This window comes from Pyrus communis, chromosome 9 (assembly GCF_963583255.1).
Source record: "Pyrus communis chromosome 9, drPyrComm1.1, whole genome shotgun sequence".
Lineage (NCBI taxonomy): Eukaryota > Viridiplantae > Streptophyta > Magnoliopsida > Rosales > Rosaceae > Pyrus > Pyrus communis.
Window position 1 is genome coordinate 22,635,585 of NC_084811.1, and position 72,089 is coordinate 22,707,673.

At 36.7% G+C, this 72,089-nt stretch overlaps 2 protein-coding genes across 7 annotated transcripts; one reads left to right on the forward strand and one right to left on the reverse strand.

Annotated features, from left to right (window-relative positions):
• Positions 1-6,580: 6,580 nt before the first annotated feature.
• On the reverse strand, positions 6,581-17,069 carry LOC137745007 (kinesin-like protein KIN-7K, chloroplastic). Of its 2 annotated transcripts, none has more exons than XM_068484852.1 (24): positions 16,895-17,069; positions 16,697-16,809; positions 15,835-16,105; positions 15,645-15,742; positions 15,079-15,168; positions 13,708-13,760; positions 13,445-13,510; positions 13,312-13,365; positions 13,088-13,147; positions 12,849-12,927; positions 12,614-12,681; positions 12,224-12,286; positions 11,982-12,086; positions 11,748-11,852; positions 11,452-11,559; positions 11,224-11,370; positions 10,628-10,810; positions 10,383-10,544; positions 9,382-9,603; positions 8,563-8,823; positions 8,370-8,420; positions 7,952-7,999; positions 7,659-7,853; positions 6,581-7,382 (listed from the first exon to the last, which is right to left on the reverse strand). In XM_068484852.1, the coding sequence occupies exons 3-24, from the start codon at positions 16,080-16,082 to the stop codon at positions 6,834-6,836; spliced, it is 3,015 nt and encodes a 1,004-aa protein (XP_068340953.1). In that variant the 5' UTR covers positions 16,083-16,105; positions 16,697-16,809; positions 16,895-17,069; the 3' UTR covers positions 6,581-6,833. The 2 variants fall into 2 exon arrangements, with proteins under 2 accessions (XP_068340953.1, XP_068340952.1); XM_068484851.1 differs by having other exon boundaries at positions 16,697-16,819.
• A 7,235-nt stretch (positions 17,070-24,304) lies between these two features.
• On the forward strand, positions 24,305-32,919 carry LOC137744971 (uncharacterized). Of its 5 annotated transcripts, none has more exons than XM_068484805.1 (15): positions 24,305-24,496; positions 24,733-24,801; positions 25,470-25,571; positions 25,676-25,749; positions 25,873-26,132; positions 26,235-26,494; positions 27,975-28,128; positions 28,439-28,548; positions 28,633-28,720; positions 29,531-29,866; positions 29,990-30,064; positions 30,360-30,988; positions 31,673-31,781; positions 31,873-32,052; positions 32,501-32,919. In XM_068484805.1, exons 5-15 carry the CDS (start codon positions 25,965-25,967, stop codon positions 32,675-32,677), a joined length of 2,286 nt encoding a protein of 761 aa, XP_068340906.1. In that variant the 5' UTR covers positions 24,305-24,496; positions 24,733-24,801; positions 25,470-25,571; positions 25,676-25,749; positions 25,873-25,964; the 3' UTR covers positions 32,678-32,919. The 5 variants fall into 5 exon arrangements, with proteins under 5 accessions (XP_068340906.1, XP_068340908.1, XP_068340909.1 ...); XM_068484807.1 differs by having other exon boundaries at positions 25,470-25,518; positions 25,615-25,749; XM_068484808.1 differs by having other exon boundaries at positions 25,470-25,502; positions 25,615-25,749.
• Positions 32,920-72,089: the final 39,170 nt, after the last annotated feature.

The following is a 72,089-nucleotide window of genomic DNA, read 5'->3' on the forward strand; positions in this document are numbered from 1 at the left end:
GAAGGGTATTCAAAGTTGATTATGGAATTTTATGCTATTAATCTGGTCCGGATGTTGCCGGACCTAGAGGTGGATGCATCCATTGATGAGATCATTCATAATTTCTTTCAGGTGGATAAGCATTTTGATTCAATATATTCTCGTATGCGCCATGACAATGCAACCTAGCAGCTCACTCGGTGGCTTTATTTGTTACTAGAAATGGTGATAATCATGGATGAGTTTTGATGTTTCTGGAGTGGATCTTCAACACGCTTGCTAAAGATATAAACATTTCGTTAGGTATTAAATTAAATTTTGGGAAAAAAAATATGGGAGACTTTGGATGCGGTCCTTAGCTATGAATATTCTTTGATTAAAACCTTGTTGGTTTTTAATTTTTGATCGAGGTCCCTGAAATCAATTTGATAATTTATTTCTATGTACGTTACTATATTTTTTAAATTAAAAATTAGAAATTTTAATTGTTTATATAAATGAGATTTTAAATGAAAAACCATAATTTGTGGGATTAAAAATATAAAAATACTATTGTGTGTGTTTATATATAAACATGGGTACATTCATCAAAATTAACCAAAAAAATTATTGTATCCAAACATGGGTACATTCTTCAAAATAACAAAAAAAAAAAAAAAAAAAAAAAAAAAAAAAAGATATTAGGCTTAATAACATTAGTAAATTTCTTCAATTAAACTTGACATGGATACATTTTAAAATCAAAGAAAACAGAATGTACCCATTAAGTTTAAAAATGGATTAAAAAAATTGAATAGATTATATAAAAAAAAATGGTACATTTTACATATAACAAAATAAAAAGTTTTACATGAATAGGTACATATAATTAGCATGGGAGCATGGCTACATTTAGCAAAAATAAAAAGTACCAAAAAAAAAAAAAAGGGTACAAATACAAATAAACTTTAAAAAATATGGGCACAAAAAGAATTTAATATATGGATACAAATTAAAACTGAAAAGAAAATTGGTACAAATTTAAAATGGATACAAACTAAAACTAAAAATATATGATAAAAAATTTAGTCATAAATATAAATATACTAATTGTAACATTTTTAACATTAAATGAATATATTTAGAAATAAAAAAAAAATTATTGAAATAATTAATGATATTATTAATAACTAATGACCTTGATCAAAAATTGAAAAAGAATAAGATTTTAATCAATGGAATAGCAAAAGGAAGGACGAAAACCTAATTTCTCCAAAAAATATACTATGGATCGTTGATGAAGTTGGGTGGAACATATATTTACGGTAACTATTTGCTACAATTACTATCATGTACGTAGTTCTCTGACTAGGAGGTATGTTGTTTGCTTAAGGACAGATGCATGATCAATAAGCTACCAAAAACATTGGTCGCTCACATGCATACAAAAATACATATTAACTCGTTATTATTAGTACATTTTATACAATGGTTTGATTCTAAAATTACGTCTTGTGCTCATTAGAGTCGGTGTTTCTAAAAAAATACATTTCATTATGACATTTGTATTTTCTTGAAGACATGTACAAGAAGAATTTTTTCCCCAATCTTCCAATTTATCTATTAATAAGGCAGTTCTAATATAATGTTTAAGTAATGCTACATTTACCATATTTGTATTATCCCTCTAACATATGTAGGCTCTTTCAAGACATGTGACCCTCATCTTTATTAGAGATGTAGTATAAATGTGGTATGAAAATGTAGTGAGAGCTAATATTTTATATTGTTTTATGCTAAATTGATAGTTTATATATATATATATATATATTTGATATTTTCAAAAGATAATGTTAGAAAGGTTAATTTTTTAAAACTAAATTTACAAATCAAAAAATATGATTTTTGATGATTAAATTATTATTTAGGTATCGATTAATCGATTAATATGCTTATTTTTATTAATGATATATCATTTAATTTATAAATTTAATTTTAAATTTTAATTTTCATAACAATTTTGAAAATCATTTGTTAGTTTCTGTTCACTATACTGTTTGGGGGCAGAAGTTTAAGCAGATTACACTTTTAACCCATGAAATTCAGAGCCATGACAACCTTTGGAGAAGACAGGTAGGTGTTTACAGGAGATTTTTCGGTGTGATTGTTACACAGGATGATACATTACGTATAATTTCATAAAAGATGGAATATGTATGTCAAAAAGTTAATAACTTAAAAAATATAATTTTTCATTACTTTCATAAAAACATGTGATGTATCATCCATCTTTCCGTCACAATTAAAAAAATTTCGGTATTTAGATCACCGTTCTCCAGCCTCCAAATGGGAACATCTGCAATATCAGTTACAGTCTGCAGTGCCAGATTTTTTTTTCTCTCTTCTTTATATGCTTGGCGGTGGGGCCCAAATTTGCTCATGCAAATTCAATACAGAAACGTTTTCTCCTTTTTTTTGACATTTCATGTTTTTCTTTTTGGGAAAATTGACATTTCATGTTTTGTTAAATATAAATATTAGGAAATAATTTTTTATTTCAAAGGAAAGGAAATAGTTGGTCAGTTGAAAAGGAAAACGGAAATTTTATTTAAACTCATGTAACTTATTTTTACATCTAATTTAAATTTTAAATATTAATTATCTATTTTACCCTATTGCATAATTACTATTAAGTACAAAATGAAATGAATAATAAAACTCAAATTTATCAATAAACTCAAACACTATAATTAAACCATACGATCACTTTTTGTTTATCTTACATTCATTCCGGCTAAAACCCTAATAGTTCTCATAGAGAAAAATAAATTTTTTTATTGATGGATGATGATTTTGAAATTTTGAATCCTCCAACCAAGGTATAACTCAATTTATGAATTTTTTGTTCGTTTGATTTCAATTTTTTTAGAGTTTAGAAAATGTGTATTTTGATTTTAATTTTTTTTTTTCAATCAATCCCACATAGTTTGTTTATCTTTCTGTAATAGCAAATTGCTGCAGTCGCTCTCCCACTATCCATTTGTACCCAAAAAGACTTGCAAATATTTTCTCTGACGGATCAAGCCTGTAGTTCAACATGGAAGAAAAATTGTAACTTTGTAGGTGGCGCTACTGTTACTTGTACGCCATCTTTTGTCATACGATTTCATTTGTGGAGTTAGCGGAACATATTCCATTAGTTGTTTTCAATCTTCATAGAGTTATCCATTATTTATTCCAAATCAATAAATTTCAGTCTGTAAATTCTCAGTAATTATTTCTCGCTTCATATTCTTTGGGCCCTATGTGTCAATTTCTGAATGAACTGGGGAACAAGATTCAACCAAATGCAAAACACATGCTGCTCTTGTCAAAAAACAAAATCTACCAGCAGCATCTGCATCATTATATTCGCTGAGCGCGACTACCTTCTTTATAAAAACTTGATTACTATACGTTGCAACGTAGCTCCAGGTTTGTAACAGGACGTGTAACTGGAAAGAAACGCAAGTGTTGCACAACATACTGTGTTCCATTCACTCCAGTAAGATGAATAACACACCGCTTGACTGGATCAATAACAATTGTCTCAAGTCCTACAACATTCTCTATCAAATACATGACATGTTCAACAACATTTCTTCGACCACGCTACCCTACTACTTCTACTACCTTGAGGTTATGATGGGGAAATTTGTCAACCATGTCTGAATTCACACCCTAATTCTCACTGTCCATTCCCAGACGGCGTAAAGATAGAGTTAGCAATCAAATGGGTGTAAAAATAAATTCACATATTGAATTGGATTTATAGGGGTATATTAGGTAATAAATTTGGGTTTAAAGAGATATTAATAGTTTAGTTAAAAATCAAGTGGGTGCAAAGAATAAGTTTGGTGTAAAGATAGGTTACATGGGTTTAAATAAAATTTCTCAAAGGAAAATCCATTTGGATTTTGTGTAATTTATCTCAAATTCAGTCAATGAATCCATTTGGATTTAAACCATAATGGCACTGCGATCTTCGAATCAATTATAGTGATCATTTATTTATTATCAGATATGGTTTGACCTTTAAATTCATTTAAGATATTAATTTTCTTACATTTTAAGAAAAATATTAAATGCAAAATAAAAAGGGAAAACAACAACATAAAATAAAAGAATAACTTGAATAATCTTACGTTTCAGAAGAAACATTAAATGCGAGATAAAAATGTGACAAACAAGTTAATTAAGATATCACCAAACTAAACTAAATTGACAGTACATAACGCAATCAGTCACAATAATTATTTATTTTCCTTCATACCTAGTCTCAAAATATAATATACATGCAAGCAGCGAAGAGAGCTCACAGAGGCCACAACCTTGTCCTGATTCTTCCTAATTTCTTGAAGATGACCAAAATTTGATTAATAAGCATTTGAGCTTAAAGAATTGGAGATAAAGTATCACTCTTCCTAAACAATACAATATTAAAATGAAAAATAAATATAAAAAAAATAAAAATTCAACCCACTGGACATTATTAGGGATGTCGGCAAAGAGGCTGAGGTTGGAGCATATAAAGTGAAAAGTATAGTAAGTGCCGACATCGTGGAAGACAATACAAAAGGAGTTGAGGTTGGAGCTTATCAGGGATGTGGGCAAAAGGGGCTGAGCTTGGAGCATATCAGTGAAAAAATATACATCGTGAAAGTAGAGAACTTATCAGGGATGACGGAAGGTGGAGCTTTTGCCTGAGTTTTACCAAAAGAAAAAAATACTTTTCGACGATGAAACCAGTTACTCCATCATGAAATCCTTTCCACGACGAATTCAAAACAAAAAATTCAACTCATAGATGAAAACGCAGAAGAAGAAGAGATTTACCTGTCCGAAATTTTGAAGAGAGCTGGGGCTGAAGAGAAAGGAAGCTGCGGTGAAAGAGACAGTGAGACAGTCTTTAACGGGTTAATATAAAGGATAGTTTTGGAAGTTAAAAAATAAATGAGCTCATGAAAGGAACAAACCTATTAGATTTTCTATTCTAAATTCACTCTCTACAATTAAACAAAACCTTGAGTGATTCTTCAATCAACCCAACTATTTTTTAACACAAACCCAATTGCTCTTCAGCAAAACTTTCTTAGCTCTTTAGCTACAATCTCAAAGCAAACATTGCCTATAATCATGAATCTACTTCATTTACAACTCTGCCACCCTGTGGTATAATTCGGCTGATGTGTCATTCTAACCACCCTGATTCCCTCTTAGAACCGTATGTTTTGTAGTAAGTCCAATCTAACTCCAGTGATGTCGGTAGACTCCTCTAGCATTATTTTTCCCTTCATGGCTTGAATATTGCTAGAGTTTTGCTACTTTCTTTACATTTCCAGTTAATTTATATTTCAAGTCATGTAACTCAGCCCATCGATCTAGAATTTACTTTTGTAAAAATTTGTAATCTTAAATCCGTCATGAAATGATTACATTCTGTTTCTCACTTTACTTTCTATTTCGCTTTCATACATTTTGGACAAGCATACACGAAGTTACATTGAATTTAAGTCCTCGTTCACTCAAGGCAGATAAAAAAATTTAATTGAACCAGCATCCCACTCGGTCCACAATCATTTGGTTAAGAAGTTAGATTTACATGCAACTTTCATACATATTCGAACACAAACTCTATTTGTTGGCAGCCTCCAGTAGTGGCACGTCTATTCTCTCTTTCTTTTGAGTCATTTTGTTGCGCCAAGACTGAAAGCAACACTCAGGACAAATACGTATTGAATCCAATCCTGACTCCGTTCAAATTTTGACACCAAAAGAACTTTGCACAGAGAGAGACATTTAATGCAGTGTTGAATCACACAAATGAAGTTTTCCTTCTACGAAAGCAGGTTTTCTGCCTTGTCGACTGACATGAATGCTCGAATCCTCATTTACAAGACAAATGTGATGCCTCATATCAAAAAAAATAAAAATAAAAATTATTCGGTATCATTACAACCAATGAATCCTCGTTTGACATGAATAAATATATACGCTATAAGTATTTAATAAGAATTCTTATTATATATTTAATAATGATTCTTATTTGATCTCATTCAGTTAATTCATTCTTTAATAAGCACCTATGAATTTGTTTTAGTGTCAAAACACAACAGCCCGAGACGTATTATCATAAACACAGTATGTACTAATCTAGTCGGAATAAATCAATACCAATTGATAATCTTAAAATCAAGAACACTTTTAGAATATGTAAGTCAACTGAATTGGTCCCATCAATCTAAACCTATTAGATTTTCTATTCTAAACTTAATGACACATATTCTTTTGGACTAGTAAATTTTGATAAATTTAGAGTAATAATATCACTTGTAATAAAAAGTGTTCGTAGTATGAGATTTCCCCGAACGACAAAGTCATCTAGTCCTCCCCCTTACCAAAAATAATGAAAAGGGCACATCGTACCAGATGATCACTAATTCACGATACACTAATCAAGAGAAGTTCAGTAAATTTGGCAAACATTAGAAAAGGAACTTGTTTTTTGCATGACTGGCCGCATGTTAAACTAATATTATTAGCCTTCAATATAATGCCTCGACAAATACTAACCTGGGAAAAATAGAGAATCCGAACCGTGCACCTGAAGAATACATTTGAAAGTACTGTGAAAACGAAAAGAAGCCTAATTCGTTATGAACAAACGATAACCCCCTTGGGCAAGAAGACCGAAAAAGAAGGAAAGAAAACCCTAACTTGTATTATACACAAACAATAAGCCCTTGCCATACAAAACACACATTTTTACACTCACTCTCTCAAACCAATCTTATTGAAAGCTCACTCTTGTTGGATCATCTTGAAACACCGTCACGTCACCATCCCCCATAACCATCAGTATGTCGCGTCTCCTTTGTTGAGTCTGAAGAATCAGTTTCAGTTCCGTGTGATTTTTTCAACTTTGCCACGAGAACCCACATGTTGGCGAGTTCATTTTCCAAGTACGCTTCTCTTTGCTTGGATTCCTCAACCCTTCTTTGAAGCTCAGCCTCTCTTTTATCCTTTTCCGTAAGAGCAGCCTCGTATGAATGCTCTCTCTCCTTACTCACCGCCAGTTCTCTCTTCATTTCTGAGACAAGCCCACTTTGGTCCTGTTTGGTGTGACTCTCTCTCCGACCATTTCGGAGTGTGCTACTATTTCGACGCTGAGTAGGAGAGTTCTTAGATGCGGCCAGCTCAGCAGCTAGTTTTTCGTTTTGGTTCATGAGTTTGGAAACTTCTTCTGATAATGCCTTGAGCTCAACGGCAGCAGCTGAGGCTAGACCTTTGGCATACGAGCTCTCCTCCACAAGTTTCTGGTTCCGAACTTCTAGCTGTTCCTTTGACTCCGTCAGTTCAACCACCTTCTGCTTCAGTTCTTCGACCTAATTAAGGGTGAAAAAAAAAAAAAAAAAAAAAAGTAATTTAACAGATGCTGCTTGTCTCTGGTACTTTTTCTTGGGAAAGCATTAAACTCTAAAAACACTGTTTCAAAACAATAAAATTTTCTTCTCGGCATAAATGAACATAATCATTATGCCATAACTACTTGGTAACTGCGAACTATTTTGCAGCCCCCAAGTCTTCCCTTTGTTGGGAGTACTACAAAACTCGAATTTTCCAATTAAACAAATACTTAGATGCCACAAGAGGAGGAAAACCTGCTTCCGTAGAAGAAAAACTTCATTTTTGTCATCCAACACTTCATTATCTTTCTCTGTGCACAGTTCCTCATGCAAGTTTTTGGAACCAGTTCGAGAAGTGACTATTGGGCTCAAATTTTTGAACTCTAGTGCCTCAGAAAGCTGCTGTTTCAAGGAGGCGACTGTTTCTTGCAATCCTTTGCATTCACCGATCTGGTAATGTAACATAAAAGTCATATGAGGTTCTGAATTCTGAAATCTCATCTAAAGATGAACTGAACAAATATATTTTAGTAAAGTGGTTCCTGTACCTTTTGTTCTAGCTGTTCTTGGATTATACGATTATCAGCAGCTTTAACCTGGCAAAAAATGATACAACAGTCAGCGGAATAGACTTGCAGTAGAGGCCTTGGAAAATTTCATTTAATTTCTCCATTTCTTTGATATTGTAGTTGTGATTTGCATAATATCCAAAAGTCTTGCACTCTGGAAACTGAGGTAACACTAACACAAATACTCAAATACACTCAAATGCTTCTATAGTGTGTCAATTGGCAAATTAACTTAATCCCTTGACCGCGACATTAATTATCAAACAAAAAAAATTACACGTAAACTCAACATACGGTTGTAAAGTCAACATGATGCTCTATATGAACTATTTCATAGTTCTGAATTTACTGTGCTATATTTTCTCAGATCAAAATGTAGTAAGTTATTATTTATCACCTCAAGTTCGAAGGACTTCTCATTCAATTGCTCCATCACTTCAGCAATAGACTGCAGCATAAACCACAAACAGCATAAGGCTTGAGTTTAAACAAAATTGAAAACAACTCCTAATACAAGGGCATACTTTTTTTATTTTTGAAGAAAAAGAAAAGGATAATAGCTGACCAACACTAAGGAAGCCCCGACTTACTTGGGATGCTTCCAGTTGACCCATTTTGTTGTGTGAAAAGGACTCTCCAATTTTCTTTTCCACCAAAGCTATTTGTTCCTTCTTCGCCTTGATTTCATCTTTTAACTTTCGCATTTCCATCCTAATTTCATCCTTTTCGGAGTGTCTTGAAGCCTCCTCAGACAACCGCTTCAGAGCACTTAAATGGAGTGCTACCTCATCAGACAAGATTTTTTGCTGCTCCCTTAAAAGATCGATCTGATCAATTGACTTCATGCTAGTCTGACAGGATAAACAATTAAATATGAGCGATGAATGAATCAAGAAATTGAGAACTAAACTAGTTGAAGCATGGAAATTTAATCCTTTGGACCATACTTAGTATATACTTCAAGAAGTTATCAGCCTGTATGTTTAATAAGCTCAGGCCCAAAAAAAACACACACACACAATGGCTCAAACCATATGCAGACAAGGGAAGGAAAATATATTGTCACAAACAGCACATGGCTACTTCTTTGGCCAGAAATAGTGTTCATTTCCATTTCCTGATCCACGTTATTTCAATATGAAACTCTGTTTCTTAGATACAAATTTCAAGCTGTTGACACTTTTTTGCCCTTATTTCTTTTTTTCTTTTTTTTTAAGATCAGTTTATGTCCTAGCAATTATTAATAACAGTACAGCTCCAAAACCCGCATTATGTCTGGCCTTTCTCTTTAGTATATGGACATAATGAGCAATATTCAATACTACCATACTAGAGATGCCAGAAATGTTCATTAGGGACATACGGCCTCAAGTACAAGTTAACATCCTTTATGCAGAACATTCACATACCAAAGGTGTCTCTTGTCCCAGGAAATTTTCCTGAAGAACTTCTCTATCCTCTCTAGCCTCGGACTCAGCTGATGGAAAGCTTTCTGTAAGTGCTGAATGTGAAAGTCTGGATTCTGCATGAAAATTACCACTTTCCGTTTGAGGTGTTGAAGGTGCACTAGTAGTTATTCCACTGGATTTATCACTTGTGCTTGTCAAGGTCCCCGTACCACCATCACGTTTCTGATCAAGAATGGAAACAAGATGGGATGGGAAAGAAATAAATAAAAAGTACAAAAAATCTGCTGCAATGACAAACATTTTAGGCTGTCAGGCACAAGTAGCACAAGTTTGATTTTTTTGAGTCACCAGTTCTTTCAGAAAAGCTGAAGGTTCAGACCATACCAAGCAGTCCCTAGTTCATGCCCATTTATAATTGGAAATTCAGAAAACCAAAGGGATTTTCTTACAATTATATTTCTCTAAGGGGGAAAAACAATGTTTCCAGAATTCCATGTTTATGGTTGCCCATGGAATTTGAGAACAAGTTGAGATTAGCAGCATTTATGGCCGTAAAAGAATCCAAAACAGAAAAAACAAGCCCAAGAAGTAACAAGATAAAGCTACTAAAGCATGTAAGTTACATCAGCTTCAAGAATACGACCCACTGTAATAGATATAACTACTGGAACAAACACCTTAAGCATCCATACTAACAACCCTAAATTTCATATTAGACCATTGCTCCAAAATCAATGCATTATTAACATTATTAATGACTGGATAAAGGAAGAAACCAAAGATAAGGAAAACAAAACGTCACTCTGGATACTGGATAGAATAGTTCACACAAGAAGGATGATGAAACTAGACCAAATGCCGTATCAAGGATGATGAAACCTAGACCAAATGCCGTATTTCTACGTTTACTATTGGTGATTTTCTTTATCAACATGATAGAAAAATGTACATATCAACCTTAAGAAAGGATGACAGATTTCTACCAACCAAAAGGTACATACCCTTATTTTTAACCAGTTTAAAAGTCCATGCTTCCGAGTCTTCTTCTCCCCCTTCAGTATGTCATCAGTCGTTTCAGTACTCCCATCAAGAGGAGGAACAAACAATTCAATGCTTTCATCATCCAAAATCAAGTCCCGCCTTTTGTATGGTAGGTATGCAAGCTGTAATTTTGACAAAGAAAATAAGCAAACAAAACTTGTTTATTCATCTGGCAGAGAGAAAATTTGGGAGAACTCAGTCCAACCTCCTCTTCACCAAAGGAATGTCTTCTTCTAACTCCAGGTCGGTGAGAAAACCTTGACGGTTGTGTTTCTTTTGTTGAGACCAAAATCAATTTTGTCAACCTTTGGATTCTTCCCAACAAAGCAGCTTTGGCTTCTTCTTCTTGTTCCAGTCTTGATTGCAGTTTGTATTTACCATCTTCTAACTTTACACAACACAGCAAAAGAAGCAGTTCAAGTCATACAACAATGACTATTCAGAAATATATTTATACAACTTTTACTAGAGGAAACTGTGCAGCAACTGAATGGCAAAAGGTCTGTTGGTAAAACCAGAGGATTGAACCCATTTATCCAGGATGGGGCCCAAGATGGCTTCACAATTGATCCATAACAATTATTTAAGTGAATCCAGAAGGAACAGAAAATCAAAACCAAAATCCCAAAACTAGTGATACACTCACTTAAATATATAGGGTTGTCCATTACTGAAAAGTTCCTTTTGGCTCTGAACTAGTTTTAGTAATGTTTTAGCATTTAATTCAGGTTTGATTTCGTCGAAAATTTGCAGACCCAGAAATAACCCTGAGACCAACCCATTAGAGGAATTTGGATGCACCTTTTGTTTAAGGAGCAGAATATCATCTTCCCCAGCATCTTTTAGTTGAGGAATTGTGACTATCCCCCTCTTCAACTGTTCTAACTCTTCCTTTAAACTACGTATCTCGTTTTGATATTTCTTAATGAGCGACTTCTCATCAATAATCTGCAGGTACAAAAAATTATGTGAGGTGAGAAACAAATGAAACTATTATCAGTTTAAAGAAAAGAGATAAAGCAAGCAAACCTTGTTTTGTGCTGCTTGAATTTCAATGTGTTTTGCCCGATGTGCAAATTTCAATGTATTATGTGTCTCTTCAGAACTGCTTGATGAAGGAGTAACAGTGCAGATGAGCTGTAATAGTGAACAATATAAGTAAATATCTCAATTGCAAAACTTTCTTTGCTAGCAGTATTGGTTCTGCCAGAAAGATGTATTGGAATAATATCCAGATAGATGGAATAGAGGTGAAACCATAACAACAGAATAATATCCAGATAGATGGAATAGAGGTGAAACCATAACAACAGGAGAAGCCTTACAGATACACGCCCATGTCCACTTAGAGAAGATTGAAGAAGTCTTGTCAATTTAGAATCCCTGTATGGTATATGAGTAGCCCTCGTATCTGTCAACTTTGATATAACCTACAACCAGAAGTTAAAATATTCCGAAATAAGTATACCATGTAAGATGAACAATGACTGGAAGTAATCGGAGGACAATCTAATACAATGTTTCAAACTTCTTGGCTTAAAACAATGTTGAGGCCTCACAGTTCCTAGAGTTAGCAGACTTTTATTAATATAGGATCCTTCTTTCCGTCTGACACCAGTAGTTTCAGCTTTCGAGCTCTCAGAACCTGCCAGATCGATGAGGTTCTGCACATTTAAGTTAGTTATGACAGATTCATTAGAAAATCCTAAATATTGAATATAAAAAAAGTGAAAAGATTACGATTAACCAAGGAAGACAACAAACAAGTAATTGATGTCAGTCCGTAGTGTTGAATACTTACCAATTGCGACAGACTAACAGCTTCACCTTCACAATTTTCCCCACATGGACTACTCTCTATTGTCTGTTAACAAAGTAGTCAAACAAATATATAAAGTCATCAACGGGGGTCGACATTAGTTTTTAACTGAATAAAAAGAAGGCAGATCTCAACTATCCTTAAAGAAGGAGAGTTGATGTATTTGTTTAAACATAGAAAACATTTTAGCAGGAGAACTAGAACTTTAATTGAGCAAAAATAAATAAACTCATGGTCCAAATAGATATCAAGGATTCAATTCATATCACTATTTACCATCAATTAATGAATAGGTATGTCTGTGTCAAGGAACAGGAACATTAAAAGTAAAATCAAATGTAAGATTACAAGATGCTATATTAAGATATTCACCAGCGAAAATATCGTGTGGCTCCTGCTACTGAGTAGATTGAAATTTGTCGAACCAACATGCCTGTGCTCTGTTGGCAAAATGAAAACCAAAAAGTGAAACAAGACTCATGAAAGAAACAACAGCGATTTAAAATGACAAAAACCTATATCATCTGTCGACTAGACAAATAAACAAGATTTAGTATAATAATAATAATAATAAATTCATCATAACATATGATTAATGTTCTAGTACCTTCTCCAGCTGCTATAAGTGAAAGGGCGTGAGCTGGGGATAGTACAACTTCTTCCTTAATTCCTTCAACAAAAGTGCCCTACAGCCATCAATTAAGCAATTAACAAGAATTCTTAACGTGAAAGAGTAATGACTTGATAGAAGATATTTATAAAATGACAGCAACCATCTTTATTTGCAGAACAGTAATTTACGAAGTTAATCGCAACTCAAACAAAGATTGCAAACTAATAAAGCACCTGGGCATCTTCTCTAATTCGTAAATTCTGTCCTGCTGGATTCAACAAGTCATTAACAACCTGAGATGAAAGAAACTCATATGATACAAAAAGAAGCACCACTGAAGTATAAAGTTCAACATTGCATCCAGAAAACTTCAATCTACAATGGTCTACAAACACTACAGACATAATCAGAGCACCATAAGTAAGCTGGAGAGAAATAGGAATGGAACAATTATTACCTCATTATAGATTTCCAAGTATGACACACGAAGAAGATACTCTCGATTTGGAGTCTGGAGAATAGAAAGATATCTTAATATGTAGTTTCTCGAATAAGAAAAGCTATAGAAGTTAGAACCTCGTTTAAACTACCTCTTGGATGATGCTAAAAGCATCCTTCACAGCCAGTGGTATAATTCCAGGCGACCTTTGATCACCCTGAAATTTGTAGGACCAATATAAACATATTGATAATCATAACAGATCCAAGCACATTAGTACCTAACCCACTAATACATAGCAGAATAAATGTTACTCCTATGAGAAACTACGAACATATAGAAGTGCCTGATCAATGCATCTTAACCAGGTATACTCTGTAGAAGAATAGGGTGAGAATAAATAGGTTATCTCACATGCATAGTGTGAGTCTTCCCGCTGCTGGTCACCCCATACGCAAAAATTGTACCTGTAATGCAAGGAAATCAGAAGCTAAAGAAACAAAAATAGATTATGTGTATCTACAAGTTAATTATCTGAATACCAAGAAAAAAGTTTACTCCATTAAGTTTTAGTGTGAACTGCAAATAACTTTAATCGTTGAGCAACAAGTTGCTTAAACTATTCAAACCACCAGTGCCCAAGTTACCCTTGACAGGCAATGCATTGGGTACCTAGGAAACAAAACTGATGAGAGAATCGAGATGGTGTGTTCATCCAAATAGGTTATCTAGTCAGAATCACAAAGCTTTAGAAAGAGAAGATCCCAAATTTTTCTCGATGGTCAACGAAACTTTTTAGGCCAAAAACCGGAAAAGATTAATCATCTTATGTTTCCAATCGTTCACCAAAAGCTATTGATCTCAGGTTTTCCCTATGCAATAGACCATTAAGTCCCAAGATTCTCTACTTTCTTCATTCAGTACACGACCAGAATACAACTACACTTCAGCAAATGGGAATTAACAATCAACTCTCATACCAATAGCATCATCCAGCAGAATCCAGCAACCTAGTTAAGAAGACTTTAGGATGGAAACAGGAATTCCTTGGAATGTTGTTGAAATGAATGACTGAGTAAGAATTGCAAGTTCCCGAATAGATTTACAATTTCATCGCCGGGTGCATGCAAGGATTATATCCACTTCTTGCAATGCAATTAAGCCATGTTTGGTGGAATATAATGGGAAAAAATATGAAATGATATGGATTTCATGAATGGCACTCCACAAAATTCTTCATCACAATTATAATTAAAAGTTAGTGCTTTAATTAATATGATAATGTAAAGGAAACAAAAGCAAAGAGAAAATATGTCCAACCTAAATAATCCAGCAAGAGCAGAACGACTCTTGAAACATAGTTTATAACTTATATGAATATATATATATATGAGGGAAATGTGCTGCCCTTTATATGTAGCCCAATTACTATCCAATTTTCCTAAAACCATTCGAAATTTAGCCATCAAGATCACTGAGTCAGGCCGGACCACTCAATATATGCTAAGAAATTAAAGCTTCCAATTGTGATTCACAAAGCTCCAAACAGTTGGGTAACAATTTTTGGTTTTAATACTAGTTGAAAAACACATTTGCATGGGTTGTTGCCCTTCCTTTGTACCAAAAAAAAAACACACGCATAAATTTTCATTCCCTGTCTTTTATAACCGGTTAAATAAAAAGGAAATGCTGATCAAACTACAGTTAAGATTTCTAGGGCATGTAATCAAGCTGAAACCAATTTAACAATTTAAGCTCATCAAACCAAGAAGTCAAAGAATTTACCGTTGACGCCTTCCATAGCGCCACTAATAACATGCTGAGCAGCAACATCATAGACATGGCGCGTTGTTGTTGTAGGGCCGAATACCCGATCTAGCACCAAACAATGAACAAAAAAAATACAAGTTCAACCAAAAATGAACTTATCTGAGTTTTTATGATCGATGCATTTGATAAAAAAAAATCCACTAACAGGATATAGAAATATAACATCTTTACTTTATAAGAAACCATAAACTTCGATTGAATTCAGGGAAAAACTCTGCACTGACTTGTAATGTTCAACTGCCTTTATCATTTATAATTATATACACAAAGTTATTCTCTGCCAAGCATGGACTTGTTTTTATATACGGACGACTACGAAGCAAAGTGAGTGAGATCTCAATGAATCTTAGCTATCCACACTTACATGTAGATTTTTTTTTTTTTTTTTTTTTTTTTGCAAGTTCAATTCAACTATCCCAAGATCATTAACTTTGGTTTACTATTTTCTTCCTCCCCACAATTGCATCATATAATGAGAACGCAATACTATTTATGTGATGGAGTGAAATAGAATAGAATACCATATGCATAAGCTATTGATGGATTATGTTCATTTCGCACAATGGTGTCTCCGTCTGCATACCATGCGATTTCTTCTCCTTGGCGAATTTCCCTCGGGCTATACCAGACATAGACGAAAACCAACAGCCAACTTATTAAGTACTCATGAAACTTTACAACTACAGCACAATTTATACTAGGGAAATGGACCTGAGTGGACGAAAGCGGACCGTCACAGTGACGTTTTCTTTGGATCTTTCCCCATCTTGCGGCAAACTTTCCGAGTACAAGTACTGTTGCTTACTTCGAGCTGAAGAAGATGCTGGAGAGCTCTGACATTCAATAGATGTTTCCAAATATTGTTTTGAAGACGTTGTAGTCGAAGATGCAGGGGAATTAGCAGCCTTTGAACTGCTCAAACCTAATTTTTTTGATTTTGATCCGTATTTTGACGCCATTACCACTGGAAGTCACTCCCCTTCTACACAATGACAAAAAATTCCACTTCAGCATCAATCAACAACTACTTCAACTTCTGAATTCTTCAATCTGTTAACACTTTCTTAAGCTTGTTCTAATGCTATACTATCTGGCAACAGAAGTAACTACAAGTTCAAAAAAGCAACCGAATTGAAGTTGAAAGTTCAAATTTTGAGTACTTCTACTAGTTACCATCCTCTAAAACTGTGTTTGGTTCCCAAGAAAACTGTAAAGGCAAAAGATGATTGTGGCATATGGAGTGTAAAGTAACTCCCACTATCGATACAGAGAACAACGAAAAACCAACTCTTTCCACCTAGTCCTTGAATTAGTTAAGCTTACGTCACCACATATAACATAAATGCAAATTCCGAAACTCCATATTATCCACTTTCCTTCATTTTCTCAGCAACCAAACACAAATTAAACAAAGGAAAAGAAATATCCCAAATAAAATTACAGCTACCTACATTTTCTCTACCCAATTTTAACGCAGCCACTTAATTTCCAGCTCCCAAACTCCAAACAACAATTAACCAAACAGAGCATATAAAAAATTAAAATTAAAAACCCCAAAGCTTTTTAGCCTCACCTGTAAAGGCAATCAGACGAGCATTGGGAATTGCATGCACCAAATGGAGAAAAGTCGAGAGGAAGCGACCTTTATATCACAGAGATCGTCTCGGAAGCCGGAGCGAGACGGATCTGAGAGAAGCTGCTGCAAGTGAGTTAGTGAGACAAAATGAAAGAGGAGAGAGAGAGAGAGAGATATCTGAACTTTTTTGCTTGCCTTGGAAGGGATGCTTTATTCGATCAAAGGCGAACAATCAGCATTTCTTAATCGAATTTCAGCCTTTTTGCAGAGAGAGTAAGAAGGACTCATACGCATATAAACCCCTCAGCATATACCTACACACCACCCGTTGTAGTTATAGAGAGAGAAAATGCTAACCGAGAAAAGAGAGAGAAAGGAAGAGAAAAAAGGACGAGAAAAAAGAAAGTGGTTAGAGAGAGAGAGAGACTGAGAGAGAGAGTGAATTTGGTACAGTAGCTGTTGCTCAGTGTAAGGCTGGCTGGAAAATGGTGGGGCTATTTTCTTTTTTCTATTTTTCTAATTTTTTAAAATTTCATTTGTATGGTCTTCTTTCAAAAAAAAAAAAAAAAAAAAAATGTATCAAGGTCTAGTAATATTCTTTTATATTTGTAAACGAAAGCTTTCTTGTTCTAATTTTATTGAGAACGAGTGCAATACCAATTTATTATGACTTATCGATTATGTGACTTCTCTCACCGATTTGCCTAAATGTATATCATATCTCTCACCTCTTAGCTTGCATATATATTATTTTTATACAACAATATATTTACAAAAGGTGAATGAATAATTAGTTGTGGATCGTCATTTTCAATGTTCGAACATAAAACCTATCAATATTCTACGTGTAATAATATAAATAAAAAAGAATATATTTTTACATACTCATCTACTTGTATAGTCAGCATTTTACGTGTAATAATATAAATAAATAAAGAATATATTTTTATGTGTTCTCTACTTGTATTATAATATGTAACATCAATTTACATACTAAATACTTGAAAGAAAAAAAAAATCTAGATCTTCGCCTGATCCTCTTTGTGAGGATTTTGAGAATCCGTAAATCGTATCTGTTCATCGTATATCGTGTGATCAAAAATCATTTTAAATATTTTTATTTAAAATTAAAGACAAACAATACTTGATAAAAACTAACCACACAATATACGATTCGTGGATCATTATAACTCTCGTAAAAAAAATCCGGAGACGACGCTGTTGCCGTTGGCAAAACAAATCACTTGGAATTTATTAAACCGTACTTGTTTTCTAAATTTTTAATGTTTATCAGAGGGTCAAGAGGTCACAGGAGTTGTGTGGGTGTGCGACGGGGTAGGGACGCAAGAGTGGGCGGGGTCCAATGGCCGACGGGGGAGTTGGGTAACTTTTTATTTGTGAGAAAAATGGCAAATTTGGAAGAGGAAAAAGAGAAATTCATGCCCTCTGTCGGATCCAAAGACCTGTCAATTTTCCTTTATTTTGACTCGTGTTATTGGTATATCGGTCCCAACTTAAGTGGTCATAGAGCTATAAATTGACGTTAGGAAGGGTTTTGTGGCCATATGAAGAAATTAGACAAAATATAAGATAGTTAATAGGAGAAAAATTGAAGGTTCTTCTTTTGTATTAGAAAATTGTGATCAAAAGAGAGCAATTGAGTCACTGAAAAAATGGAATTGAAATCATAAGCATCGAATTTGTTTGTAAGTTTTGAGAATTTAATATTTATGTTTGCTTTATTTAAAAGAAAAAAGGGTTAGAATTGAGCTCAACTCACCAAAATTATCATCAATTTCTAAGAAGAAAAAAAAACACTTTTTAGGTTTATTTTCTTGCGCTTGGCATACATCATCTGTTGTGCTTGGTTTGGGCATACATTGATGATTGACACCGATTGCTTGATATCAGTTGATCATTGTGGCATGAACCTTTTGTCCTCACAACGATATATTTTACATGAAGGAATGAGAGTTCAGTTAAGCTACACAATGGGTAACTTAATTTTGTATCGAATTCGCCATCTACCAGATTCAAACCTAAGACCTCTCACTTACAAGTGAAGAGGAATACTCTCATACTATATTACTAAGTGGCAGCTTAAATTTTCATCAATTTCTAAGTAGAAAAAATGGAATTGAAATCATAAGCATCAAACTTGTTTGAAAGTTTTGAGAATTTAGTAATTATGTTTGCTTTATTTAAGAGAAAAAGGGGGTTAGAATTGAGCTCAACGCGCCAAAATTATCATCAGTTTCTAAGAAGAAAAAAACACTTCTTAGGTTTCTTTTCTTGTGTTTGGTCTTGGCATACAACATTTGTTGTGCTTGGTTTGGACATACATTGATGATTGACCCCGACTGCTTGATATTAGTTGGTCATTGTGGCATGAACCTTTTGTCCTCACAACGATATATTTTTTGGCTAAACTACATAATGGACAATCTAATTTTGTATTGAATTCGTCATTTACAAGATTTGAACCTAAGATCTCTTACTTACAGGTAAAAAAAAAATATTACCAGACCAGAGTACTGAGTGGCAGCTTCAATTTTCTTCTTAGAAACTAATGATGTGGTTTATCATCATGTTTGAGAAAAACTCTAAAATTTACCTTGCAGTCTTTCTTTGGAGCACCCTATTATTTAAAGTTTTGTGGAAAATTTGTTAGACGCTTTGTCAATAACGTGAAAAACTGTATCTCCACCTAACTTACTTTGATGAATTTTTAACTCCTTAACATAAAAGTGTTGGTCCATAGATAAAGGGAAGATGGATGAAAGTTATTGCATGGGGTTAAAGATATGATCAAGCCTAACCCACCATAATTTTTGGGAATAAATAACTAATAACTTTATTATATAACCACAAAAGAAATTGCAAATGATGAGGCTGAAGCTAGGACTCTTTTTTTTTCTTTCTATTTTTTAAGGTGGTGTGCTAGGCTAAGTGGCGAAGTCAAAAAATCTATTAAAATGGGTCAATCTAAATTAACGAAAATGAAAGACAAAACAAAATAAAATCATCTAATGGCATAAAATTCTTAGGTTTGCCAAGTTGATTTCTGGATTGAGGTGCCATAATAATGACTATTCATGTAAGGTAGTAAATTTCACTAATATAAAAATTTATTTCAAGAAATAACCACAACTATTACCATATTTAGCATCCATATTACCATTTTTGTAAGATCTCACATCGCCCAAGGATGAGAATTCTGTAAGTTTTATATGTATATTCTCATCTCTACCTAGCGGGGTCCTAAGAGGGGTAGATTGTAAGATCTCACATTGCCCAGGGGCGAGGATCATGTAAGCCTTATATGTTGTTTGGGCCCGATTTTACATAATCGGTACGGCGTTGGATGGACAAAATATTTGAATCGCTCCTAGGATAAAGATGTTTTTATTAAATTTCATGATAATTATTCTGATTAAAGATATCTAGATATTATCCATCAGAGTAGTTATCTTGGAGTTTAATTACATCAACAAATAGATTTTTTATCCAACAAGATTGTAGTTGGATTCCATCTTGTCATATGGCCTTCATGCATGGTTACAGCTGAATATATCAGTATGGGGTTTAATTAGAATTGTGGGATGCATGGTCTTCATGCATGCATAGGTAACTTGTAGGTGGGATAAGTTCCAGTAGCAAATTGGATAGATGTCTGCAACGTGTGGGGCGTATAGGCATTGAGAAAAACAAGGTGATTGTGTTTGGATGAGAAAAGAACCGTGTATGACCATCCAACAAATTCAGTGATGGGGTAAAGGTAAGTCAAAGTTGGAATAAGATAGAATTAGAATGCAGAGTCCCTATTTGACGTCCAGATTCGCATGTGGTCATCGTTTTATTTCTTAGGATATTCCAAAGTCTTTAGGTGCAATTGAAATGCTCTGCTTATCGTCCAGGCCGTGCCAAGCAAGTAATCAACCCTATAAATACAGAGGCAATGGCAACAAGAAAAGACCTCCAATTCAACACACAACTGCTCTACGCAAACCTCTCAAACACTTTGAGATTTTTTTTATTTTCTTTTTTCTGCCAACACACCTTCAGTTTGGATAAACAGCACTGTTGCCGTAAAATCAACCGACCGCGAAACACCTTCAGTTTGGATGAACAGCACTGTGTCGAGGCTGACTGGTTATCTATCCAAGTCTCGGTCAAGAAAGATTTTCGAATCCTTATTGGCAGAGGTCATCTCATTAGTCTTCTCGGTAAAGTGAGGTGTTACCAGGTTATTACATTCGGCACCTTGAGAGCCGAATTCGATATTGAACTTCGTAGAACTAGCAGCCTTGTCTTCAGGCTTGAGAACCAAAAGGCTGAGATTTGTTCCTTCCTCGACTACAATCGCAAGATCAAGAAGTCAGCAGCACACTCAACACAACATCAACAAATTTTACTACTCGGCCGACGAGTTGGCAAGCCCCGCATTCAACCGAAGGATGTAGTTAGCTTATTAGTTACTCGGCCTGGGCGCCACATAGGCTTTGTAATTTTTAGGGTCAACATATGTATATTCTCATCTTTACCTATCACGAGGCCATTTGGGAGCTCACTAGCTTCGGGTTCCGTAAGAACTCCGAAGTCAAGCGAGTTCGGGCGAGAGCAATCCCAGGATAGGTGACCCACTGGGAAGTTCTAGTGTGAGTTCCTAGAAACAAAATCGTGAGGGTGTGGTTGGGGCCCAAAGCGGACAACATCGTGCTACGGCGGAGTCGAGCCCGGGATATGGGAGGGCTGGGCGGGGATGTGACAATTTTAATATCTTATGAGCCCTGGAAACATACGGTCAACACCTCAAAATTTGCATATTTGTGAGAGAGTTTCAATAGCATGTTATTGTGGTCGCAAATATAGGAAAAATTCTTAGGGAAAGGTAGTAAGTAAGGAAATAGCATGCATAGTGCACAAATTTTTTTTGTACATAAACAAAATGTAAAATTTTCATTGTGACATTTTGTTAAACAATTGATGGCCTATAGTCACATATTGCACGGCTGTCGACAAATGCGAACAGCTTCCAAGCGAGTTTGTTGACGGATATAAACATTCGCCGAGAAAGTCTTTCAATAAATGTCGACAACACACACAAAGGCGTTGGTGAACCTCACTTAGACATTTTTGGTCTCCACAAGGTTAATTCAACCAGCTTAACCTCCTAGCGGATCAGCCATCGACCATGACGACATATTCCCCTAATACAATTTTTACATTGAAATGTATAAATGTGCTTTGCTAATTTTAACATTGAATTTCAATAATTATGATCCGAGCAATACCGATAGAAATTTAAATTCGTGCATACTAGCATGTCTAAAACTCTAGTTTGATATTATTCAGTATTACAGTCTGGTGGTATTCTTTTTCATTTGTGAGTAAGATGTTTTAGGTTTGAATTTTGTGGATGGTGAATTCGATATCAAATTAGATTGCTCAATGTGTGGAGAAATTTTTAATTGTGACACGAACACGGATGGTATATCATGTGTTTTTATGTAAATGGTGGGAAATTTTATTTTTTAAGTTATTAACTTTTTAACACACATATTCCAAAATTTGTATAGTGACACGTGGTATACCACTTCGTGTGCCGATCACACTGAAATCTTTTTCCAATATGTGGCTTAACTGAACTCTCTCATTCCCTAGTGTACAAATATATTGCTGTACAGGAAAAAAAAAAATCCTCTGTTTGGTTGGAGTTTCCAAATTCGAATCTCTCTTTTCTCGGAATATTGTTTTATAATTTCCATGCAATTATAGACAAAATCTTATTATAGTCCAACCCATTCAAAGTAAAAAAGTATATAAATAATTATAACGGATTTGGATCCTCTTTGAGGCAACTGGTCGGGATCCTCCTGACCAGTGTTAGTTGACCGTTGGATTTTTATCTAACGACTACAATTATTATAACTTTCAAAGGGCCTCATGTTCGTAATCGTTGGATAAAAATCCAATGATCCACTAATAAGAAAGATCCCTACCAATTGCCTCAGGATCCAAATCCAATTATAACCACAAACACAAAACAAAGGGTGACGAAATCTTTTGCCGCGAGCAGTTGAGAACGACTAGTCTGGCAAACCAACAAACGATGTTCCTTTGTTTTGGTCAATAACATAAGATGTCCATGAGCTGGCTACAGGTACGTACAAAAAAAAAAAAAAAAAAAATAGTAATTGCCAAAAAAAAAAAAAAAAGTAATTGCCAAAAAAACATATATATATATTAAATAGTAATTGCCAAAAAAAATAAAAATTATGGGTCAATAAACGACCTGTCAACCATCTCCTTCCAACAAAAACAATTAATATTAACACAAAGTATAATTTCTAATAATTAGAAAGTGGTTAAGTTAAGTAAGAACATGAATATGCCTTCAATGTTTGATGATGGCATCAAATTAAGATATAATTAGCTGCCATTATTGATGATTATATCGGATGAGTGCCTCGGAAGTCTTCGTGTGCGCAAAAGTATGAGAATCGAGTCATATAGAATGCACTCAAAGAAAAATCCACTAGTAGCTAAATTAATAAGGAAATTCTATTATTTATTTTAAAAACAAAAAGGGGTACTGAAATATGTTGTTTTAGTAAAATTATTAGCGAACGTCATGAAATTGCCAGTCATATATTTATTTTAGACTTTTTTGTCTTCACGTTTAACAACGTTGCAATATAACATTAATGGTGATCAACATACGTCCAAATTACAAGTAATGTAATTGTAATTGTCAAACTTTACAGTACGATATTTTATAATAATGATAAGGTTATAGGTCATAACACATAATGACATTGTTAATATTGTACCCATGTTATTACATTACTCAAATTAGTACAATATTAATTAATTGATGTAGGTCATTATGCATGAATGTGATTGCATTACTCAAATCAAGGGGTATTAGTACCATTTTTGGTACCGTAGACCACAAACCTAATATTGTGTAAAAACAACTCATTAATTGTGTAACAATATCAAATAAATTAGTATGTAAATTATTATAAGGTGGGTGGAGCTATAGAAATTATACGCACCCTGCTGTAGTTCATTTCCCGTCGGAAATTATCGAATTCTGACGGAGTTAATGAAAGGATCATAGCTGCACATTTTGATGAGTTAAGGGACCAATTGTCATGAATATTTAGTTAAGGGACCATTACTCGAATTGGGTTAAAATTGAGGAACCAATGCTACAATTTTCTCTTAGATTTAAGGTTTAGGTGCATCGTACGTACACTCATAGGTGAAATAATGTAGTTAAGCTTTTTTTATTTTTTTGAGAAAAGCTAAGGAGACTATCTTAAAAATGAGACTCTCCATTGACTCTTTGACACTTCATGTTTTTAACAATGTTTTATAATGTTAGCACGATAATTAATGTTAAACTGTAATATGACAGAAAATTGATAAATCTCTCAATTGACTATCTGACACATATTCTACCATTTGTATAATAACACGTGATGTACTACTCAGTGTTCCAGTCACACTAAAAAATCTTACAAACGCTGGAAAGTCCAGTTGATTACTGGGCCAGTTGGTGAAGCTCTAAGCCACAAATCAAAGGTCCACCTGATTACATCCAGAGACTAGATGACGCAAAGCCCACCTTTAACGTGGCTGTTCGTTGACGCTCGACACTGACTGTTAGGTTCATCGGTTAGTCCTTTCCAGTTTCCGTCCCCAAACATTACCACACGGTCCGAGTCTCTGAGATCTTCGCCTTCTCTACTGTGATCGTCTCAAATCTTCCGATGGTAATTTCATCTGGTAACTTCCATCTCTCTCTCCTTCTTCTTCCGCTTGCTGCTGTGGAATTTTGCGTAAAATTTTGTAAAAAAAAAATTGGGAAATTTGAACGAATTGTAGTTAGGGTTTGGTTGAGGGATTTATTTACTGTTGCGTTGTTTTAGCTGAGCTCGTGTATTACAATTCCACGATTTTTGTTAGATTTATAACTATTTTATTAACAATTTTGTTTATTTATTTTGCTATTTCTTTCACAGTAAGGGGATATGAAAGAAAGGAACTCTACTTCCACCCTTAAGCGAATTTTAGTGACTTGTGCAGCTCAGGTATGTAAATGTCTTTACTTTCTGCAAGTACTGATTATGTTAATTATACGTGAATGAGTAAATTTTGATCCAAGAAGGTTTTCTATCCTTGTTTTGGGCGGTTTTGCGGTCGAATTTGTTGATTTTGGAATGTTTAATTTTAGTTTAAAGTGCTACGGGATTGGGAGAAGCTGCACGGAGACCTTCAGTACCCGGGAATTTAAACAAGGTTTTAAATTTAGGTTGAGAAGTGTAGCCTTAAACTTTTGATGCACGAGATGTTTCTGGTTGTTGTCAAGTTTGAAGCTTTGCACAAAAAATAGTGTATGATTTTTTATGAAGATGTTATATTATTACGTAGAGTTATACTCATTCCGGATACATGAAATTATCCGAGAGTGGAATATTGGCAGGAAAAAATTATATTGTCATGGGGAGTCATAAACATTGAAATCATGTTCAGGTAGAAGAAGAGAGATTATGTGGAAAACGAAGAAGTATAATAGCTTCTTAAATTAATCTTTTGTGTCCTTTCGGTTACATTGTACAGTCAATCTTTAAAAAACATTAAATGCAGTTTGGAGAACAAAGTTTTTATTTTAAACTGATATTTTCTAGGAGCTGCTTGTATACAAAAAAACCTTGGAACCTGTATGGTGCATTATTTTTAATATATCTCTTCCACGCAGGCAAAAGAATACGGGGGTTGTGTTGCAGCAAAGGTTCCACAAGTTGAACGTGATATGTGCTTGAAAGAATTTCTTGCTTTAAAGAGTTGCATGCAAAATGTGGTATCATTTTGATATTAATAGTAGATGTCATATTGTATGGCAGATCTGCACTTGTAATCTTCCAGAGAAATTGCTTTTGAGTCTCCTTTTTTGCTTCTGAATAGCTGCGAGGAAAGCCGTGAGCCAGCAAGTGTGACCTTCTGTGCTTGGAGACAGTAGTTAGGACCATTTGGAAAAGGTGCTTCATGTTTCTAGAAAATTTTGATTAACTTTCATACGGTTCCACTTACATGATCCTTTAGAGTATTTAGTTCATCTCTTTCTTCTGTACCTTAAACAATTTTTTGTTTTTGTTTTCCAGCCCAGAGCCTGGTTGAGGATTCCCATTATCTGTAGCAGTACTTGCTAAGCCCTGCAATTACTCTTCAAAAGTCTGAAAATCAATCAAACAAGATGTCTGGAAAAGCATCAAGTTCACAGTCTAGCATTGGTTTGAGTGGGTCTGGTGCTCTGTCACATGTTTATATTCCATATCTGCCCCTAAGAAGCAGCGTAGCTGGTTCAAAGGGTTTATTTTATGATGATGGCAATAAGTTGCTGCTTTCCCCAACATCAGATCAGGTACGATGATATTGTATTTGAATGTTTCCAATTCTTTAAGTCTTTAATTCCAATTTGATTCGGGTGGTGTGTTTATTTTCCTTTTTTTTTTCTTGGAGATAGGTCTTCTGTTGGAAAACTGTTCCTTTTGATCCTGTGGTTACTCCTACTTCTGATTCAATTAGTGAAGGCCCCATCTTATCTATTCGATATTCATTAGATGCAAAGTTTATAGCAATCCAAAGATCTGATCACGAGATACAGTTCTGCGATAGAGGAAGTGGGGAAACTTTTAGTCAGATGTGCAAGTTAGAGTCAGAGAGCATACTGGGTTTTTTTTGGACAGATTGCCCAGTGTGTGATATTGTATTTGTAAAGACCAGGTAAGGATACGTTTTTCCTCACTTTTTTTACGAGTATTACTGAATCAGTTATATTACTTGAATTGTGTATTTATTCGTATATTCATTATCTTTGTAGTTTCTGGATACAATGATACACATAGTTCTTTGGGGAAGCAAAAAATGTTAAACATGCAAAAGGGCTTAGTCTGCTGTCATACTCTATAAGGCAAATATATTCCAAAATTAAGATATGTACTACTGGATATGGATGCACCCCGCTACGGCTGCATGCATATCCAAATGCGTATTGGTTAAGTTGACGACTTTAAGTTTTTCCGGAAAGGATAGGTGACCAATGAGCAAAGTATTTTGTCAGGATGCAGAATGATGGATTTTCTGTTTTACTTATTTTGTATTTGTTATAGCATAATTCATTGGCGTATTGTTGGTCTGTTTCCTGGTTTTTGTACCTTTTCTGTATCACCATATCGTATCGTATCGCGTATCCATGTCTGTGCGACTTAGTCTTACCCATCTGTTCAGTTGAACTTGGACCATTGATCTATCAAATAGGCAGATTTTTATCATTTGAGAGAAAATTCTAGCATCTTGATGACTGGATGGTCATTCATGGTTCTGCTTCTGTCAAGAATTTTTTTTCATGAAGATGGGTATACCTCTATACTTTTCCTACTTTGGAGGACAAGTAAACTAGTTAAAGGCCACTTATTTTTTGAGGTCCAGGGATACACTTCTGTTTGTTAAAAACACAGGAAAGACAAAACAATTGGGTTATGTTGCCAAAATGTACCTCTTTTGTGGTGCAGTAACAAAAAGATATATACGAACCTTCTATTTCTAAATTTATAATTTATTGAGGGCGACTTCATGCAAAAATGTTGAAGGGTAGGATAATATCTGGATCTCTTCTCGGAGGATCCTGTGTTAAGTAGGACCGACACAGGGTAATGGCCTTTGATAGCTTGGAGGTGTGAAGGACTGTAGTGCTGCAAGCAGAGAGCAGGTTATTGTCATGGCCAATCTTTCCTCCGCTTGTTTAACATGGTAATGGATGTCTGGTCATCAAGAAGAACTTAAAGTGCTACTTTTCAAGTACCATTATTTACCAAGTAATAGTAGCCATAAAAGATTACCATTGGGTCATTGCTCGAGGGTTTTTAATTTTTTATTTTATTTTTTAAATTACTATATTTAAAGGGTGCTTTCTTGGTTATTTGGATACAATTCCATTTTCCCACTAAAAACATGCCATGCTTTTCGTGTATAATCTGCCCATTGAGTTACATGGTCAGGAAACTTTTGTCTTTGTTGTGGCCCCATGCAAAGGATTTCTAGGTGGAGGGTCTTGTATTGTACCAAATCTTGAGTTTTGAGGAGATAGAGCATGTTTTGTGAACCGTTTCTAGGGAATCATCTTTACAATAGAAATTTTTCTCGACCACATTTGCTTATGCCAAGGTTTACCCTTTCTTTCATTTTGCATGGATTTCAATCTCAGTGGGCTGGACTTGTTTGCTTACAATTCTGAGTCAAAATCACTCCAATTGGTTGAGACGAGGAAATTGAATGTGAGTTGGTATGTTTACACACATGAAAGTCGCATGGTTCTTCTTGCTTCAGGAATGCAGTGCAAAACCTTCAATGGTTTTCAGGTATGTGTAAATCTGCTAATGTTTTTGTTTTAGAACTTTAAGTTTGCTGTCTTGGTATTAAGAAAAATGGATCAGGAAATTACTTCCATGAACAATTGTTGCTGTAACATATGTGGCAGTGTTGGCAGTATTTATTATTTGCATTTTGTTGTTAAAGAAAAGTAAAAGAGTTATTTCACAACATAGTTTTCTGTCTTGTAGTCCCATTGTAATTATCTTTCTTAGCAGAGTTATTCATATATATGCTTGTATGGCATTCAGTGCACTCTCTTATTTTAGTCTTGACACATGTGCTACTTCTTCTGGGTAGCTCTCATCTGCAGGCATTATTCGTCTGCCAAAGTTTGAGATGGCAATGGCTAAATCTGAGGGTAACAATAAACCTGTCCTTGCTGCTGAAGATATTTTTATAGTCACTGTGTAGGTCCCTATCCTATTTTTCTCTTTGCCAGATTTTATTGGCCAACCAAAATTAAGGCTTATATACTGCCTTTCATTTTTCAGCTATGGCAGAATATACTGTCTGCAAGTTGATAGGATTGCAATGCTCCTTCACTCTTACAGGTTTTACCGTGATGTGGTTGTACAACAGGTAAATTTTGTGTTCAAACTGTCTGTTATAATCTTTTGCTCCACTTTAATTTGAAATGTCAACTAACTGGCCGTAGTGATGAGGGTGGGTGGGAAAATGGGTTAGGAGTAAGCTAGATGAAGGGTTTGATTCCCTTTATGAGAACGTCTCCAATGGGGAGATGCAAAATTGAGATGCTAAAACCAACGGGAGATGTAAATGGGAGATTCCAGTTATTTTTTTCCCTTTGATTGGCGGGACCCACCACCAAACCAAAAGATGTAAAAAAAAGGTTTTTATTTACATTTTCTGGCGAAGATGGATATTTTTACATCTCTCCATTGGAGAGTTTTCAGGTAAATCATAAATGTAAAATACACATTTCAGGATATTTTGCATAGGTATGTTATGCAAGGGCGTTATATGTATATTGCACTGATACTTCTGTGATACTCCAGTGATATATCTAAATTACTGGAGTGTAAACTGCCAATCCTTAGAAATCTTGCTTTATATTATTTCCAGTCATTATCTTCGCGAGGCTACATGTACAATTGGGGCTGGCCTCCTTGTCAGTATTACTGTTTGGTTGTACTCAATTCATCTGCATAGATAAAGGATATGAAAAAAAAATTCTTGGTAAATTTGGATCTTATCGGTGGGTGATGTTTGTGAGAGAGTGTCGGTACAAGTATGAGTAAATAATGGCTTCATGTGATCAGTTTAATTTAGTGCATTTTTGAGTAAACCTAGGCTTCATGTGGTCGCTATTCAAATTTACTCATAATATATACTTATTCTACACAAATGGTGTTTACCTATATTTTTCAGGGTTCTTTGCCAATTTATTCAAGCAAGGTTGCTGTGAGTGTGGTTGATAATGTATTGCTTGTGCATCAAGTTGATGCGAAGGTTGTTATACTATATGATATATTTGCAGATTCTCGGGCACCCATATCAGCCCCACTTCCTCTACTATTCAGGGGTTTCCCCAGGTCTAATTCTTCTTCCCTGAGATCAAATAGAGAAGATAGTGAAAGTTCAGAAGTTAATGTTTTAAGTGACCATGAAGCAATCGTCTACGGAGATAATTGGACTTTTCTCGTTCCTGATCTCATCTGTGATGTTGCTAATCAACTTTTGTGGAAGATTCATTTAGATTTGGAGGCAAGTTTCCATTTATTTCCATTTTTCAATCTAGTAATAAGATTTTTCTTCTTCCATCAGTTAAGAGTAAGAAAAGTAAAAGGGTTCTTTTCTTGCATAACCTGTCTTTCTCTTTGTTCCTAGGCAATTTCTGCCAGTAGCTCAGAAGTACCATCAGTACTTGAATTCTTGCAACGGCGGAAGTTAGAAGCCAATAAGGTAGAATTCTTCATTCGGTTTTGCCATGCTCATCAGTTGCTAGATTTTCTTTCTTTTCGTAAATGTCAGCTGCTTGCAGCATGCAATTATATTATTTTTTTAGTGGCTATTTTGGGTTGCTCATTATGTTAAAACCATTTTACCATCCAAGATATAGCATGCAGTTAAAAAGATAAATATTTATGGTCTGTAACATCTGGTCGAGTGGTTTCATGTTCTTGTGGTGTTTCATTGCTTTTTTTCAGGCAACTGCTTAATGACTATTGGCGATAACTTTGTTCCATTTCCTTTTCAGGCTAAACAACTGTGCTTATCAATAGCACGCACTGTTATTCTAGAACGCAGACCTGTGTCTACAGTGTCTCGGGCATTAGACGTTTTAGTTTCCTCCTACTCCCACTCTATTAAGACAGGCACCTATCTTAAGGGAATAAAATCTGCAAAAACATTGCCTTCTGGTGAGCCACAGACGAGTGGCCCTAGATCTAGTGCTGATGTATCTTCTAGAAGAGTAGACACAGTTGGGAAGTCCATTAAATATGAATCTGCTGCTGGATTGGACAGTGAATCGCCTAACAGATTTTTAACCTATTCAAATTCCGACTCTGAGGATAGTACTAGCTTTGAAGCGCCAAGGGCCACTTCAAATAACTCTCAATTGTTCGATGGTAAAATGGACAGGGGGAAGTTAACGGGTGCTGAAACTTCTGGCGGTGAAATTCGGTCTTCATCTTTACAATATCAGGTTCTTAGATCCGGCAACAGCCCATTGGATGCTAATGCGTCGGAGCAGCAAGAGTCCCAACCGACCTCTCCAGTAATTTCATCTTATGAAATGTACAGTTTTGTGTTCGCTCCTGTTGAGGAAGAGATTATTGGAGAACCTTCATACTTGGTTGCCATCATTGTTGAGTTTCTTCGTAGGTATGACATATTTATGAATCTTTTAATAATGAGGGCCTTGAACGCAAAGTCGTGATGGACTTAGGTAGAAGAGTTTTAGCCTGATATTTATTCTCTGCACTTCACAGTTTTAGCAAGGCTCTTGATGAATTTGCATAATTTTTCCCTTTGTGTTTGCACTGCACAGTTAATATGTGTAGTTTGTATTTGAGGAGTCAAGCACCTGGGGTTTGACTAGTTGGTTGATTGTTTTTACTAAAACAGGTTGATGTTGTATAACTGTAAAATTGCCTGGAAAGGTACATATCTTATAAATACGTATAAAAAGTTTTTAATGGATATTGATGAGGTTAAGAAGACTTAATTTTTCTCTCCGGCTTGAAGTAAACTTACTATTTCACTATTACTACTCCTTTGGCAGGCTTGATCATTGGATATTGAAACCATAGTTGCCCCCCTCTTGTTATTCTTTTTTCCCCTGCCCTTTAATTGAAAACATTGATTTTTGTGAACATGGTGATATCAAGTTATCATTTGCTTGGTCAGTACTTCAGCCTGAGGGGCTAGCCTACGTAGACCCAAACATTCTTTAAAAATGTCTCCAGAATATTAGGTTTCCTGTGATCAGTGTGAAGTTAAATACTTTAAATTTGAATGTATCAGGCAATGATCACAGTTCTATACTTATTTGCTATTGTTTTGCAGTGCTAATATTGAAAAGGTTGAAGTCCATCCTAATCTCTATGTCCTGACCGTACAATTACTATCACGCAGTGAGCGATATGCAGAACTTGGGCAGTTTGTCTTAAACAAGGTATATGAACAGCCTATTATAAATGTATGCTTGCGACAGTATGCTGCTTATTTTTGGTCTGATTTTCACGGGGAGAACTGTTTCTCAACAGATTCTTGAACCTTCTAAAGAAGTAGCAATGCAACTCCTAGAGTCTGGCCGTCAGAACTCTCGAACAAGGAAGTTGGGTTTAGATATGCTGAGGCAGCTTTCTTTACACCATGACTATGTACTGTTACTAGTGCAAGATGGATATTACCTTGAAGCATTACGCTATGCACGGAAGTACAAGGTAATTCCCATCTTGGAATCAGAGGAAAGAAAGGATTTTTTTTGTATATTCTCAATCAGATTGCCAATACATTTTCCTGTTGGTTTTACGTCTCTTTATTTTTGCTATGTTTTAACGCCACTCCCTGGCTCTTAAACTCTTGCTGTTGAGACTGCTGAACCTATTATGTTGTGTTTAGTGATTGGTTTGCTTTATTAAGACCGTTAGATGTTTTCTTGAACTGTCATTGCTGAATCCTTTTCCATTCTGTATAGTTTTTTTTCCTTTTTTCTTTTCCAGGTATCGACATTTTTAGCGATTTTCCAAAATATTAAGTTTCAGTATATCTATCTAGTAATTCTTTGATGTAATTCCTTATATGCCAAATTTTTCCTGACTGTATATGTTATTTTTTCTTTATTTTACGAAAGCGCTTTTCCTGACTCTTAATTTGATTTGAAATTTTCAGGTCAGTACCATTCGACCTTCGCTGTTTCTCGAGTCAGCATGTACCTCCAATGACTTGCAAAATTTAGCTGCGGTCCTTCGATTCTTTTCGGATTTCATTCCTGGATTCAGAGACACATCGGACCACGACACTTACTACCGCATTCTCAGCGAGAGGAACTCATCCATTGCTGCTTGAAGTTTTTCATAGTATGACTCGGGCAACTGAATAATGCCGTAATTACCAAGTCCGTTAGAGCTGTACAAGTTTTCAGAACTCCTTTTCGAAAGTACTACGTGATTAGTTTCAGGTACCAATTGACAAAAAGGATAAGTATCTTGTGCTATCGTTCTTCTAAATTACTTTCCTGTAATCTACTGAATAGCGACTTTTGTGAATGAGTATGAAATATTATCCCGTTGAGTAATGGGCCCTTCAAACACCCATCGGTTCAGTTTGTGCTCAAAGGGCACGCCATGCGTATTATACATGCCTAGGCATTAGATTATTTGCCAGATAAGTCTACCTTGAGAAGGAAAAAAGCTTACATGAAAAAATTCACCCTTATCCTAGCGTCTCGGTCTTATTATACAATGCCATATGTGAGTTTATCTTCACATGACTTTGCATTGCTAGAACAAGAACGCCATGTGGCGGTAAATTCGTTTCATGTAAGATGCTTTCTAGGTAGTTTTTTTTCCCAAGAGAATACCTAACTTATGCGGAATCCACAAATTTCGCTCCATAAGTTTGATTTTCAAAACATTTTTCATCTTGAAAATAACAAATCGACGATTAGGGATCGCGACGCTGTTCTAGGCTAAGGATCCTCCACCCAAGATCAATTAATCTTCATAACGAGAGTTTTCTCTTTCTAGCTTCATCAGAAGGAATTAAATCCTGAACGTAGTCTAATTCTAACACATTACCCTGTCCTAACTTCTCCAACCCTATGGGTCTGTTTGGTGGGATGGATGAGATTGGGCCTTAGGTTTTGGCATGGATAGGTAAGACAAGACTTGTAATGAACCCACTCTATAATGGATTCATAACTCATCATGTTCAGTCCTGTCAATCTCGCATTTTGACACAACAAACAATGAGCTTGATTCAAATCCATTTTAATTGGTCACAAACCTATCCCAATCAGCCTACCAAAGATGCCCTAAGAGCATTACTATCATATAGTTTTTGAAATGAACTTATGTGATAAGTTTTCTGCTTGGAATCATGTATTGGTTAAAACTTGTAATCAAAAGTTTCCTATTCAAGTACAAAAATAACCACCTAGGAACCCATCACGCTAGCTGCCTCCCTCATTTGATTAAATTATTTCTCAGGTAGGCAGATACAGCCAGATGAGAATATGCATGTTTAATTGGCTACATTTGTTCCTTCCCTTTTGGAGTAAACAAGCAAATAACAGTCCTCAAACGCAAGTGCTACTATAGGTAAACCAATTTATGACACAGTTTCTATAACTAGTTAAAGCTGTATATTTTATTCGATTCAAAAGTTTGATATTTTGTTTGTGTTATGTGTATTTGGGAAGAAAAACATGTATCAGCAGATACAAGACAAGACAAAGGAATAGGAGAGTACATGTCTTATTTGGAGGACCACTTAGGAATGCCAGAGAAAGAGGACTTGGCTATGATCAATTAAGCCAAGTGTATGGCGTACTAAAAGTGCATGGACTTAAACTTCTCTCTCATCTACATTTTGGTTTTCTCAAACAAGTACACTCTCTACCCTTTTGACACACTTGCAAACACCAAGGGAAAAAAGTCAAGTTGCCCATGTTGGATTCCAAGAGAATGAGAGTTTTGACAAAGGCTTGAAGCAATAATGTAGAGGAGAGTGAATTAGAGCAATAATTCCTGAATTATTTACTTTAGCCTCAAAATTGAGCTTTTGTGTTTTAAGTTCACGAACTTCTTTAATGTCTCATTTTTGTCGTTGTTACTTTGCTGAAATATAATCTTATGTATGCTTTAATCATGAGTGTGCTGTACCCGATTAGTTTATTTTCTTACAAAGGGTACAATATATTTCATTTATAAAAGGGGAAAAATATTATAATCAGATGAAGAATATGACCCAAGAAGAGGATACTTGCAAATAAAAATATGAGATTACAAAAAAAATAATCACAAATATTGTGAGACGAAAAAAAAGGAAGATTTATAGAAACTAATGCATCTAATGCTGTAAAATCATGCGAGAAATGAAACTCTGAAAATAATTAATCGTGGGATATAAAAATGCCGTGCTTCTATTTGGACATATTGCTTTTCCTATCCACTTTTAAGAAGCCAAAATGTGTGTTTTTTAAGAACAAAGAGGAAATTTCATTAAAACATGCACGGGCCAAATATAATGAACTTGGATGAGCACAAAAACCCCAAACAATTGAGGGTTCATGTCAAATACAGAATAAACCACGAAAATAAAACCATGGCAGAAACAGTAAGGAAAATTCAACACTAATAGTAGCTCAATGGAAACCGAAAACATTAGCATCTCCAGCGCGTAATTTCAATGCAGATGACGGAGTTGAGGCCGATATCTTTGTGCAATGTCATTTATAAAATTATTACCAAGGTGCTGACACGGAGACTTAAAAAAGTGATGGATTGGGTTATTAGTATTAATCAGTCAGCATTTGTACCGGGACGACAAATTCATGATAATATTCTGGTGGTTCATGAAATTTTGCATTCTTTAAAGCAAGGGGTGGACGGGGTGGATAGTCGGATGGCGATTAAATTGGATATGGCGAAAGTCTATGATCGGGTGGAATGGGGTTTTTTGATCGGTGTTATGGGGCAGTTGGGTTTTCATCCCAAATTTTGTGATTGGATTAAAGAATGTATCTCCATAGTATCTTATAGTGTTATGGTGAACGGTGTTCTGTCGGGTTATTTCAGACCGGAAAGAGGGCTTCGGCAGGGAGACCAATGTTGCCTTTTTTGTTTCTCCTATGTGCGGAAGCTCTGTCATCATATATTCGGAAGCTCTGTCATCACTAACCTTCACATTAGGAGCCCCGAATATATGATGCGGCAAGGGGTTCCTAATGTGAAGGTTAGTGAGCTAATCTCTCTGGATAGACGGGGGTGGAGAATGGAGTTGGTTGAGGCAATGGTGGATCGGGAAGACGTGGATATAATTGAGGCTATCCCAATCAGTAGACTGGGTTGCAGGGATAAGAGAATCTGGCATTATACAAATAATGGGTTCTATTCGGTGCAGTCGTGGTATTATGTGGCGATGGAGATGTTGAAAAATGGTGAGTTTGGACGTAAAGGGGGGGGACATGTCGAGTTCGGCGGGAGAGATGGGAGACATATGGAAGAAGACATGGTCTCTCTTGGTTCTGAATAAACTTTGGTTCTTTATTTGGATTGCATGTCGGAAGGCGTTAGCTGTGAGACATAACTTGGAGATGAGACAAATTCGGGTGGTAAACAAGTGTGATCTTTGGGGGATGCCAAATGAGACGGAGGCCCATTAATTCTTTGGGTGTGAGTTTTCCCGTGCTTTTTGGTTTGGGACGTCCGTGCAAATTGATTTGACGGCTGTAAGGGTGGTGGATTTTTTGGAGGGTTGGCAGAGATTAGTGGAGCGATTGGAGAAGGAGGTGGATGCTGATTCAATATTGCAGCAGGTAGTGTTTGGGTTTTGGCGAATCTGGAAGTGTCGGAATGATGTGGTATTTTTTGGGACACAGATTCTACCACACACGGCAGTGGAGTTGTGGAGGAAGCAACTGGAAGCATTTAGTGAAGTAGAGGCGATGGATGGGAGGGAACAACAGAGGGGTAGGGAGGCACGGGATGGAAGTGTGGGGGACGTGGAGAGGGAGAAGGCGGAGATGCACTGGGAGAAACCCCCTTTTGGAACTTTGAAGCTGAATTATGATGCTGCCTAGTGGAAAAATTCGAAGGTGGGTGGGGTAGGGTGGGTGCTTCGTGATTTCGCAGGTATCCCAAAACTTGTAGGAGGGGTAGTAGAAGGGAAGTTTGCGGTTGTGATTATGGCAGGGGCAGAGTCAATTGGGGTGGGAATGGAATGGATACTTGGTAGTGCGGTGATGGTACCTGGTATTCGATTGGTGGTGGAATCAGACTCAAAAGGTTTGATTTAGATGCTCAATCAGGTCTTGGCTGATGTAGCTATGGATATTTATCTCCAAGATATTTGGAAGATATCGAGCTTATTCCAGTTGGTGGAGTTTTGCTTCATCCCTCGGCAATGCAATCGTGCAGCTCACTCAATAGCGGCGCACATGATTAAGCATGGCGGGAGATTTGGTTAGGATGAGTTAGGTCCAGTATTTCTTTTTAATATTCTAGCAGAGGATGCAAATATAACCATTCGTATGTAATTCAATAAAGTTCTACCTTTTGACAAAAAAAAAAAAATCTAGAACCCATAAATCAGCATAATACCTCAAATTAGAAACAATGCGTTTGGAAATATTTTTTAAAATGATTGAAATTGCTTTTAGGAAAATGGGTTCCAAAATCACTTCTAACGCTTCTTGCAAGAAGCACTTCAAGTGTTTTTTCAAGATTTATTTGCATTTTTATTAATAATTAGTTCCAAAATTATTTCACCAAAAACGCTTTCAGTCATTCTAAAATAACTTCCAAACGAATGACACCTAAATGTCTTTACAATGTCATAATTACTACTCTCATAGCCTTTTTGAATTCTATATATTACGAGTTTTGCACACAATGAATGTAATAGTATTTAAAACAATGACTTCACTTTTATGACAATTAAAAATGTGGTAAAAATGAAATGAAAGGGGAAAAGATGGTTGGAGATTGGTATGTCGACATCTTAATTTAAAGATGTGGACCAATTTTATGGCGATTGAAGTAAATGTAGGGAACATTATTCATGTGATAGTCGTTAACTTACCAACTACCAAATTCAGGTTCTATGGCTGTGGAAGGTTTATGTCAAACTCAACTCAAATAAGGTACAAACAACGATAATAAAGCATTATCTCACTAAGTGGAGTGGGATGTATGAACTCTAAAAGGCAATTGCACTCGGTTGTAAGAATCCTAAACTCAAACAATGTAGAAATTTGAAAATATATAACCTAGCAAGCTCTCTCCATACTTCTCTTTTCTGTCCATTGGGCATCTCTAATTATATTTCCTGTTATGAATTTACAAGTCATGTACTTTCGAGACAAGCAAACCCAAATAATTCTGAGTTGTATGTATATATTTTTTAGTACAATGAATTGTATGTATAATTAAGAGACCTAAGTTTTAATAAATGATTGTAACCTAACTCTGTACTTCATTCCTTTGAAAGTTTAGGTAAGTTGTGTGGTTACTGTGTTGGACTATTTCTATCCACTTCTTTTAAGTATGTTTTAATGTGGTTTCTACATTTAGGTGTCATAATCGATTAATGGTTTGTTCAAGCCATGTCAATTTTGTGTAATTGATTGTGTAATATACATTTAGTTTTTAATTTTTATTTTTTCGTATTTGAGATATGAAAAAGTATATATGAGAAATGACGCGTGAAGAATGATGGTGGGTGGGGGGGGGGGGGGGGGGGGAGAGAGAGAGAGAGAGAGAGAGTAAGAAATAGAAAAAGAATGAACGAACAAATCTTGCTTAAAGTAGTTTTTGGTTTTCATTTTCTATAAACTTGTACACCCTTTGTGGCTGGAGCTAGAAGAAAATCTTGTAGTCAAATGAATTAAAGTTGTTGATGAACTCTCTTAGGTCTTTGTGACTATATGCCCTTGCGTCTGAATCATAAAGGCCAATCTCATCATTTGATAAAAAAGAGAAGTTAGAAATTCAATATCTTTTCATATTCCTTAAATCAAACTACCCTATTCACCTTATAAAATGAGTGTCAAGTATCCATATGTTACTGCTGGTAACCAGCAACATCAACAACAACTAAGCCTCATTTTTAAATGGGGTCAGCTATATAAATTCTAAAACGCCTTTTTCGATAACTCTAAGTACTCTAAGTCTTAGCCTCTTTCTGAGTCTTCCTAGGTCTTCCTCTACCCCTTTTTCCTTGAGTCTCTGTCTCATAATCGCATATTCTAACCGAAGCATCTAAAGTCTTCGGTTCACATGTCCAAACCACCTTAACCGATTTTCTCTCATCTTATCTTCAATTGCGGCCACTCATACTTTACTTTGGATATCCTCATTTTTAATCATGTCCTTTCTCATGTGCTCACACATCCAACGAAGCATTCTCATCTCTGCTACACTCATTTTTTCTACGTGTTGACTTGACCACCCAACATTTTGTGCATAAAGAATTGTTGGTTTTATTGTCATCCTATAAAATTTTATCTTGAGCTTTAATGGCACACATCGGTCATATAACACACCCGATGCACTCTTCCACTTCATCCATCCAGTTTGTATTCTATGGTTGAGATCTCCATCCAATTCTTTATTCTTTTGCAAGATATATCCAAGATAATGAAATCACTCACCCTTTGGTATTTCATGATCTCCATTCTTACTCCCATCTCATTTGGATTCCCATTCCTATTGAACTTGCATTCTATATACTCTGTCTTTGACCTACTTAGGCGAAGACCCTTAGATTCCAACAATTCTCGGCAAAGGTTAAGCTTTGCTATTCTTTCCTGCGTTTTATCTATCAACACTATATCATCTGCAAAAAACATACATCAAGGGACATCATATATCCCATTAACTCATCCATTACCAATACAAAAGGTAAGGATTTAAAGCTGAACCTTGGTGTAACCTTATGGTTATAGGAAAGCTTTTAGTTTATCCTTTATGAGTTTTTACTGCAGTCCTTGCTTCATCATAATATCCTTTATTGCTTGGATATATGCTACTCGTACTTCTTTCTTAATTTTATAGAATCCTCCAAAGATTTCTCTTGGGACCCTATCATACGCTTTTCCCAAATCCATAAAGACCATAAGCAGTATTACTCTTTCCACTAACAAGAGTCCTTTTAATGTAGAGCAACAAAAAATCATAATATTATCCAACCATTCACACAATATATAATATAACTATGTGCAGTATTACTTGAATATTTTCTCATTCCTAATCAGACTCATGTTAATCAAAAGTATTCTAATGTGTAATTAAATCAACCAAATATTTGTCCCTGCATGTTAAAAGATCCACCAATTGATCAAAAAACAATAACCAAGTTAATTTATAATTTCATATTATATGTCCATGCTTTGCTATTATTTTGTATTAAAAATGGCACTTGTAGAAAAATAGTTTGCGTGACGAAGGATATTTCGTCGTACAAGTGGTATTTGCACGACGGAAAAAACAGTGTCGTCACGTAAAAAAGATAGGAAAGGAGATTTTTTTTTTTTTTTGCACGACGAGGATGAAAACCTTCGTCGCGCATGTATACTTTGCGCAACTAATAATAGTTATCGTCGCGCAAAGTCATCAAGTAATTTATTTTGGCATGAAAACCTTGCGTGATGAAATGAGGACCTTTGTGTGACAAAGGTTTCGTCGCACAAGTTCCTGTCAGTTTTCACTCAGACCATTCATTGCAGGTGAATCAAAGGAATCAATACTGCATTTATTACAAATGTTTGCACGACAAAGGCTTTGTCGCGCAAAGGCCCTAACCTTCCTATAAATATGAGCTTCTGCTGTCCTTATTCTTCACAATTCTGTTCGTTCTGGGATGGAGGATAAAAACAAGGATCAGAGCGTGCTCGTTGCTGACTTGAATGATTTGAGGCAACATTTTGAGTTCGTGCATGTGATTGTTGTAGCCATGTGAAATAATTGTCCTACTGCTGAGCGGCGTTCTTGGATATATGTGCCCGGGAATGCGAAGAAGGCGGTGATGGATGAATTATTAGTAAGTATAATATTGATGGATTAATAATTAATTTTGTGAAATTTTTGGTTAAATGTTGGAATTAATTATTTGCATATATGTGTAACAGTGTAAGTATACTCTTGATGATGATACGAACAAGCAGTTGATGAAGTTGATGGAGGATGAGTTTGAGGGAGGTTACAATCGGTGGTGTTATGAAGTCGAGCGGAATGGAGGACCATCGAAATAGTAGTTTTAAATTTATGTTTTTGAGGACAATATTTAAATTTAAGGTTTTTTTTATTTTTATTTTAAAGTTACGTATTTGGACTTAATTAGGCTTCAATTCCTGTTTGCTTTTTAAAATAAATGAATGGATTAAGGTATTAATTATTTTTAGAATAAATATTTAAGGTAGTAATTATTTTTAGAGTAAATATTTTACTGAATATTTATTTGTAATTATACAGTTTACGTAAACATAGATATGTATGTTTACGTAAACCTTATAATTACAATCATTCTGTTCATCGTGACATATATTGTGTGACGCCATTTTCGTCGCTCAAGACAACTTTGCGCGGTGAACAACAGCTGTCATCGTGCAAAGTACGGTTAGATTGCGTTCAAACCTTCCCATTTATTGTGCAGTTATGACGCGTTTGCGTGACAAATATCTTCATCACGCAAAGGGATCCTAGTGCTATATAAACACAATTTCAGAACCCTAGTTTTCAAATAAATTTTGTTTCAAAAGAATGGTCGATTCTGGAGAAGGTTATGGCAAAAATAAACTTATAGTGTGATCAGAGAGGTATTGACGAAAGCAAGTGCCATACTTTGAAGACAAAAGTATGGTTGATGCGTACGCCAAATTTAGGTATGACAATGGGAGTTTGGTGCGGAGGGAATGTTCTGCCAAGTTTGAGTCTTGGAAAAAGGTCCCTGAGGAGTTGAAGAAGTCCATGTTGAGGGAGTTATCAGTAAGTTTGTAGTAAATAATGAATAATTATTTTTGTGAAAACGTAATATTTTTTAAATTACTAATTTATTGTTATTGACATTAATACTGTAGGTTCATTGGGATATTGATGAAACCGATGAGAAGCATTGAAAGTATGTGGATGGGCTTTTCAAGTAGAGTTTCCAGCAGTATAAGTTTGATGTGTTGAGGGTGGAGGAGGATTGAAGTTAAATTGTAATTTTTTTTTTTTGGAATAAGATTTTGTGGACTTTATATTTATTTTAATTAATAAATTTATGTTATGTGGATGAGTATTAATATTTACATTAATTATAACTTTTATTTGGGATAATAAATTAGTTTTGTTAATTAATTTAATGTTTAATTAGGTTTGAGTTTTTAATTTAGATTAAAATAAAACTTATATTACATAAAAAAAAAAGGGAAAAACTTAAAAAAAAAGTAAAAAAAAAATATGCATTGCGCGACGATACATGTTTTCATTGTGCAATTTATTGAAAAGAATAAACTACAAAGTAAAGGAAATAAAATAAAAAAATGGTAAACTTGTGTGATGAATACTTTTTTTTGTCGCACAAAGGTTATCTGCATGACAAATTCTCTGTTAGTCGCGCATCATTCGTCCAAAAGTGAATTTTATAATCTGAATTCAGCTAGTGTAGAGGCAAACTGCAGTAAAATTGCAGATTTAGCCTCTGCACTCATCCCCTTTGGTTTTGCTCAATTCGGCATCTGTCATTTCCATTTTCTCTCAATTTCATCATCTAATACTCCCTCCATCCTCTTCTCTAGGTTGATCGAGTTATCTTGGTGTGCCTAGTATGTGTTTTTTTTTGTTAGGGTAAAAGTATTAATGTAAATTCATACTAACGCCATGAATTTCGTTTTCTATAAGGATATTGTGTGTGATTAGCGATTGGTGGAGAACGATTGAGAAGGTATTTTCTTCGTTTTATTATTAAATTATGTTGAACTTATGTTGTTATGTTTATATTGTGCTGTGAAATTATATTTATATTATGTTGTTAAATTTGTACGTGACGGACAAATATGTGTTGTGATGTATGGAGTTAATTGAAATTAACTTCATATTTGTTTTTTATTTTTAGTAAAACTTAGTTTCCCTTCGAGGATTAGTTGGATTTCGCGCATGGATGCGAAAGCATGACTGCGGTCCAATTAATTCTTGAATTTTCCCATTATTTGGACAGTTTGGCAATGCACAATTATGGCTCGTAGTTTATGGTTGAAGGATTAGGTTTCGGTTGTGGAGATTTTGGTGTCATCTTTGTATATTCTTCGGGTGGCACATAGGTATTTTATATCTACATCGTACATCTGAAGAACTGTACCGAGATGCTGTCGAAATTCATCCATGTCGAAATCTAATCTAATATAGCCGTAAATTACGTGACATAACTATGCATTTCCAAATGGGATAGGGCCCTTACCGGAGGCATAAGGTGACACTATCATTTGTATGAAGTTGTTGTGATTATTATTATGGTTCCAGGATTTATGAACAGGACGTGGATACAGAACTCGAATAGATGTGCGGATGAATAATTGGATGAAATCGAGGATTTTATTGACTTTGCATGTACATACAACCCGGGTGTAACTAGAATCCAGTGTCCTTGTAGGAGGTGTAACAACATGTTAAGGACAATTGAAAATGTTCGATTTCATTTAGTAAAGAATGGAATGATTGAGACATATAATACTTGGAACCATCATGGGGAACAATTAGACAATGCTTCATCTTTAAACGCCACAAGAGTGGACAATGTTGAACCTATTGTGGATCCTAATGAACAAGTCATGGATATTATAAATGATGCTTTTCCATTTGCCTTGAAAAACACCAATCAGGAAGGGGAAGATGATGTGCTTACACCAATGGATAGTGCAGAGTTTGAATAATATGAAAAACTATTAAAAAATGCTAACCAAGAGTTATACCCGGGGTGCGAGAGCTTTTTGATTTTCAGGGCCATTGTGGAACTAATGCACGGAAAAAAATAAAGTATTGTATGTCAAACTAGTGTTTCGATTACTTTTTGGGGTTTTCAAGAGAATGCTTCCAAAGGAAAATTGTTTGCCGAAATACCATAGACATGCGCAAAAGGTGTTGAATGGTCTTGGATTGGGTTATGAAAAAAATTCACGCTTGCAAAAAGAATTGTATTTTATTCTACAAAGAGAATAAAGCATTGGATAAATGCCCTGTATGCAATGAGTCGATGTTCAAAATGACATCTCATAATAAAACGACTAAGATCCCATAAAAAGTCATGTGTTATTTGCCCCTAAAACCTAGGTTGCAACGATTGTATATGTCGATGCATACTGCCACTGACATGAGATGGCATAAGGAAAAAAGGGTAGACGACGATGTGATGAGGCATCTTGCAGATGGGGATGCATGGAAAGAGTTCGATTGAACGTTCCTCGAGTTTGCTGCTGATCCCTGGAATGTTAGATTGGGACTTGCCACTGATGAATTCAATCCGTTCAAGGTTCTAAACCAACACCACATCACTTGGCCGATTTTCATATTCCCATGCCACCTTGGAAATGCATGAAAAAAGAATATATGATGATGACTCTTTTGATAACCGAGGATCCTGGTAGGTCAATCGATGTTTACTTAAGGCTGTTGGTTGATGATCTAAAGGATTTATGGACAAACGGTGTGTGCACGTACGATAAGTGCACTGGGAAGATGTTCACTTTGCAGGTAGCAATTATGTGAACTGTGAACGATTTTCCCGCATATGCAATGATTTCTGGGTGGAGCATTACGAGTTATATGGCATGCCCTGTATGCAAGGATGTAACATATGGTTGGTATGTCGGAAAAGTTTGTTACCTTGGTCATCGGAGATGGTTGCCATGGGACCATGAGTGGCGGGAAAAGGATAAAGAGTTCGACGGGAAAATAAAGCATCGCCTTAGACCTAGAGAATGGTCCGGTGATCAGATTTTGGAACAGCTTAACCATTTGGAATTTGCTCCGTTCGGGAAAACAGTGAGTAGGACCAGATCTTCTATACATACGAACTGGACGCACAAGCCTATATTTTTTGAGCTTCCGTATTGGTCGAAACTAAAATTGAGACACAACCTTGATATTATGCATGTTAAGAAAAATGTATTTGACATATTGGTGGGCACCATTCTAGATATCGAGGGCAAGACAAAGGACACGATCAAAGCTCGTCTTGATTCGGAAAGAATAGGCATACGGAGGGGTTTATGGATGAATAGGGATAGTGATAAAGTTTCCATGAAACCAAATGACAAAAAAAAGTTTTTAAAGTTTGTATCGTCAGTAAAGTTTCCTAGTGGGTATGCTTCTAATATCGCGCATTGCGTGAATGTTAATGGGGGTAAATTTGTTAGACTAAAAAGCCATGACTACCATGCTACCATGTGTTTATGCAACGCTTACTTCCTGTGAGTATTCGACACCTATTGCCGGAAGATGTTTTGAAGCCAATCATATTGTTGTCTAAATTTTTTTCCCAACTGAGGGCAGGAACGTTGCAAAAGACAAACGTTAATCAGTTGCACTATGACATTGTCTAAGTCCTATGTAAGTTTGAGATGATATTCCTTTCAGCTTTCTTCACAAGTATGATCCATGTGATGGTTCACTTGCCCGAAAAGGCATTGCTTGTTGGTCCTGTCAACTATTGCTGGATGTATCCAATAGAAAGGTATATCATCCTCATTATTTGTTTATGCATCATTAACCCGCGCTTACTAATTTGTATCATATCGTTTTATTTTGGCAAGCTTCTTAAGCTTTCGGAGTCTGCCTCCTAACTTTATCCCGAGACTCCGCTTGAGTCTGTGGATCCCCTAAGAGGATGCGGGGTTTTAGATCCTTACAGAGACCTTGGATTAGACTCTTGAGCGGAGGCCGGGGGCGTATTGTAGGGGGATGGGGAATACCCGGCGGCGGGAACCTAGAACCTCTTCATTATCGCGGTCAAAAAGTGAGGTGACATCTTTGACAACTGAGATGGCCGACCTTAGGACTGAGCTCGCATCATATAAGAGCCAGATGTCACTGATTGCACAGGCCCTCAATCAGTCCAGCATTCGTCTCCCGGATCTTCGTCCCTCGTCGACATTTGAGCCTTTCCAACCTGAGCATGCCCACAACTCTGCCCCTTCGACCTTTGAGCCCGTCCCCAACCTCGAGACCTTCTAGACGCCTCTAAATGACAACCCCGTAGATTACGCTGCATTATTTTCTTAGTTTTTTACTCCCTTACTTTTTAAACATTTTCCTTGTACATACATTTTATATTTATTTAAAAAAATTATTTTTCTCTTTATTACATTTTTTAATTGCAATTTAATTTTATTACAAAATAAAAAAATAGAACAAAAAATTAAATTTAAAAAAATATTTTTCTTTTTGCGCGATGAATACCTTCGTCTTGCAAAATTCTAGCGACTAACAAGGTTTCGTCACGCAAGAATAAACTGTCGTCGTGAGAGATGAATATTAGTCATCCCACGTTTGTATCTTGGTATTTTGTGCGATGAACTCATTCGTTCCTAAAAATTTTGTGTGACGAAGGCTAAACCGCCGCGCCGCGTTCTTGCGACCAATGCTATTGTTTGTTGCGCAAAGTCTTTATTCATGATCTTTGAGCAACGAAGTTTCCATCTCTTAGACGTTTGTGCGACGGAAATACATTTTGTGCAACCAACTTTTGTTCGTCACGCAAATAGTTAAATGTAGTAGTGTGGTAAACCCTAATGAAATTGACACCTCTTAGTTACCATCCACATTAAACCAATTTCAAAATCTGTATTAAAACAAATCAATTTTCAAAATGATGGCATGACACCCATCTATATCTATCCAATTACAATATGACAAAGGCACTGATTTATTGATTACCATTGAAGATTGATTTATAAGGAAATTGATCAAACAAGATAAGTTTCTATCGAGAAATTGAATATATCAATTCAAATGATATTTATATGCAATTTCACATCAATATCTCACACTCAATAATTAGTTTGGAAATATATATCATTGTATCTGATCTAGACAGAAAGTAGACGTAGGATTCTAAATTCACAAAGTTAGTTCCTTATAATATCTGTCTTCGAGCTTACTGAATCCTAGCTCAAACATGAGATATCAATTTATACATCAAAAGGGAAAGGGACCAAGGATATCACATAATTAAAATATGCCCCCACATTGTTAATGCAACATCTGAAAAAGATGCCTTTTTTTGGTGGTCCAAATCCTCTAATCTCAGACAACAACGATATCAAACCCATCAAGTTTTAATTCTAAAGAGTTCAAAGAGTCATCCTTATAAAGACAGTAGAAAATATTAAAATTAAAAAAAAAAAAAAAAAAACTCCATTCCATCATGGTCGTAGGACTTATTAATCCCCATATATGCATGTTATATGTGTTCTAAATGGTCCGGGCATAACTTGCTGGCCTTTTTTCGTTTAGTTTTGATTTTTTAAATTTGTTTTTTATTCGTATATATGCTTCAAATTAAGAGGGAATTGAAATAATGCATGGTGGGGTTATCTGATTTCATGTTTCCATTGCCAACTTGCATACTGGGTTTTCTTGCACATATATTCCTGCCTTCGTCTCTGCTTGCTACTGCCAAATTAATATCTCTTCCAAACACTGATCTGGTTTTGTAGCTTAAAATGTGAAGTCACATGTGATCAAAGAGCAAATAGGTAGGAATGTATGCTATAGCCTTTTCCCTTTTCGTTTCTGTCATCATGTCAAGCTCAAATCCTCTGCATGTAGTCAACTGCAGGAATTTTAGACGGTGAATACTTCGCTCCAGATTTTGTAACGTCCCTCATTCTTTCAAACGAAATTATAATTTGACATACGCATAAAATTTTCCTTTCGTAAATGTGAAGAGTAATTTTTGTAAGTGTCAAACTGTGACTTACAAGCATGGTTGGAGAAACGATTTCTTACATAAGGTAAAGTTCATATATATATATATATATTAGATTCATTAATAACCATGTGGATCATGCAACACATGATATGGGGCATGCATATATGTAACACTCATGAGAATATATATATATATATATATATATATATATATATATATATATATATATATATATATATGTTAGATTCACTAATAACCATGTGGATCATGCAACACATGATATGGGGCATGCATATATGTAACACTCATGAGAATAATGTGGCACGCCTCAGAGAATATATAGCACATTACCTACAAACCATTAAATACGTACAAATACATTATATGACTTCACCCAAACCAGTGCTTTTCTGTGGGACATCGCTTAGGTACCGAGTTTAAGTTACATAGCTTACCGAAAAAGTTGTCGAGTTCATAACAATACAGGCTATATAAAGTCAAGCTGTTAGTATATATCTCCAGCTACACCGTACATATATGTACGTAAAATCAGTGAACATAACTTTCACTTCAAACATGAGTTCGAAAGAAGCTTTAGAGAGAGAGACCTACACTATGCAAAGTTGCCAACAAAGAAGTGGCAGGTTGAGAGTTGAGACCAAACGTATTTAGAATGTGAAAAGCAGTGCCATAATGTTTGATAAAATTTTATGCCAAACTGTTTGATAAAATTTTATGCCAAACTGTTTGTATAATGACTAAAATTGATAAGATTTGGTTAAGTGATCATGATTGTGGTGGTGGTAGTGACGCTGACGGCAATAGTTGGCTGTAGTGGCAGGGGTGATGGTAGAGATAGTAGTGCCCCGGGGTGGGGGGTGGGTGGGTTGTTGTGGTGAGGGAGTGGTGGGGGAGAGGTAATGCCAATGTTGATGTGAGATAATTATGGTGGTGGGATGGTAGCCTCTACGATGGTGGTGATGGTGGATGCGACGGCGATAGTGGGAGTGGCAATGGCAGGTGGTGGAAGGTGGTAGCGGGTGAGTATATGGGTCAAAAACATAAGGGAATAGTAAATGATGTAATTTAAAAAATATATATAATAAGGTTATTATAAGAATTAAAATATTTATATTAAAGGCTCTGCTAAGCTTATTATGAAAGTAACTTTAAAAGCAATATCTAAATGTCGTTTTTAAAAGCTTCTGTTAGAATGTCATTGCTTTTAAAGTAATCATTTTTTATTTTTATCACACTTTTTAATTCTTAACTTTAAAGTGAAATAAAATCAACTAAAAACAAACGAAAGAAAATAAAATCTTCAAAATTGAAACAACTTAGAAATTGTTTTTAGTTTTTAGCATTCAGTTAGACGTCTTTCTTTGTGTATTTCTTCTACACCATCCCTCCATTCTTCCTTCACTTTTCCATATCCATTTCCCTTCCCCCTTCTTCCTTCACTTTTCTATATCCATTACCCTTCCCCCTCCCTATATTTCCCCCATAACAACAACACAATTAAATATTAAAAATAAAATGGATATCAAATGTACACTTATTTATTAATTAAAAAAAAAACCTTTTCTTATGTGCCGCGAATTTCCTAACGCTAGCTGTATTTGAAATATCAAACCCTTCAATTCATTTCACAAAAAAAAAAAAAAAAAACAAAAAAAGAAAAAATCCCCTTCAATTCAATGTTGATGTGTATACCTGAATACTTAAAATCTGAATTGACGGAAATAGTCTTGATCTATTATTTAGAGCGTTGAATAATACCCACATATGCCATAATGAAAATTTTGTTAAATGCACGGAAGCATCAAATTTTCTACAAAAATAATGACGAAAAACACGTATGTGTCGCATCCAAACAAGCCTTGGCTAAAGGGACACTTGACACCACTCTAGATATCTCTATCCATCCATTTGGTCCATACATGGCAACACATATGTTGCAGGAGCTAGGATGGATATATGGTGTTGTATATGTGAAAGAGCAAAGTTTGGGAGGCCCATGACAGTAGAGTTCTCAGGCAAAGTCACATTCCAGCCACGTAATGGAAAGAGATAAGGAACAACAGGATAGTGACCCTTCTCTTCTGTTCCTCCTTGTGCCACAGCAGACAATTTACTCAACGCGGCTGAGAGAGACCAGGAAAGTTTAGATTTTACCATAAAATTAATTGGTAATGCGGAGAGTAGCCAAATCTTTTATAAGCCCCTGCAAAGTTTATTCTTTCATTGTGAAACTCTTTTACCTTCATATCCTCACATGCCCCTTCATGTGTGGTAAGCCAAACACGTGGGCAAAACGAACTGGGTGACGTAGAGCACATTTGGTTGTTGGACTTCACACGTGAGCCAACTTGCTCTGATACCATGAAGAAAGTTGGGGTTCCACCATAAAACCAATTGATAATATGGGGAGTAACCCAACCTTTTATAAGCACTGATGAGTTCATATTATACCATATATTTTACCCTATTCTTAGTTATAGTTAATTGGTTATTTTGGTAGAATTTTAATACTTTGTTATATATTTTCAATGTAGGACATTTGACTTCCTTTGGAGCAAAAAGTGATCAACCGAATGAATTTTGGAGTGATTCCAATTGGAAGATGTTCGTGGGTTTGTCAAGATGATTATATCAAAATTCCAGATTTTTCTACCAAGCCGTTTGACCGTGACGATGAAATAAAGGCCCAGTGTGCGGCTTTCCCAGATTGATATTTCTAGACGTTTTGGGTATTTTGGAGATCAAGATGACATATTTTGAGGAACATTCCTTTTGAGAATTTGTAGGGGACGTCTCCAGATTTCAAAAGAGACCCTTTGGGAACAAATCGGAGTTGATTTATTTGGTCAAAAGTCTAATTTTCTGGGAAGTCCGAATTTTAGTTCAAACAGGAAACCTTTTATTTTCTGTTTTATTATTTTATTATGTTTCCTAGTTTTATTCTAAGACCGTTTAGGGTTTTATTTTTTAGTAGTATAAATAAACAATTTAACCATTAGGGTTCTCTACGCAACATAGGGGGGGGGGCATCAATTTGGAGAACTTAGTTAGGCTTTGACGATTTGTATTTGTTTAGGCCCAAAATATTATTTTGGGCCGAGCTTAGAGTTATTCTTGGCCCGGTAGCATTCATCTAGAATCTTGTTGTGGGTTGTCCAGTAAAGGTTGACCGAATCCTAATGCGAAGAGGGTTGGTTTGGATAAGGGTGAGGTAGTCAAAACCTAGTGCAACAAGGAGTCTTAAGGCTAAGACTGAGGATGCTGAGAATTAAGGGATGAATCTGGTTTGTTAAAGAGCTTGGTTTAAAGTCCTAGTGAAGTTAAGATTGGCCAAGACCTAATCAGATTAAGTTGAGGAGGCCAAGACCTAATCAAATTAGGTTGAGGAGCCTTAATCCGAGCATGATTATAGCTCGGCTATGAGGGGGTTTGCTACTATAAATAGAGAAGGGAGTGCATCATTCAAGGCCTTTCCAATTCAACACACAAATTGACATGCGGAAAGCTTCTCAACAACCTTTGAGATTTTATCCCTCTCTCCTTTCTTCCGCCAACACATTTTCAGTTTGGATAAATAACACTGTGAAGGCAACCGGTGACATCTTCAATTTGGATAAACAACATTGTAGCCATAGAATCAGCCGATCGCGGAGCACCTTCAGTTTGGATAAACAGCATTGCTTTGAGATCGACTGATTACCTATCCAAGTCTCGGTCAACAAGGACTTTCGAGTTCTTATTAGTAGAGGTCATCTTATCAGCCTTCTCGGTGAAGTGAGGTGTTACAGGTTATTAGGCTCGACACGATGAACACCGAGTTGTTTTATGATTGGATATTCACAAGTATCTTTTAGAGTTCGGCATTCTGACGGCCGAACCATATTTACCATTAAGACATACATCTCCTTCGAGTACTTGTGTCCATATAGTCTGGTGCCAGTTCGACGTGCTTATACTCTCACGAATATAATCACCGTGATCGAACCTGGCGCTGACGATTTGTGAACTTCACAGAACTAGTAGCTTTGTCTTTAGGCTCTAGAACTCGAAGGCCGAGACGTGTTCCTTCCTTGGTCACGGTTGCAAGATCAAGAAGTCAGCAATGTACTCAACGCAACACATTTTACTCCCCGGTTGAGTTCGACCGTCGAGTTGACACACCTTGCACATAACCGAAGTATGTTGTTAGCTTATTAGTTACTCGGCCTACATGCCATATAGGCTTAGTAGTTTTTAGGGTCAACATTTTGAGACACGGTTAGTAAAGAAGAAAACAGTAATGGGAAAGTCAACGACTAGTCTTCCAGTCCAAAACCCAGGACAATATGGCTCGTTACAGGCACATAATACTTCTGCTGCCGTGACACCTGAAGCCATAAACGTGACATGATGAGAAAAGGAAGTTAATCTCGGTGGCCAACCTTGTGATGCACATATTCCTATCAAAACAAGAAAGGGTATTTTTGTTGAAGGTTTAGTGGAGGATTGTGACGAAGACGGCGGTGAGGCCTCCGACCCACCAAATAGGTCATTTCTTCGACGACGATTTGAAGAGCAATCTCAGCAATTTGAACAAATGTTTAGTTGAGAGATAAAAAGCATACTTGAAGAGATGCATGATAATAGTGCTATATATACCAGGTTGCTCAAAGTACTGGTTAATAAAGCCCACGAAGATGGACCAGTCAATAGTTCTCGACAATCCCTACTTAAGAATAATCTGCTGCCAGTGATACAAGTCGAGATAGGATATGCTCGGCTCAAAATGATTGACTTAGAGAAAAGTGGTGGATCAACCAATATATCGGACGGATTCAACCAAGGAGCAAAAATGACATCTATTGATATGGTCAAGGTTCAAAGAATGATTGATTCAGCCCTAAAAAAGGGGCCGAAGTTTTGGAAATTCATTCACCCATATCTAGCCTTCGTAGAAAAGTTCGAGTACCCTAAGGGATTCAAAATTCTGGACTTCAGCCTTTTCGTTGGAGAGTCATCTCTGTTGTCGTTGGAACACATGGCTCAATTCACTGCCGAATATGGGGACGTTAATAGTGATTTCCATAAGCTTCGACTGTTCAATTTCTTATTAATTGGCTAAGCATTCGCGTGGTATATAAACCTTCTACCCAACTCTATCTAAAGCTGGGAAGAACTAGTCGAGAAATTTCATGAGCAATTTTATCGACCAGGGATGGACGTGTCAGTATCTTCTCTGGCTAGGATGGCTCAAGCTTCTGGCGAGTCACTAATGGAATACCTTACGAGGTATAAATCGGCCAGAAACTGGTGTCGAGTACCTTTACCAGAAGTCGAGTTCGTTAGGATTGCCTTAAACGGCCATGGTTGAGATAGTGATCGACAAGCCATACATATGCAAAGCATTGGCTCATCCTAACTCCAAGGATACCAAAACCCGCTCGGCCTTTGAAAAAGCTACCATCAAAATGTCAAATGTTTATACTTTTGCCATCACCAAGGACGACACCATTTTCAACCAATTGTTGCTGGCGAAAATTGTCAAGTTTCGGCTAGGGCATAACATTCCTAAGGTCGATGATTTAAAAAGCAAGACATATTGCAACTACCACAATTTGAACAAGCATATGATAAATAATTGTGTTGTATTTCGCAATGCCATTTAAAGTTGGATCTACAATGGTAAGCTCAAGTTTCCTGAGAAACAAATGGGCATTGACACCGATCCTTTCCCTACGGCGACAGTAAGCATAGTAGATGCTCATCTACCTAGAGATAAAGGAAAAGGACAGGCCGAGTTCATCCCAAAGCAGAACGCTTGGCTACGATTGAAGATTGATTTATTTTCAAACGAGCCACCCAAAGATTTAACTGGACCGGCAATTATTGAGTCAAACTCCAGTGTAGAGGAAACTGACAGGCCAATGGTTTTATGTAGTCGATGTAAAGCGAGTGTCACCTTAACTGAACCAAAGGAAAACCCACGTCGGGTCGAAATACCGCAACAAGTGCCCACAACTTTGGTAACATCCCAAAAGGTGCTTGGTGCAGGCCAACGCTATAAAGTTTTTGATAGGCTTGGTCCTCAAATACAAGATAACAAGCCATTTTCGGCCAGACAATGCCTTAATTTTGACTCGCTGTTTTACAACGAAGATTATTATATGCCTAACTCTGGCAATTTAAGTTCACCCGCGAACCAGTGCACATTCAGACCTTCTGAGCCACGCGATCAGTACTGGTATACCTATAACTCCCTTACTTGTATATATACTGTGTTGTCTAAATCACAAAAATGTCGACGCCAAAGAATGGACTGTATGGCTCGCCGATGAGCATCTCAGGATACCTTGGCTACCAAATGGTAGCCAAAGGAAACAGTTGGTAATGAAGATGACCGACAAGCTTCGGCGATCATGACTGAGCTGCTCCAAGGAAATAAGGTGATCGATCGTGACTTTGAAACCACGATTAAAGAATCCAAAAAGTGAATCAATCTTCTTCTTCAACCCAGGGAAATAAAAGCTCACCTCGAGCACTTCTGGAAGAAAGCGAAGAACAAGCTTCCCCCGTTACCTATACAAGAATCATTGATTAGAGTCCGATAGAATCTCTACCCACAGTTTCTCGGTGACGCTTTAGAATACATGTGGGAGTTTCATAAGAAACATTCGGTAAATGACTTATACGGCTTGTTGAAAGCATGCCAAGATACTCTTGATATCATTATAACTTGCCCCGATGCTGAACAAATTATCCAAAAGACCTTAGATCCAGGGATGAAAGCCAGGTTCCAACATATACGTGAGCTTGAGTTCTCAGCTTTGAGGTAGATTCATATATTGATATTGATGTTGTCAAACTTCCCTTCTCTCTTGAGGATCTCCAATATTTGCAATACCATTTCGAAGTCTTTCTTTGGCCTTACGGCCGATGAAAAGGAATGCATAGTACGATTAGATGCTTACCTTGACATGAGAGACACCTGCATTACATATGAGGATCAAACTCATATTACGTCATGAGATCAAAACCTAGTTCTAACGCCGAACGAACCTGATGTCGATGTGCAGAATGAGAAGGCTCTAGTGGACATATCGCATGATCATACCCCGGTGCCAGCCGAAGAAGATCAAGCAGATACTGCCCATGAGCAGGATACTTCACCCAAAAATCCAGAGGAAGAATATCGCGACCTGACGGGTCATTTAGTCCTCGACAACATGGAAATCAGCATGGTCCACGTCTTACCTGTCGAGTTTTAGCCAACCGCATCCCAACCAAATTTCTTGGATAGCAACGTGGTTACTGAGGAAACCCCTCAAGTCGATTTTGTGGTCGTCGAAGAGATTGAGCTGGTAATAAAAGAAGATAAACTCAAAGTATTTTTTGTTGAATTGTTTCCTCACTCTTCATTAGTTAATCTTCATCATTTGAAGTCGTTATAAGTTACGACTCATATTGAAGGATATCTGGTCTCCAAAATTTTTGTCGACTATAGAGCAACGGTCAACATCATACCCATTACTCTCATGATGGCATTACATCATTCCAACGACGAACTTATTCCATCAAGGGTCACCATGAGCAGCTTTGTTAGTGACAAATCCCAGACAAAGGGAGTGCTTTCGTTAAAGGTAAATATCATAGGTTGTAATCATATAACTGCGTTTTTCATAGTCGATTCGAAGACTGAGTATCATGCATTGCTCGATTGTGACTGGATCCATCAAATGAGCTGCATCCCCTCGTCATTATATCATGTTCTCATCTTCTAGGATGGCAAATCAGTCGTGGTTCATTAGGCCAATAATCAGCTGTTTAAAGCTAATATGATTTAGGCTCGCTATTATGACGATCACGTCGGCTACATCACCATGCAAGGTTTTAACGAAGAAGGATGGCCAACTCAAATCTTAGTTCAAAAAGCCATCGAGGTAGGCGCCAAGACTGTTCACCAAGATTCGACAAAACTCGGGTTGGCTGACCTAATTGTCGATCCTGGTGTCTGAGACCAAACAAGACAGACGTCGGGCCATGGTTTCTTCCACCATGGAACGACTGCTGGCCTATTGGTATGCTATTTCCAAGCAACCGAATTCGGGCGTAAACTTAGTAGAGTTTCTTACCAAATGAGACAACGGTCCAGTTCTATCTCTTGACAAGGTTCAAGCTGTCCCAGCTGAGCTCGAAGAAAATCGACCCCAAGTCAATGACCTTTTAGAGGAAATAAATGTTGGAACGGCCAAAGATTTGCGACCTTCATTTATTAGTGCTTTGTTACCCCCAACCTATGAAAACCGAGCTTTGTAATTTACTCAGTTGTAAACCATTGATAGAATGCTCATCGAGCACGAATTACGCATCAAACCTAGTTGTAAACTGTTCCACCAACCCCTCTCGACGATTTTCAACCGAAGTACAACTCGGCATAAAAGATGAACTTGTTCGACTTTAAAAGCCGGGTTTAGTCGGACAGCTCGATACGTCGAATGGTTGGCAAACATCATCCCAGTTTTAAAGAAAAATGGTGCTCTATATATTTGTATCGACTTTTGAAATTTGAATTTGGCAACCCTTAAAGATGAACGCAACTTCTTAGGTTTCCTTGTACATCATCTTGGCATTGAGATGGACGCAAATAAAGCTTGGGTGATCATTGATGCCCCACCTCAGACAACCAAAAAGCAATTACAATCACTACTCGATAAAATCAAATTTCTCTGCCGTTTCATTTCTAATTCGGCAGGGAAGATGAAAGCTTTCTCAACGTTATTGAAACTTAAGGATTATCACAAATTTGAATGGCGTAAGGAGCACCAAGATGCTTTCACACAAATTAAGGTCTCCCTTATTATCTTACCTGTGCTTGTGCCACCTCGGTGCGGTAAACCTCTCAAGTTGTATATCTCAGCCGCCGAGGAATCTGTTGGCTGTCTTCTTGCATAAGACAATGACATGGGGCGGGAGCAGGCCATTTTTTATCTTAGCCAGAATCTTAACTTAACCGAAATAAATTATTCACCTGTTGAGAAACTTTGTCTGGCCTTGTTCTTCGCTACTTGCAAGCTTTGGCATTACATGCTCTCTTCTGTTACGCAGGTCATTGCCCAAACAGACGTTATTCGCTATATGCTTACTCGGTCGATAGTGAAAGGCCGAGTTGAAAAATGGACAATGGCGCTATTTGAATTTAGTTTGCAATACGTGCCCCAGAAAGCTGTTGAAGGACAAGCGCTAGTCGATTTCTTAGCTCAACATCCCCTCCATACGGTTTTAGGGGCAATGACGTCGAAATTGGCATTGTGGAAACATGTGATAATTATTAGACGATGTATTTTGATGACTCTAGTACCTTTACCTTGGCTGATTGTACGAATAATCAGGTCAAATACGAAGCCTTTATCATTGGCCTTAATGTCATTCACGACTTGAAGGCAGCCCACATGCTCGTCTTTGGTGATTCAAAACTTTTAACCAACTCAATGGAACTTTTCAATGTATGAGTTGTACTTTGGTGCCCTATCACATGGTTGCCAACTATTTGGCCAAATTGTTTGAAGGCATCACATTTAAGCACATTTCACGAGTTCGAAACACTGACGCATATGAATTAGCTCAAATAGCCTCCGGAGCACAACTCTTGGAAGGCGAGCTAGGTCGGGTTGTACCAGTCATGCGACGACCACACCTGACCCTGGTTAATCAACAAGTTCTCCAACATGACACGTGATCCGTACTCGAGTTATGCCCTTACCTTCGTTGTTGGAGCAAAAAGATCATGTAGATGTTTGCACAGGTACATGCCATAAATTATGTAATGTACCAGAATGAGTTGTACCAAAAGGGTGAAGACGATTTGTTGTTATTATGCCTTAACCCAGAAGAGGCCACCCAAGCGATTACAGAGGTACACGAAGGAATATGCAAAGCTCATCAATCCGGATGCAAAACACATTGGTTGCTTCACTGAGACGCCTATTTCTAGCCGAGTATGTTGAAAGATTGCATTGGATACGCGTGAGGATGTGTACAATGTCAAATTCATGGGCCTATACAGAGAGTCCCAGCAGAATTACTTCACTCGGTCACCAAACCATAGCCATTCAGAGGATGGGCCATGGATGTGATTAGCAAAATTACGTCATCTTCTGGGTCAGCAAAGCATGCATGAATACTCATTCCCACTAACTACTTCACCAAGTGGGTTGAAGCAAAGTCATACGCTGAGTTAACCTTTAAAGAGGTTTGTAATTTTGTGGAGGAAAACATCATGACAAGATTCGACGTATCAGAAAAGATTATAATTGACAACGGCACGATTTTCACGGCCGATAAGTTTAAAGAATATGTGATCAGTTTGAAAATTCAGCTCGATCAATCCATGCCGTATTACCCACAGGCAAATGATAAAATAAAAGCCTGGGATGTGGCATTTGAAGTTAAACGAGGCATTATGGGCATATCAAACTTCACTCCGATCAGTAACAAGGACGACGCTATATGCATTAACTTATGGACACAATGCCATGTTACTAGTCGAGCTAAGCATAAATTCGTTACGAGTTAGGCAAAAGACGTTCGGCGAAGGTGACTTAATGTGGCAAACCATGTTGCTAGTAGGGATTAAAGATCCCAGATTCGGAAAATGGTCGTTAAATTAGGAAGGCCCTTTCGTCGTCCATAAAGTTCTGAGCAATGGGGCATATGACCTTAAGGATCGAACTAGCTTAGTTCATAAATTACTAATCAATGGAAATTTCTTAAAGAAATATTACCCAGTCACTTTGGAAATGCAAGAAGAAAGAATTTTTATTGATTTTCAAAGGGCATACAAGCAAAATTACAAAAACCAATTAGCTTACAACTAAAGACAAAGTCCTAAGGGGTCAAAGGAAGGAAAGCTTCAAAATCAGCTTTCAGTTCTAACCACCTTACTTCGCCCATTGTGACTTCGGCCTGCCTAGTTTTCTTATCGAGTTATAGTTGTAGTATCCGCTTCGCGCCAGCTGCGTATTCCGCCAGTTAAGGCTTATTCGACTTGAAATCCTTTTCGAGCTCCAAAGCAATGGTCGACCTTTGACGTTGAAGTTCAACTATTTGACGGTCGACGTCGACTAGTCATTCATTTTTCACCCGAAGAGCTTGCTCGAAGATAGTCAAATATTCCCGGGTTTGTTCTAAGATAGAAAACAGGTGAACAACACTTTCATTGCTTAGTAGACCGTTGGTTGCAAGGTCGTTCAGACATTCCCTTACAGAATCAAAGCCTTAAAGTTGAAGCATTTGTGAGTCTGAGAGAGACAAAAGCTCTTGCAGTTTGGCGGAGACATCAGACAATGCCATAAAAGATTCAGCTACAGTTGTTAAAGGCCCAGCCACCCCAGAAATGCTGGAGAAGAGGGCGTCGAGCTCAACTTCCCATGGAGGCTGCATAAAAAGAGTTGTTACGAAAGGAAGAATCCAAAATGGATGGCAAATAAGGAAGTTGTGTTAGACCTGCCGAGAAGAGACTTCGGTCATGTCTGCTGGTTCGTTTCTTGAACCCAGAGAGCTTAATGGGCGAGCCTAGTGTTTAAGACAACCTTTTAATTCATGCAACTGATGAAGGTTGTCTATGTTTGATGGCCACTGGGGTGGCCAAGAAATATAAATAACGTTATTCAGCGCATAAAATTTTTGGTGAAATAAGTGATTGGGCACCTGGTATTTAATATCTTCTTGGTTTAGAATTCTAAGGCAGGAAATTAATAAAAGAATACAAAGGTTGAAGTGACCTTATGAAGAGGAATGTCGAGGTTCTGGTCTTGGGGATGAACTGACTTCTATACCGTCACTTCTGGCTCGACAAGAGGTGCCACTTCATGTCCCGCATTTGCTTTGACTGCAGGAATATCGACTTGGTTGGCCGCCTCGACCATCGGTTAAGGATTGCTGGTTGGGAATTCAACTGGTTGAGAACGCCTCACTACCCAGGGTTATTCACACTTGTCCTCCTAACATAAAGAGGGATTAGTTGCTAGTTGGGAGACAGCTAAAATAAAAGAACATAATAGGAGATTGTCATACCTCTTCTTCCAGGACGACCACTGAAGTCTCTTTTGGATTAGGGGGAGGCTTTCTCTCGACCGTGGTGGCTGCCGCCTTTACTATAGTAGCTACTAGGCCAACAACAGCAGAAGCAATAACTAGCTCTGAAAGTGCAAGTTCCTTGACTATAGGTGCAACGACCGATTTGACCACAATAACAGCCTGCGTTGTAGGTTAAACTGTCGCCGGACCCATGGATGAGGCTAAGGGGTTTGGCGGCACTTATGCCGAGACCTGGTTAACGGAAGAAGGGAGATGGGCACTAGGAGTGGTTACTTCCGTAGTTTGACTCGAAATAACATGTATTTCCCGCTTTCCCTTCTTTGCCTTTTTCTTGAGGCATTTTTAGGGTTGGGCAACGTTACCAGCCGTCTCGACCTCCGTGCGAGGTCATTTGCTTGGCGCGGTTGGTGTAACAGAGGATGTTACTAGAGTCAGTTTGGCTGAATGAGCGGTGGTCGTAACCTTCTAAAGAGGAGGAATGAGTTTTTTTTTTGCTGCGACCATTGCAACCACTTTAGCTTTTTTTATTGAACGGCCACCTGGAAAAACTAAGTTTGAGTCAAAATGTAGTTTGAATTAGACAGACAAAAAGAGTAAGTCAAAGATGTATACCTTGAGCCGCTTCTTTGGATTTTAAGGCAAGAGTTTTCCTTAGTCGATTGTCGAAAAGCTTTTCCAAAACTTCTTCGGTTGAGGTACCGAAGAATCCTAGATGTAGGCATCCCACTAGTTGACAAAGGTGTTAGTATTGTTAATCTTTGGGGTATACGACCGAAGGCAAAATTTGGTGCACCGCTCTTCAAAACCCTTCTCGGCTTCCTAGCATTCCCTTTCTGAAGAGTCGGAAAGGCATTCTCGGCTCAAGAGTGAGCGAGAAGTAAGAAGCGGCAAGGGGTAGCCCTGGCGGTAGCCTAGTTGATGGGCCACGAAGTGAGGATGGTATACCTCATAGCTAGCCCGTCCAGCGTTGTAATTGCATAGAAAGTCGCGAGCCAGGACGAAGGACCGCCAGGATTGTCGAAGGTAGGCCTCATTTGCTTTTCCCCACACTGAAGTAGGGATCTTGATAAAGGACGGATATTTCTGGCGACGGCAGACCAGAAACTCCTCCTCAAACAAATCTTCAACACCAAAGAAATATTTAAATATATCTTTGGCCAAGTGAGTAGGAAAGAGATGTGAGGCCAGTTGAAGGCCTATTGCTTTAGAGAAGTTGAAGCTAGGGATCTTGGGCCTCAGCGTGCAAAAGTAGGCTTGTAGCCAAAGTTGGAAGACCCAGAACCGACCGTTTTGGTGCATATCAATCTTCCCCGCATAAGCTTCGGCTAAGCATCGGGTATGTTTGGCAAGGATGGCTGGGCTAAGGGCCAGGACATGACCACTGGCCAAGGCTTCAGCCACTAGCTTGTTCTCGGCCAAGCACTTGTTCGACTTGGTACAAAAGACGAACTTGTTGTACCAGTAGAACAATAAGGCCCCATGCTCTCTCTGTAGTTGAAGAAGTTTTTATGTAGCTTGTGCACCTCTTCTTTTAATGGCTTCTGGCCATCATTCTTCAAAGCTTTGACGACACGTTCGTCAAAGACCGCCTTCAAGTCCAGATTGAATTGATACCGAGACATAGCGGTATCAATTAGAAGACCGGATGGGGAATTGCCAAGTATGGCTATGACATCCCAGATGGTTAGACCAATGGGGCCGAGAGGAATGACCATGGTATTAGTGATCAAACACCAAAAGCTCAGGGTGGCCATAAAAGTTCTCGATCCATGATGATCTCAATGGTCGCGAGCTCAATGGCATCAAAGATGCTGAGAGTCTTCCATTCACCCTTGAAGTGTGGCTCCATCCGGGTGACCCAAGTAGCCCAGGACAAGGGGGTCAAGGGCCAAGCTCCTTGGGGTTTGGTTGGTTCCCACTTCGGCCAACCGTACATTTGAAAAAAGGGTTCAAGGCAGTGGGCCTTCAACATCGTGCTAATGCTTTCTAGGATGTTGTCCGAGAAAAGTGGTCCCAAAGTTTGGTGGGAGGCGCTCGAATCACCCTCGGATCGAAAAGATTTGATGGTGTTTTGATCGATGATGTCTCAACACTTGTTGCATACCTCGACAAGCTTGGTGATGAAGGTGTTGACAACCATTGATGAAGGTTTAAAGGTTTTTGGGTTTCGAAGTTTGGTTTATTTTCTGGGTTGAGAATAAATGGCAAGAGTTTCTGGAGGTTTGAAAGCGTAAAAATCCAAATGGAGGAAAGCGGAGTATTTATAAGCATTTAGGGAGAAGATCAATAGTTTAAGTTTTGAAGAATGAAAAGATATTCGAGGTTTTTCAGTGGTAGGGTATCTGACATGGTTAAGATTGTGTAATCGTGCCTAATAAATGCGCCTGGGTGGTTGGGATATTAAATATTTTTCAGTGTCCTTCAGGAATATGCTAAAGGTTCATTTCGCTTCTTCAAGGTCTAGGCTCGGCCAGAAGTTATAGGTCGAAGACCTCAGAAACAAGGGGGCAATGTTTGGCCCCAAAATATTATTTTGGGCTGAGCTTAGAGTTATTCTCGCCCCGATAACATTCATCTAGAATCTTGTCGTGGGCTGTCCAGTAAGGGTCGGCTGAATCCTACTGCGATGAGGGTTGGTTTAGATAAGGGTGAGGTAGTTAAAACTTAGTGCAACAAGGAGTCTTAAGGCTAAGACTAAGGATGCTGAGAATTAGAGGATGAATCTGGTTTGTTAAAGAGCTTGGTTTAAAGTCCTAGTGAAGTTAGGATTGGCTGAGACCTAATCAAATTAGGTTGAGGAGCCCTAATCCGAGTATGATTCTAGCTCGACCATGATGGGGTTTGCTACTATAAATAGAAAAAGGGAGTGCATCATTCAAGGCATCTCCAATTCAACACATAAATTGCTTTGCGGAAAGTTTCTCAACAACCTTTGAGATTTTATCCCTTTCCTCTTTCTTCCGCCAACACATCTTCAATTTGGATAAACAGCACAGTGAAGGCAACCAGCAACATCGTTAGTTTGGATAAACAACACTATAGCTGTAGAATCAGCATACCGCAGAGCACCTTCAATTTGGATAAACAACACTACTTTGGGATCGACTAATTACCTATCTAAGTCTCGATCAACAAGGACTTTTGAGTTCTTGTTGGTAAAGGTTATCTCATCAGCATTCTCGGTGAAGTAAGGTGTTACAGGTTACTAGGCTCGGCACGTTGAACGCCAAGTTATTTTATGATTGGATATTGGCAAGTATCTTTTAGAGTTCAGCATTTTAACAGCCGAATCGCATTTACCATCAAGACATACATCTCTTTCGAGTACTTGTGTTTGTATAGTCTGGTGCTAGTTCGGCGTGCTTATTCTCTCACGAATATAATCACCGTGATCAAACCCGGTGCCGACGATTTGTGAATTTCGCAGAACTAGCAGCCTTGTCTTCAGGCTCTAGAACCCGAAGGCCGAGACGTGTTCCTTCCTTGGCAACAGTCTTAAGATCAAGAAGTGAGCAACGTGCTCAATGCAACACATTTTACTCCCGGTCGAGCTCGGCCGTCGAGTTGGCATGCTTCACACATAACTGAAGGACATAGTTAGCTTATTAGTTACTCCGCCTGCGCGCCACGTAGGCTTGGTAGTTTTTAGGGTCAACAATATTTCAAGGTGTTTTCTATCCTTTTTCTATTTCAATAAAATTCCTTTTGTTTTATAGTTGTTCGTAACTAATTTCCGTTTGCTAGGGTGAAGTCATGAGTCTTAGTATGAATATGTAATTTTATGAATTTGCTTATGAATGGATGCATGCTTGCTTTGAATTATTAATCACCATGATTAAACTATCTAATTGTCTTAGTAATTCGCAACCATTAGGGTTTTTAGACAAGTAATTTGATGCAATTTCTGTTGGAACATCACCCTAAAATTGAAGAGGGCTTCTAGTGATTAGTAATTGTAAGTTCACTTAAGGCGAACATCACGCTCTTAAGGGTTACATGGTTTTTCAAAGGGTTTTCACAAAGCTTAACGAGTCTTGCATGTTTATATTTGATATGAACATCTCAGACGGGTTGCATGTTAGATATACATTTTCACTTGAACATCACGAGGAAAATATGTTTTAGGAAAACCTAACCTTCAAAGCATGTATGTAGAAATTCATAAGTAATTGGTAAAATTGCATAGGATTGTTAAGGGGACGGCGGAACCCTTGGCTTTTACAATTTGGTTTTCAAAACGTTTTCCCTTGTTTTCTTTACTTTGCTAATTTCTTTAACCTTTTTAATTAAATTAGTTTTTATTATTTTTAAATTCAAAATCAACCTTTTCCAATCTTTATTTTCAAATAATAAATTAAGATTTGGTATTTACATAAATTATTCATTCAATTCATGTGGAAAATGACCTTACTTAGGCTGCTATACTATGATAACCTTGTACTCTTGCAAGTATTTTTAAGCGTTTTTATCCCTACTTTTGTAGGTGGTAAAAATCCTATCAAGCTTACAAGGTTTGTCTCTTAACCAATCTTAACCAATGTGAGACTCTTTTACCTTCACATCCTCACACACCACCTCACGTGTGGTGAATTTTTGAGCCAAAAGTGTGAAATACATGAATCGGTGATAGAGCACGTTTGGTCATTGGGCTTCACATGTGATCAACCTGCTCTAAAATTCTACTATATATATAATTAATTGACAATATGAAGAGTAGCACAACCTCAAGCAAGATTTCTCCTTTCAAGAGAGAAAGCTCAATTGTAAGATGAAGACACCAAGCCAGTCCAATTCTTATTTACTACCTAAAAGAATTAGGGTTTCTCAGGATGGTGACCCATTTGTTGGTGGCCAATAATAACCAGATTTGGACTCATTCATGGTCACATGTTGTTGGTTAATTTGATCAATCATGCCATTCCTCTAAGCTATCAATCGACCGAAGAATGAAAAAAAAAAAAAAAAAAAAAAAAAAAGCTTATTTGTGAGGTTTGTTGATTAATTGTTAAATTTCACACAACCAAAAGATAATGTTTGGGTCATAACATTTATGAGATGTTATAATCTTTTCCAAAAAGAATCCTCTTTACCAATAAAAGAGAATAAAATAATCACGTAACGGGAATGAAATCAATTCGTGACTTGCTCTTTGTTTATTTGCATGCGGTAAATCAAAATGTCCTCAAATATATCATGGAATACCTCAAATTTAGGATTTGGATCACCATAAGGTGTAGTTGATCCAATTCCCATTCATTTTCTCTCATGTTGCCTTCCAAATCACTATTAAACCCGAAACAAAAGCATCTGGCCGTGCATATATATCGATATTCTGGGCAGCTCAATTATTAGCTGATTAAATAGTACACTTGAACTTGAAAGTGAAACCAACTTTTATCCAAGTTCACCCAAATCTATATTTCGCTCAAGTTCGCCCATGTTTATATACAAGTTCACCCAAGTTTAGATTGACTACACTGGTACCGTATTTTAGGTCAAATATCATAATGCTGGTTATAGAAGGGGTTTGTCAAATGCATTCTTGTCAAATTAAGATCTACATGTGTCCTTTAGATTTATGATACGTCGCATGCGACGTTGCTACATCATAAGGCAAAGAAAAAAGGCAATTGGCTTGGGTTGGCATCAAATGAATTATCTACTTTTATAAGGGACATGATATGAGCGGTGCAGTTTGCATTGAACTCCATGGTCCCCTCCCAAAGTCCTTTGTGACCATCACTTTAATGGCAAACAAAGAAGCTTATGTGAATGAAGGGTTGCTGTTATTGTTGTTATTAGGGTTTAGACTTTAAAGGAGGAGGTGTGGGTTTCTAACGGCATGTTGGGTTGGAGATGGGTCCCACTTTAAGATCGGTGCTACACCATAAAAAATCAAAGAGGAAGTTGAGATAGAATCAATTGTTAATACGAGGAGTTTGACTTTTTATAAGAACATGTAAGATCTTTTAAACTATTTTACTACTATTTAATGCGTGAGATCATTTAAATTTAATACGTAAACAACACATATTAAATGACATAAGAGCATGTATATTGTTAAACTCAATGCGTGGTAACATACTTTGATAGTATGAAAATATTTTAAAATTTCACTAGAAAATGAATTAACAATAAAGAAATAGCATAACTCCTTATAACCACAAGACCTCAATTCCCTAAGGTGAAACTCTCACTATCAATAAAGATAACGAAAGATAAATAATTAGGGAAGTGTTATTAGCACTCCAAAAATCTCATTTTACAATCCTTATTAATGTATTTTTTTTCTAAATATAGAAAGTTCGGAGTGTAAAATGAGATTTTTAAAGTGCTAATAACAATTCTCATTAATTATATGTATATATTTAGAGAGAGAGAGAGAGAGAGAGAGAGAGAGAGAGAGAGAGAGAGAGAGAGAGAGAGGGGGGGGGGGGGGAGAGAGAGAGGGGTTTGTCTTGGATATTGAGAAACTGGCAAAGAGATGTAGAATTATGAAAGAAGAGAGAGGCAGTTGAGTTGGGGCGAGAAATTAATTAATAATTGCAACATGATCGAGTCAAGCATGCTGTGCGCCATGCACGAAAGGCGCAGACTGATATTTTGCAGAAGAAGCCAGGAGAAACTGGCAAAGTTATATCATTAAAATTACTATTTCTGATTAAACTCGTGTATATTCAGTCACAGGCGCGCATTGATCAGAACCCGCAAAACCGTCCATAACAACATGCAAAGTAAAAATGTTTTGAAACATATGGAAACACTGCTCACATCTAAACAAAACTGTACATATGCTCTCTCCATTAAAAGATACTAGGGACTCATTTGTTCATAATCTGAAAATTTTTCAATATAAAAATAAGGGACATTATTATATAAACCCATTACAATTGATTTTCAAAGGCAATTGTTCCAACACAAAAAAGTTGTTTGGCTACACAAAAAATTGTTTTTCCATAAAGACTCTAAAACACCAAAAACCTCGGGTGCCAAGTCTTGCTCATGGAAACTTAAACGCTATCCTAAGCCTTCAATAAAAATAAAAGCTTATATCCTAGACATGTACTTTGCATCTCTTGATTTCGGGGTAGATCAACGTCAAGATCCCAAACCCTTAATTCGGTGTTTAACTGAAAATATAGGGGCTCGGCAATTTTTGAGGATTGCATCTTAAAAGCATCCACATAAAAAAATCATTTAGTCAAATTACAAATTAATTTGTTTTTTTTTTCCTTTTACAAACGAAAAACAGAAGTAAAGCAGTGGAAAATAATCAACAGTCGAAATTATAAACTATATTATATGGACTGGGAAGTGGGAACAGAACATTAATAAAGGCCATCTTAAATCAATATATACCAATTTATTCTTGAACAACTCTTTCCATTTGTGTAATCTGCATAACATTTTGTGAGGACCACTTTTACAGAATCCCTGCAACAGATATAAAACAGCCAACAAAGCTATAAAGAACCAACACCAACTACTAGTACCTGGTCCTGGAGAGAGAGAGAGAGAGAGAGAGAGAGAGAGAGAGAGAGAGAGAGAGAGAGAGAGAGAGAGAGTTACCAACAAAGTAGGGTCATTTCTTTCTCTCCCTCACTTTTACAAAATAAACTTACTAAGGAGGTGCCATGGTGACTTCTGGTACACACGTACATGCAAGTGATGAGAAGTTGACAGATCGCAGAGAAAAGAGTTTACCCAAAATTTGGCATGTGTACGTACAGTGTTCTATAATATGTATTTAGCCGAGCTTTGCAGTGTGTATTTGTGTTAGAGTCAAAGGCTCATCTCCAAATTCTTCTCCTCAAATTTCTTCTCCTCAAATTTCTTCTATATTAAGAAATATAAGTTACATGTATTAGAGTTGAATCCCCATCTCCTAATTCTTCTCCTCAAATTTCCTTCTATGTTAAGAAACATAAGTTACGTGTGTAAGAGTTGAATCATCATCACTAGATTTTTCTCCTCAAATTTCTTTGTATATTAAGAAATGTAAGATATAATTACCCAAAAACCGGTCCTAGGGTTTTGTCACTTTTGTACACATGATTACTTTAAGTACATGTTTCTATTTGGTAACAGTAAAAAACCGGTTCTAGGGTATTTGTCTCAATTTTTTATACATCACTAGGATAACTAGTGTTTACCCTCTTTCCTAAACCCTAACCCGTGTCTCTCTTCTCATTCTCTCACCATTTTTTAAAGTAATTGGTTGTATGAAGAATAAAATCAAGAAGTGACTATCACCTCATATTTAGATCATCTTAAACACGACCATAAAAGTCCGCGAGCGTATTAGTACGTAGCTGGAGTACTAGTGCATTTCCAATAATTGGATAGCAAATTACAAACAATTCTAAGTTTAGTTAAAAAAATGTACTTATCGTATTTTCGTTTTTAAGAGATCATTTTGATCCAAATATCTCCACGTGGAACAATTGATTTTTTATTTTATTTTTTAGGGAAATTGTAATACTCATAAAAATTGGAACAAAAAACAAAGACAAGAATTGATCATTGGAGTTAGGAGACATTGATATGGTATGTATTTTAAAGAGTATCTCGAGAAGTTAAGAAGTTCATTAACAAAAGAAATTTTATTTAATTACTAAATTAAAAACTGGTTAATGAAGCGGGATACACAATAGGTCATATATGCATGCTTCTTCAGGTGTCAAGCTTGAATAACCGAGCTAAGCTCAAGCCTACTTCAAGATGTTTCGTAAAAAAAATTGAGTTGCTCACGAGCTTTATGAGTCGAACATACTAATGTTCGAACTTGGCTTGTTTCTTAATTGAGCCGTACTACACTTGGCTCAATTCTTTCACGAGCTGAGCTTTGGTGAGCCAAACACGGGCCAAACCTAATGCGAGTTCAAATTGTTTCAAGCCAATTTACAGCCCTAGTCCTTAGCATTACTTTTCACAAAAATCCACAAAAGCCATCCTTAAGCATCATAACACCGCCTAACCAACATCCTGCCCAAAACTTGTTAGATTTGATCGTCAGTCTAAAGTGGGAGAAGTATCGATATAAAGAAATAATTCAAGTTTCTATAAGTGAAGGTATATGGTTGTGTTATTGATCACTGCCATGTCAACTAATATGGTTAAAAATTGTTATATTTGGATAAGATTGGTTGTGTTTTTAAGAGAGTTAGTAAGAGTCACTTAGTCATTAAGAAATATAGATGCTATATACAGATACTCTTGTAAGAATTCTTCATTACATTCAATAGAACAAATCAATGCATTTACTCAATAGCTTTCTTCTTCCTCAAGCTCCAATTTTCTTTGCTTCCTCTTCAATCACTTGTTCTTCATTTCTTCAAGTTATGCATAGATCATTTACAATAGTTGATTTTGTTGTGGCTTTGTGAAATTTTTTTAGGCCTAGTTTTGTCTCTCATACGATTTGGGGGGTTTTTTTTTGTGTGCCCTGGTTCTTCAGCATCAACAATGGCGATCTAGGTTTTTTTTTTTATGGTGTTGACGATCTTGGTGGTATTTCAGGTGAAACGTTTCAACTCTCTTTATAGTCATGATATGTGAAGTTTGATATTTCTATGCTACAAATCTTAGAATTTTCTTGAGGCATGAAGCCATTTCTGTTTGTTTGTTGTTAGCACAAAACCATTTCTGATTGTTTGTTGTTGGCAAAAAGCCATTCTTTGTTAAAGTTGCTGGTTCAGTTTGTTGTTTCTTGAAGTTCTATGTTGTAGTTATTCGATTCGATTTGAATTGTTAAAATAGTTTGGCATTCTTGAAGTATATCTTGCATAGTTAAAAATGCTAGTTTCTGGTGTGAAAATTGAGGGGCTTTTGGGTATGTTAACGATCAAGTTAAATGATAGGAATTTCTCTTAGTGGGATTTTCAATTCAAATATGTTTTGAAAAAGTATACATTGTTTCTTCACTTTGATGGATTGACTATTTGTCCTCCCAAGTTTGTAATTCATACTAATCATGGTGTCACTAATGTCATTGCTGAGGCCTTTTTGTAATGGGAATCTATTGATATGGCTCTATTGAGTATGTTAATTGCTACTTTGTCAAAGAAGGCAATTGAGCACGTTCTTGGGTGTAAACCTGTACATAAGGCTTATATGAGCCTGAATGATAAATATGCTTCTATTTCTAACGCAAGGATGAATACATTGAAGACATAAGTTTAGACAATATAAAAAAGGGGTGATATGTATTTGTCTAAACTCATGAGGATTAAGGATCAATTACTTAGTGCTGGTGAATTTGTGTCTGATAATGATTTTATTGTAGTTGTTTTATCTAGTTTGCTGTCACATCCCGGCCCAGGCCCCCATCACATCGCATGCTCGACTCCACCATAGCACAATATTGTCCGCTTTGGACCTTGACCACGCCCTCACAGTTTTGTTTCTGGGAACTCACACGAGAATTTCCTAGTGGGTCACCCATCCTGGGATTGCTCTCACGCGAACTCGCTTAACTTCGAAGATCCTACAGAAACTGAAGCCAGTGAGCTCCCAAAAAGCTTCGTGCTATATGGAGATGGGCATGTGCATATAAGGCATAGAGGATCATCTCCTCTGGGCGATGTGGGATGTAACAATCCACCCCTCTTAGGGGCCCGACGTCCTCGTCGACACACTTCTAGCCAGGGATTGGCTCTGATACTAAATTGTCACATCCCGGCCTGGGCCCTCACCATTTCCCGGGCTTGACTCCATTGTAGCATGATATTGTCTGCTTTAGAGCCCGATCATGCGCTCACGGTTTTGTTTGTGGGAACTCACACGAGAACTTCCCAGTGGGTCACCCATCCTGGGATTGCTCTCACGCGAACTTGCTTAACTTCAAAGTTCCTACAGAACCTGAAGTTAGTGAGCTCCTAAAAGGCCTCGTGCTATATGGAGATGGGCATGTACATATAAGACATAAAGGATCCTCTCCCCTGGGCAATGTGGGATCTAACATTTACTTAGGGAATACTCTACTATAAGGATTGTCATTTTCATAAGAGATACTTCAATTTCATTCAGGGAATTTAGGGACAGTTGTTATGTGCATATAGAGAGTTGTTTCTTTGGTGAATAGTTTGTCTCATAACTTCTCTAGTTTGTATATGCAAAGGTCTGGTGTGAATAATTTTCCTTCTTAGTCTGTTATATCACAAGGGTCTTCCAGTAACTCTAAGGATGTTCCATTTACTACTGGAGGAATTGTTGCTAGAATGCCTCATGGTATTGTATCTTTTGGAATCCCATTTTCCCAACAAGGGTCTTCATCATCCAGTTTTGTACCATATGGGCACACTGTTTTTTCTCCATATTCATCTAATCCTATGCCATATCCTTATAATGTTCCTATGATGTACCTTCATATCTTGGTAATCAATATACCATTCCACAACCTACACCTTTTGTATTTCTTGATTTTCCAATGCTTATGGTTTTGTGGGAAATGGTAATGCACCAAAGCAGTTTTCAAAACAAAATTGTGGGCCTAGACCTTTCTATGGTTCAAAGTGAAATAGAAATGGAGGATATAGGTCTTCAAAATTTGGTAATGGTAGAAGTCAGTCTTCTAGTGGAAAGCAAAATAGTGGAACATGACAATCATGGCCTGGGAATACTAAAGCAAGAACCAACGTTGTACCTGAATGTAAAATTTGTTAAAAAAAACAGGTCATATTGCTCTTAACTGTTGGAAAAATCTATTCATCCTAGCTAAGTGTGATAAGTGGTTGAATGTCAAATTTGTGGGAGAAGAGTACATACTGTTTTAGATTGTCATCACAAGAATAACTTTGTTTATCAAGGCACTGTACCACCTTCATCTTTGATTGCTATGCAAGCTCAAGCTCCTTTGAATTTCTTACCTAATGATTCTTGGATTGTAGACACATGAGCATCTCATCATATGACAGAAGATGTGAATTCTCTTTAAAAGGTTACATCATATAAAGGAAGTGATAAGATTACCTAGTAATAAGGAAAGTTTGCCAGTTCAACACATTGGTTCTGCAAGATTACAGACTCTCTCACATTCTTTAATTCGAGAAATGTTTTGCATATTCCAACTATTGCAGTCAATTTATAATGTATCAAACAATTATGTGAAGACAACTTTGTTGGTTCATACGTGGTGAGCATGATTTCTTTGTGCAGAACAAGGTAACCAAAACTATATATACCATGGAATGAGCAATTATGGAGAGTTGTTTCGAATTCCAACCAAGTTAATTTGAAGTGTTGTAGTTACTTAAACACACAAGCTGGTGGCTCTACATGGTCAAAAAGTGAAGAATGTAGTATGACATCAAAGACTTGGACAATTTAACAATGAAGTACTTTATGCAATGTTGAGGCAAACAAACATAGTTAGTTCTCTTGCTGATTAATGACATATGTCTTCTAACAGTATTTCTGGCAAGATGTCTAGGTTACCATTTGTAGATAGGAAATTAATATGTATTTTTCCATTTCAAAAAGTCCATTTTGATCTTTGGGGTCCTTCACCTACTAAGTTCATAGAAGGTTATGAAAACTATGTTAGCTTTGTGGATGAATTCACCAAATATGTATGAATATTTCTTTTAACCAATAATAAACCCTAAGTGTTTGATGAATTTTAGAAGTTTTATGGTTTTGTTTTAGCTCAGTTTAATGTTGGAATTAAGTGTCTTCAAACTGATGGAGGAAGAGAAAACATGAGTAAGAGATTTGATGATTTTCTAAAAATCAAAGGAGTAATTCATATAATTTCTTG

Bases quoted from the DNA above. Each gene is read 5' to 3' on its own strand.
- LOC137744971 (XM_068484805.1), top strand. From the start codon at position 25,965: ATGTCTGGAAAAGCATCAAGTTCACAGTCTAGCATTGGTTTGAGTGGG. The intron at 28,549-28,632 runs GTAGGTCCCTAT...TTCATTTTTCAG, and splicing joins GATATTTTTATAGTCACTGT to CTATGGCAGAATATACTGTC. The intron at 30,065-30,359 runs GTAGAATTCTTC...TTTCCTTTTCAG, and splicing joins GGAAGTTAGAAGCCAATAAG to GCTAAACAACTGTGCTTATC.
- LOC137745007 (XM_068484852.1), bottom strand. From the start codon at position 16,082: ATGGCGTCAAAATACGGATCAAAATCAAAAAAATTAGGTTTGAGCAGT. The intron at 10,811-11,223 runs GTGCATCCAAAT...TGTTGTGTAAAG, and splicing joins TTCTGCTCCTTAAACAAAAG to TTAGAAGATGGTAAATACAA. The intron at 8,000-8,369 runs GTGATAAATAAT...ATTTTTTGCCAG, and splicing joins AGAAGTCCTTCGAACTTGAG to GTTAAAGCTGCTGATAATCG.